Raw genomic sequence first — 72,089 nt, forward strand, 5'->3', positions numbered from 1 at the left:
TACAGGGTTATGATAATAGATTTAAGGAGATTGAAAATGCAGGATTCAAGGTGGATAAACAGGTGGATTCTCTAATGCTTCAAAATTTCAAATGATAAAAGATGTTGGGTCTGTTAAGAGTATACGAGTTTCAAGTAGAACGAAAATTTGTAATCCTTAAATGAAATCTATTTCTTGCTTTTACATTTGAGTAATGGTTCCAGGTTAAATCTCAACACAATCAAAGAAATTAATTATATTTTTATGGACAAGGAGCTCTGCCAGGGAAATTATACACAATTTGTCTTGCATTGATAGTGGAGTGATTCACCCATGGATACCATTCAATACCATTGGAGCGTTGCGTAGTTTTGCCTTGGTACCACTTTTAAAACACTTGCAGCGAATTCGCTAACGTGTAAATGCTATATCATTTACCATTAGTAGTAATATAGATGAATCGCTGAGCAATAATCCCTATTATCTTTGAAGCTTCTAGCACAAAGTGTTGCTGAGCCATAATCCCTATTTCTCATCTTATTTACGTATTTGCTTAGAAATATATACTTCGTCAAAATTACGGTGTTGATTACTGATTAGATGAAATTATTTTTCCTAATAATTCATTTTTCTAAAAACAATTGAAATCTAATTTCTAATTTACCGTATTATTATGATGTTGTTATAAACGTGTGAATTTGTCTCCTTAGTTAGATAACATGGTTAAAGTAGGAAATCAGTTATAAATTTGATAGATCCACATATTTTATTCATTTTTTTTTATCAAAAGTTGGTTACAAATTTGTTATAAAGTGTTTTTGGCGACAAACAAAACAATCACAAGTCGACTTAAGTATGTGGAAGATGACTAAAGAATTTATCCTTTTCTAAATTCTAAATTTAGTTGCTCATTCATCATTCTCAAAATTTGATTATAGTGCCAATAATGACAATTGAAGATATCTCTGATTTTAGCTCCGACCTTCCGATTCCAATAATTGTTGAACTCTTACATCGTTGAATCCTTTTTTATTTTTTAATATTTCGCTAAACGAAACATATCTCTTCAATACATATGGGATTTTGCGAATGCACATAAACAATTTAGATACACACAATATATCCATGGGAATACCCAAGTTTAAAATAATCAGGGTATTATGTTTTATGAAAATTCACATGCCTAAATACACTTGATATATGAGTTTTAATGCACGCGGTACATGTGCTCAATATATATGAATACAATTCAATTTGATTTCATAAATATTTAAGTCAAAATCTACGTGCTACCAATATTAACACTTGATAAACTTGAGACATCATTCACCTATGATTCACGGGTATGCGTATAGTCACTCAATGTTTTATAGTTCTCAACTATATACATTCATTCATGCGGTTGTAGTATGAAAATCACAAGAAAAAACTTAGGAGCTACATATTAATAGTCATTACAGACTTTCTGGTTTTGGTTTTCAATGGAAAATATTGGTTTGTCCATGGAAATATAAGATTGCACTTCACCGGACAAACACGCATCATTTCGGTTATAAAAGACGACGAATATTCCATTGTATATGATTTTATCACTGTGTTATTTAAATAATTATTTATTTTATATTTGATGATTTGCATGTCAAAATACTTCTCGCTTTGTGTATAGAAAAACAAAACCAAGAAAAGGCCATTAAGATACCGATGAAATCGCTGTTCGATACCCATTTTATCTTTAATAAAATGCCGTCATATTCAGGTGATAATATCGAGATGAAAGAAATTATTAAATGCATGTCAAGCGGTTGCATGAGATTTTGTTGAAATTATGATTATCATGATCTCGATGACACTTCAACCGATGAAGTAACGACATATAATGCAATCATAAAATTTTAGTTTAGTTTTGTTTTTATTAGTTTAGTTTTAATCTTAATTTATTAAATTTTAAAATTTTGATTTTATTTTCGTTTTTAATAAAATTAATTTGAACAATACTTCATCTGCGAAAAACAGACCCATGCATAGCACGGGTGAAAACTAGTGTTATTAAGCTCAAGATTTCGGTTGAATTATGCAAAATTGAGCACAATTGGATTGAATTAGATGATACTCGGTCATAGCGAGTACGATCGAGTATTCTGGCAAAATTCTCGATATTTTGATTGAATTAAATGAAAATTATACATGCATAAATTAGTCATAGTGACGATGATCTAGTGATTTTTATTAAATTATGTAAACCTGAGCACAACTGGATTGACTTTTATATTCCATATCAGTCATTACGAGTATGGTCGAGTGATCTTCTGGGAAAATTGTGGACAATTTGATTGAACCAGATGGAAATCCGGGAAGTCTCAATAGGATGAAGTTCCAGTTTCTTCGGTTTTACTCGAACTCGTAACCCTAAATTCGAGGGATTTCATTCTCTCATTTCACCTGTGTAGATGGGGAAAAACAATTTGCTGGTTTTTAAGGAATTGAGGAAACGACCGTACGGAGGAGACTCCTCGAACCGAGCAAAATGTTAAACCTCACACATATGCACCGCTGCAAAGGTGGTGCTTTAGATTCGAGAGATCAATCTGTAGTACTCCGGCCTAAATCAAGACAATGACCGTTCCGGAGTAAATTCGGTCACAAGAGAGGATGGGTTTGATCTGTAGGAGTGAAGCTGGGAAATGTGTGAAATCAATGGTAATCAAAGATTGTGGGTGTGTGAATTCTGAATATGATAAGCTCTGAATGATTGAAATTGCTCAATTGAGAGTAGTTGCTCAATTGATGAGTTGATGATCTCGTGTTGTCGATGAGACGTGAGATTGATGATACTGTTGATGCCGATGATTTAATCATGATTCAGAGACTTATTTATATTGCTGGAATTTTAGACACCATGATCCCATGAAGTGTGACAGTTGATGGAATCAAGGAGTGGGGAAGTGGAGATCGTGTTTGAAACCAGTTTCTCAACGTGTGGAGACTTGGTCGATTTTCTACCCACTACCTCGTGAATTCCTTCAACTGATTACACGACTTGCTCACATTTCATCGTGTGTTTGAAAACACGTGCCGTAGACCGCCAGACCAAAACCCTAAGTGATATCCCCCAAAGTTACACGATTGACGTCTCGTGGTATGTTAGTCAATTGATGACTTCGTGGTTTGATGGGACGATGAGTCCATGTAGTTGCTGAGTTGAACATGATGTTCTGAAACTCATGAGTTCAACATGTCATGAGACAGAGGCATAGTTCTTACGATGAAGTCAGCAAGTATTGCTCATTCGATGGATCGTTGAATATTGATTGTTGAACCAATATCCCTTAGTTTGAGAAAATATTTATCATCTGAGCAAGTGTTGCTCATGTGATGAATTGTTGAATATTTGATCGTCTGAGCATATGTTGCTCATCTGATGGATTATTGGCAGCGTACAAAAAATATTAATTATAATACTGGTCGTTGAACCGAGCATAATTAATAAAATTAATGACCATGAGGTCGTCGTAAAATTATTAAGGTTGGAATCTGGAATGATGATCCTTGGATTCAGAAACCATAATTTGATCAATTGATGATCAATTCATGGTTCGTCATAATTTCAACCATGGGACGAAGGAGTGAGGGACTACATGGGACCGTGGATCAACCATATAGTGTCCATATGATCACGTGAGCAAATACAAAGAACTCCTGAAGAGTTGACGATTTGTTGGTGAAAGAATGATTAAATGTTGGTTTAATCATTTATTCGAAAATGCTCATCTAGCCTTAGGTGAGAAAAACCTAATTAATTGTGACGGAGTGAGGGACCGACCATGGGTCATGAAACCGGCCCTGGGTAGTCACGTGACCGCCTGATGATCACTTCATGAAAATCCAAAGTGTTTGGAAGAGTCTTGGACCTAATACATGCAATTGTGCAAAACTGTAAAACTTGATGGGACCGGCTTCTGTAAGCCAAAGAGCCGATCTTGGTCGGTCAAGATAGCGTGCTCGTGTCCCCAAGGCATCCGCATCTCAGTCCTGAGAATTTTGATATTTTCTGGCGTGCAATTGAGCATCCATTCGAGAAAATATGCCAAAATTAGGGTTTCGACGAAACTGAGGAAAACACCATGAGATGATGGAAAATAATTATAAAATAAGGAATAAGGGGGTGTGGGACCGCCGAGGCCAAGGCATGGTCGGCCGGTCGTGGCCACGGTCCCGTGGTGCCTTTTTCTTAATTTTATAATATTTTGATGATTTCATGAAAAATTCATGAATTTTGAGAAATTTGATGAATTTAGGGAGTTTCCATGAATTGAAGGAGTTTTCATGAGTTCAGGGAAGCAAAAAATATTAAAATAATAAAAACAAGGGCGTGTGGGACCGTGGAGGCGCGGCCGGCCGGCTAGGGCCCGGTCCCACGAGTTTTCCTAATTTTTATGTATTTTTATTGTATTTTTCCATGATTTGAAGGGATTTTCCTAATTTGAGAGAAATACCATGAAATCAAGGAGTTTCATGGGATGAAGGAAATCCTAAAAATAATAATAATAAAATACATGGGCGTGTGGGACCGGCTGAGGCATGGTCGGTCGGCTGGGGCCCGGTCCCACGTGTTTCCCTAATTTTATATTATTATTTTTTAATGTATTTTTCCATGATTTGAAGGGATTTTCCTAATTTGAGAGAAATACCATGAAATCAAGGAGTTTCATGGGATGAAGGAAATCCTAAAAATAATAATAATAAAATACATGGGCGTGTGGGACTGGCTGAGGCATGGCCGGCCGGCTGGGGCCCGGTCCCACGTGTTTCCCTACTTTTTATATTATTATTTTTTTATGTATTTTGAAAATACCATGATTTGAAGGAATTTTCATGAAATCAGGGAGATAATAATAATAATAATAAAATAATGAGGAACCATGAGGTGTGGGGCCGGCTGGGACCAAGGCATGGACGGTTGGCCAATGGTCACGCCCCACACTATTTTTCCTTAATTTTATATTATTTTCATGGGTTTACTAAAACACCATGAAGCCGAGGAGTTTCCTCGAGACGTAGGAGATCTGATAAAACGAGAGAATTTTCATCAAATCATGGAAAATAATAAAAATGCATTAAAAATATAAAACTGGCGTGGGATTGACCACGACACGGTCGGTTGGTCGTGTGTCCGTTCTCCCAGCACCCTGGTCAATATTTTTAATTATTTATTATTTTCTTCCCTATTTTGCATAGGTTCATCGTTTCGTTGTATTTTGAAATACTCGTTCGTGCGGTGACTGTTAGTGCATTGTCGTTGAACACACTTTCAGCATTTGGATCGGGGCTTACTTAGAGGTATCTCAGATGCCCGGGTTGTTGATTATTTATTACTAATTGTGGAATTCAGTGGAGAATAATTTACAAAACTGAGTAATAAGATGTTTATTATTAATTCATAGGATCAGCTGAGGATTCGACTACGAATTCATAATAATAAAGTGAGCATTACCATTCCATGGGATCGTAGATTCGACCATAGAATCGGGGTAATTAAGTTTTATCTATTACCATTTATGAGACCAGTTGTGGATTCGATCATGAAATCGGAGTAATGAGATAATATAGTTATTGCTATTCTATGAGATCAAGTCGTGGATTCGAACATACAATCAGAACATTTGTTTATTGCCATTCCATGGGACCAGTCGTGGATTCGACCATGGAATAGGAGAAATTATTATTGTTATTCCATGGGACCAGTCGTGGATCCGACCATGGAATAGGAGCAATTGTTATTGCCATTCCATGGGACTAGTCGTGGATTCGACCATGGAATAGGAGAAATAATAGATTATTCTGGGAATTCAGTAGTGAATGTCACGGCAGAATTAATCTTAATTAGGATTAATTAACTTTATGGCTCTATACTAGCAGAGCAAGCTGTCTAGGAGCATTAATTATCCCGATATGAGCTTGTCGGTAAGTCATATCCTTTATATAGTCAGGGTAATCTCGTTGTTTGTTCCTGAAGACGTTATCGCTCTATACTAGCAGAGCAAGCTGTCTAGGAGCCGTCCATCTTGTGATACTATATAGAAATAATCACTGAAAGTGTTTAGTGTTCATGAGATATGCCGTTGTCCAGTCGTGAGACTACATATATACATGTATTCTGAGAGAAAGTACTCTCCGTTGAGAATTCGATGAGAGACCCTTGTCTCAATACTCACGTCTGATTGTTGGATCAGAGCTTCGTATGAGTTTACGATTTTAGCCCTTGTCGAAAATCCACCATCTACAACCTGAAATTCTGAAAGAGAAGCAGTGTTGCTGCCGTTGTTACCAAGAGACCATTATAATCATAGAGGGGAAAAATCAACAAAACTTACTACTGCAATCGATTAAGAGATGAAGAGAAATTAGGGTTCCATATGTTTCCCCAATTACGTTCTGGTGAGATTGTGAATCGAGAAGAAGAACAAGCTTCTAATTGATGAATCAAAGATGGGTTTTGTGATTGTTAGTCTGTGGATAAATCAGAGTTGGGGTTAGTTTGAAATCGAGAAATTAAGGCAGAAAAATTATAGATAGCTTCGATCTGTGCGAGATGAAGATGTTGTTCTTGAGATGAAATTCGAGACAGTAAAGATTGGTTAATGGAAGATATTGAAGTTAGGGTTTTTCGTGGTGAAAGAATTGAACCAAGAATGATGCTAGTGGTGTAGTTGTAGTTTTGAAAGTGGTAGTAAAAGTTCGTTGCTCGGACTTGTAAAGATTTAAAAATAAAAAAATATACACAATATTTGTCACAACGGGCGAGAGGTACTGGGACTAGGATTCCGCCAATTTCATTTCTTAAGGTTCAAATAATAATTCTTTTATCAATAATAACTCAAAAAATATATTAAATATATCGACTCTAATTTATTTCCAAGATTGATTCTCAAAATATTAGGTGTAAATGTTAAGCATGGGACATCAAATCATCTAAGCTAAGCATGACCCATCAAATCAAATCACAACTAATTAATTTAAATCATAATTTCAATTAAAATTAATGCAAAAGTCATGAAAAGAATTAAATATAATTACCCAAGTGTGAAATAAGGCTTCCTCCATTGCCCCAGTGTTGGGATTTAGCTTCTCATATTAATCATAATCTCAAAATACATGTATGTTGCTCAAAAGTTGATTAAAATGATAAAAATGAGTAAAACAGTGAATGTACGACCCACAGGAGGCGTCACAAAAAGAACGATAAGAGACAGGTGGTGCTGATATTTAGACTGCGCTGCGACCCACAGTTTGCGTCTTAGACACTGGTGATAAACGACTGCCCTCGAGAGTCCGTTCTTCGTGTTCTTGGTCTTCATCAATGGCAGCAGCAGCAGCAGAGAGAAATCATGGTTCTCGACTCTGCAGCGTTCCTTCTCTCCTCCCAACTCTCGACCCCCTCTCTTGTGACTGTAAGCACCTATTTATATCACAACAGGACCCAAATCTCTCGAGTTTAATGGAAAATATTCTCCATAACTTCGCTGTTAATTACAGGATTTTATTTCCTTCTTTTTTCTCTGCACGCATCTTCTGGTGATTCCCATGCATCAAAAGTTCTTCAAACACGCGCCATACACTTCCTAGAATGAGTAAAACTCTTTTAGGGAATAAATATCCAATTAACTTTCACAAAACAACTCGAGAAAATCCCGAGAATATTGCCTTCTCTGTTTTGCGCTGTAACTTCTTCCCACGGCTTCCTTGGCCCATTTTGCTCGATCAAAATGCTTGTACTAACTCTGTCCTGCGAATTCAAGCCCAGCCCAATTGATTTCAGGTGTTGAATCTCGCAAAAACACGTCCAAAAATTCAACTCCAAATCATGCAGACGATAATTAAGTTTCCCGCCAATTTTATTTTTTTAAATCGTGAAGAAGGTGTCCCCTTAGTAATTTGGGTGGAAACATCATTTTTGGGGTGTAAATAGCCATGGGATGCCCTTATCCAACCAAGGGGTTCCTTTAGCAATTCTTCCAGGATATTTTCCGCACTTTTTCGGGGTTCCTCCGGGACATTTCCAGGGTACTTCCGGTACACCTCCGGGGTACTTCCGGTATACCGTCAACGGAGCTCCAAACGCCGCAGTTTTAGCCAATTTCTCCACAAAACTTTATTTTTCCAAAAACACCTAAACACACATAAAAACACCATAATGAGAACAAATGGGTACTAATAAGATACATAAAAGAGATCAAAATAGACATATAAATGCGTCTATCAAATACCCCCAAACGTATTATTTGCTAGTCCTCAAGCAAATTTTATTCTTGAAAAGTGACCGAGTTAATCTCGGGTGGGTTTATCAGAGGTGTACCCACAAAAACCAATACTCCAGACCCTAGCTATCTACGAAAAATCTTGGAAAGCACTAAAGAACCTCCTTGGTTGGCATACTTATTAATTACAGGAGGAAGTACCCTGACGCGAAATTCCAATTGATGTATACGAGTTTGCACTCAAGCATACTAAAATTCATATAAGTGACAGAGCTCTACTAAGATAGTTTCACGATGGACATCATACTCGGATTCAGACTAATCACATGAAAAGATTAAGAAGATGGAAAAAGAAAAATGTAGATGGTTGAAAAGCGAACGGTGTTTCCCATATCTGTCTGAAGGCCTATGCCAAGATGAACCTAACCTAAATGACTGAGATACCGGTCTGACTAATATTAACAAACTGGCATATACAAGGGAACCAGTGGTCAATAACTTAAATCTAGATCAACAAACTGGCAAATACAAGGGAACCAGCAGTTGACTACACATAACAATAACCAATTTTTTTTTTAACTTAACGGCATGAATAGATCTTTTTGATCCAAGCACATGCTTCTTGTCAGCAGATTACACGATAGTTCCCACGGGTCCTGCATTCCACGCTTGCTTAGGCGACGGAAACAGGGAGAACACACGCATATTGCTATCCAAGTGTTAATACTTATTCCGATTGGCCTAACTGGTCCGGTTTTTTTTTTTTTGGTAACTCAGTCACTCTATTTCACCCTAGCAAAGGTAACAACTTGAATCGTGTGCCCCACCAAATCACTTGAAATAAAAGAAAACTAAAAATAGAAAGTGAAAAGGACTCGACGAGATATGGCGAAACTATCATGTTATTTCTAACACCTGAGCTCTGTGCTTTTATGAATAGACTCTATAGATGTTTCCATCTAGTCAGATTGGTTCCTCAACTCCTAAAACAAAAATGTTTCCATCCACTTAGATTGGTTAGTGCTATCCTTAATAGGCGTAAATTTCTAGGCTCTGGAGTTTATTTATTGCAACTAAAAGATTTTCCCATACCCCCAAACTTAAATCTAACATTGTCCTCAATGTTCTAAAGATGAAATTAAAAGCATGAACAAGGAGAAACGGTTACTATTTGAAGCAAAAGAGTTAAGGAAGGATATTACCGTGTTGCATGAGATTGGGTTACCTCCCAAAAAGTGCTAAGTTTAAAGTCTTCAGCCAGACTTAGAAAAGGTTTAGTCAACTCGAACCGTATAACAGTAGCCGGAATAACTGCGGGTCTTTAAAACCAAAAAGAGATGACAACAGGAAATTGCAGTGAACCAAGAAAATGAACAAGACTAGCGTGCCCTTACCTAGTTTCCTGATTAAGATATTTATATCTAATTGTGGTTCAGGTTCAGGTTCTATGAAAGGGTCTAAATAAAATATTTTTATTGGATGCATTTCCTCATAGATTGGATCTAAATTATTAGGTCCTAGAGTCTGGAAAAACTCAAATACGAACTTAGAATCACGAAGTAATAACCTAAATAATTGCGGATCCTCTAAGTCAATCAGATATGACTTACATAATTGACCACAATGAGAGTAGTGGTCATCCTTAAGCAAATGTGTCGATTCTAATTTCCTGAAGCATTTAGGTTTAGTCTCACAACTTAATATTCGACACATTTGAAATCTATATGTTCCCACATTTGGAAGAAAACTATTTGGTGGGAAAACAAAATCAATCTTGGTATTATTGCCTGGGTTAACCACATCAACCAGAGGATGGGTTTCTAACAGTTGAGACTCTTGTTGGATATAGTTAGGTTCTGGAAAACGAGTACGAAGATAGTCTCGTAAGATGGGTGAGGCATTGATGTCAAGTCCCAAGTGAGGGATATTTTTAAGAGTTAAAGAACATGGAGAATGATAATCACCCCCAAACTTAGAGTTTTCGGCGTCTCTAGGTAGACTGGTCATAATCTCCCTAATTTCTAGGTCATCAGATTCCTGAAAGTGGGCGATTGATTTTTCTAAGTCAGGTTCATCCCCGCTAATCTCTACGAGTTCTTCTATGACTATTGTTTCTAAATCATTTGACTCGAAAACAGTACTCTCAAGATAAACTGGTTCCTCTAAACCATCATCGGTTTCGTAATCATCGTCTAAAACGGGGGTATTTCTAGTCAAATCCTCGTCCTTTTGAATAGGTAAATAATTATTAAAATTATTTGTATTTGAACTAGAAATATCATTATAATCATCATCACCATCCTCCTCCTCATCATCATCACAATATAATTTTTGATATTCACGAATTCTCAAGCTTTGTTCCCAACTACATGGTCTATGTTTATAATATTTCTCATAGATCGTTAGAGGTGATTCCTCAATAAAAGTTGGAGTATCCATATATCGCTGCCCACGCATATATTCACCAAGAGTCATTTCCGAAGACGTCTCTTGATAACGAGAATTTCTAGACATATATTCTCGCAACGTCATCGCAGGTGGCGTCTCCTCAAAAGGATTCATCACCTAAGAAATATAAACTACAGAGGGATTCTATACAATCACAAACAAGGCCGACTCGACTCCACCAAAGCAAACCTAAATATTTCTAGCAAACAAAAAGCATGATGGCTCCACTTAGATTGTTTCTAGACCAGCTTCTATCTTTCGAAAGGGAATTCGTTGCAATTTGAGCAAACCCCTCTGGAATCAATCCGAGTCAAAGTAAGTTGAATTGAGGCGAGGGAAGCTCAGTGGAGCTTTGATACCCAAGGCCTCACCGCTATCACAAGGCGGCGCAGTCACGCATTCAACTCACAGAAACCATTATGAACTTTGGAGTGTGCTTAAAGAGCAACCAATATTTTTCGAACGAGTTTCCTATTAAGCTCGTTACCCTATCGGTCTCGTTCTATCCCAAATTTTAAGCTTGGGTTCGCGTTAGGTTTCGTTTTCCTAAGGCGGGCAAGAAGGGAACGGTGATGAAATCCGAACCCTTATCTTGTTTAGGCCAGGCATTGCCCTTTACTAGGAAAATAAAGACAGTCCGGTTCGTCCTCAAACAATTATCACCTTAAGGAAGACAGTAACCCGCTTGCAGGAGATTCGCGGGTGTTCGATTGGACTTACCTCCCGTACCAGACGGGCGATGAACCGTTGTCGTCGACTCGGGCCACGACTCCTATGCCGTGTGCGAATCCGAGGGGCCGAGACGATATAGTAATCCTCGTCCTTCCCTGCACATAGTTTATATAATAATATTTTTTTTTAATAATAATACCCTTCCGTAGGGTTAAAAAAAAAACAAAGTCCAATTGTTTAAACTCCAAAGTCCAAAGTCCAAAATAAATAAATAAAAAATTACAGTTTTCCTCACACATTCTAAAAAAATTACAAATTAAAAATTAAATCCTAAAATTGTCCTTTTTTTCTTCTCTTTTCGCTTTAAGATTTTTCCTCTCCAAGTCCTTAGTTTTCACTTTGAACCTGCAAAATAAAGACAAAAAGAAACGTAAAAAGGAACAAACAATTCTAAAAAAAAATAATAAACCTAAAAAAAATAAATCAATCTATATACAAGTCCGCGTCGGTGGCGCCATTTAGTTGTAGTTTTGAAAGTGGTAGTAAAAGTTCGTTGCTCGGACTTGTAAAGATTTAAAAATAAAAAAATATACACAATATTTGTCACAATGGGCGAGAGGTACTGGGACTAGGATTCCGCCAATTTCATTTCTTAAGGTTCAAATAATAATTCTTTTATCAATAATAGCTCAAAAAATATATTAAATATATCGACTCTAATTTATTGCCAAGATTGATTCTCAAAATATTAGGTGTAAATGTTAATCATGGGACATCAAATCATCTAAGCTAAGCATGACCCATCAAATCAAATCACAACTAATTAATTTAAATCATAATTTCAATTAAAATTAATGCAAAAGTCATGAAAAGAATTAAATATAATTACCCAAGTGTGAAATAAGGCTTCCTCCATTGCCCCAGTGTTGGGATTTAGCTTCTCATATTAATCATAATCTCAAAATACATGTATGTTGCTCAAAAGTTGATTAAAATGATAAAAATGAGTAAAACAGTGAATGTACGACCCACAGGAGGCGTCACAAAAAGAACGATAAGAGACAGGTGGTGCTGATATTTAGACTGCGCTGCGACCCACAGTTTGCGTCTTAGACACTGGTGATAAACGAATGCCCTCGAGAGTCCGTTCTTCGTGTTCTTGGTCTTCATCAATGGCAGCAGCAGCAGCAGAGAGAAATCATGGTTCTCGACTCTGCAGCGTTCCTTCTCTCCTCCCAACTCTCGACCCCCTCTCTTGTGACTGTAAGCACCTATTTATATCACAACAGGACCCAAATCTCTCGAGTTTAATGGAAAATATTCTCCATAACTTCGCTGTTAATGACAGGATTTTATTTCCTTCTTTTTTCTCTGCACGCATCTTCTGGTGATTCCCATGCATCAAAAGTTCTTCAAACACGCGCCATACACTTCCTAGAATGAGTAAAACTCTTTTAGGGAATAAATATCCAATTAACTTTCACAAAACAACTCGAGAAAATCCCGAGAATATTGCCTTCTCTGTTTTGCGCTGTAACTTGTTCCCACGGCTTCCTTGGCCCATTTTGCTCGATCAAAATGCTTGTACTAACTCTGTCCTGCGAATTCAAGCCCAGCCCAATTGATTTCAGGTGTTGAATCTCGCAAAAACACGTCCAAAAATTCAACTCCAAATCATGCAGACGATAATTAAGTTTCCCGCCAATTTTATTTTTTTAAATCGTGAAGAAGGTGTCCCCTTAGTAATTTGGGTGGAAACATCATTTTTGGGGTGTAAATAGCCATGGGATGCCCTTATCCAACCAAGGGGTTCCTTTAGCAATTCTTCCAGGATATTTTCCGCACTTTTTCGGGGTTCCTCCGGGACATTTCCAGGGTACTTCCGGTACACCTCCGGGGTACTTCCGGTATACCGTCAACGGAGCTCCAAACGCCGCAGTTTTAGCCAATTTCTCCACAAAACTTTATTTTTCCAAAAACACCTAAACACACATAAAAACACCATAATGAGAACAAATGGGTACTAATAAGATACATAAAAGAGATCAAAATAGACATATAAATGCGTCTATCAAATACCCCCAAACTTATTATTTGCTAGTCCTCAAGCAAATTTTATTCTTGAAAAGTGACCGAGTTAATCTCGGGTGGGTTTATCAGAGGTGTACCCACAAAAACCAATACTCCAGACCCTAGCTATCTACGAAAAATCTTGGAAAGCACTAAAGAACCTCCTTGGTTGGCATACTTATTAATTACAGGAGGAAGTACCCTGACGCGAAATTCCAATTGATGTATACGAGTTTGCACTCAAGCATACTAAAATTCATATAAGTGACAGAGCTCTACTAAGATAGTTTCATGATGGACATCATACTCGGATTCAGACTAATCACATGAAAAGATTAAGAAGATGGAAAAAGAAAAATGTAGATGGTTGAAAAGCGAACGGTGTTTCCCATATCTGTCTGAAGGCCTATGCCAAGATGAACCTAACCTAAATGACTGAGATACCGGTCTGACTAATATTAACAAACTGGCATATACAAGGGAACCAGTGGTCAATAACTTAAATCTAGATCAACAAACTGGCAAATACAAGGGAACCAGCAGTTGACTACACATAACAATAACCATTTTTTTTTAACTTAACGGCATGAATAGATCTTTTTGATCCAAGCACATGCTTCTTGTCAGCAGATTACACGATAGTTCCCACGGGTCCTGCATTCCACGCTTGCTTAGGCGACGGAAACAGGGAGAACACACGCATATTGCTATCCAAGTGTTAATACTTATTCCGATTGGCCTAACTGGTCCGGTTTTTTTTTTTTTTGGTAACTCAGTCACTCTATTTCACCCTAGCAAAGGTAAAAACTTGAATCGTGTGCCCCACCAAATCACTTGAAATAAAAGAAAACTAAAAATAGAAAGTGAAAAGGACTCGACGAGATATGGCGAAACTATCATGTTATTTCTAACACCTGAGCTCTGCGCTTTTATGAATAGACTCTATAGATGTTTCCATCTAGTCAGATTGGTTCCTCAACTCCTAAAACAAAAATGTTTCCATCCACTTAGATTGGTTAGTGCTATCCTTAATAGGCGTAAATTTCTAGGCTCTGGAGTTTATTTATTGCAACTAAAAGATTTTCCCATACCCCCAAACTTAAATCTAACATTGTCCTCAATGTTCTAAAGATGAAATTAAAAGCATGAACAAGGAGAAACGGTTACTATTTGAAGCAAAAGAGTTAAGGAAGGATATTACCGTGTTGCATGAGATTGGGTTACCTCCCATAAAGTGCTAAGTTTAAAGTCTTCAGCCAGACTTAGAAAAGGTTTAGTCAACTCGAACCGTATAACAGTAGCCGGAATAACTGCGGGTCTTTAAAACCAAAAAGAGATGACAACAGGAAATTGCAGTGAACCAAGAAAATGAACAAGACTAGCGTGCCCTTACCTAGTTTCCTGATTAAGATATTTATATCTAATTGTGGTTCAGGTTCAGGTTCTATGAAAGGGTCTAAATAAAATATTTTTATTGGATGCATTTCCTCATAGATTGGATCTAAATTACTAGGTCCTAGAGTCTGGAAAAACTCAAATACGAACTTAGAATCACGAAGTAATAACCTAAATAATTGCGGATCCTCTAAGTCAATCAGATATGACTTACATAATTGACCACAATGAGAGTAGTGGTCATCCTTAAGCAAATGTGTCGATTCTAATTTCCTGAAGCATTTAGGTTTAGTCTCACAACTTAATATTCGACACATTTGAAATCTATATGTTCCCACATTTGGAAGAAAACTATTTGGTGGGAAAACAAAATCAATCTTGGTATTATTGCCTGGGTTAACCACATCAACCAGAGGATGGGTTTCTAACAGTTGAGACTCTTGTTGGATATCATTAGGTTCTGGAAAACGAGTACGAAGATAGTCTCGTAAGATGGGTGAGGCATTGATGTCAAGTCCCAAGTGAGGGATATTTTTAAGAGTTAAAGAACATGGAGAATGATAATCACCCCCAAACTTAGAGTTTTCGGCGTCTCTAGGTAGACTGGTCATAATCTCTCTAATTTCTAGGTCATCAGATTCCTGAAAGTGGGCGATTGATTTTTCTAAGTCAGGTTCATCCCCGCTAATCTCTACGAGTTCTTCTAAGACTATTGTTTCTAAATCATTTGACTCGAAAACAGTACTCTCAAGATAAACTGGTTCCTCTAAACCATCATCGGTTTCGTAATCATCGTCTAAAACGGGGGTATTTCTAGTCAAATCCTCGTCCTTTTGAATAGGTAAATAATTATTAAAATTATTTGGATTTGAACTAGAAATATCATTATAATCATCATCACCATCCTCCTCCTCATCATCATCACAATATAATTTTTGATATTCACGAATTCTCAAGCTTTGTTCCCAACTACATGGTCTATGTTTATAATATTTCTCATAGATCGTTAGAGGTAATTCCTCAATAAAAGTTGGAGTATCCATATATCGCTGCCCACGCATATATTCACCAAGAGTCATTTCCGAAGAATTCTCTTGATAACGAGAATTTCTAGACATATATTCTCGCAACGTCATCGCAGGTGGCGTCTCCTCAAAAGGATTCATCACCTAAGAAATATAAACTACAAAGGGATTCTATACAATCACAAACAAGGCCGACTCGACTCCACCAAAGCAAACCTAAATATTTCTAGCAAACAAAAAGCATGATGGCTCCACTTAGATTGTTTCTAGACCAGCTTCTATCTTTCGAAAGGGAATTCGTTGCAATTTGAGCAAACCCCTCTGGAATCAATCCGAGTCAAAGTAAGTTGAATTGAGGCGAAGGAAGCTCAGTGGAGCTTTGATACCCAAGGCCTCACCGCTATCACAAGGCGGCGCAGTCACGCATTCAACTCACAGAAACCATTATGAACTTTGGAGTGTGCTTAAAGAGCAACCAATATTTTTCGAACGAGTTTCCTATTAAGCTCGTTACCCTATCGATCTCGTTCTATCCCAAATTTTAAGCTTGGGTTCGCGTTAGGTTTCGTTTTCCTAAGGCGGGCAAGAAGGGAACGGTGATGAAATCCGAACCCTTATCTTGTTTAGGCCAGTCATTGCCCTTTACTAGGAAAATAAAGACAGTCCGGTTCGTCCTCAAACAATTATCACCTTAAGGAAGACAGTAACCCGCTTGCAGGAGATTCGCGGGTGTTCGATTGGACTTACCTCCCGTACCAGACGGGCGATGAACCGTTGTCGTCGACTCGGGCCACGACTCCTATGCCGTGTGCGAATCCGAGGGGCCGAGACGATATAGTAATCCTCGTCCTTCCCTGCACATAGTTTATATAATAATTTTTTTTTTTAATAATAATACCCTTCCGTAGGGTTAAAAAAAAAACAAAGTCCAATTGTTTAAAGTCCAAAGTCCAAAGTCCAAAATAAAAAAATAAAAAATTACAGTTTTCCTCACACACTCTAAAAAAATTACAAATTAAAAATTAAATCCTAAAATTGTCCTTTTTTTCTTCTCTTTTCGCTTTTCGCTTTAAGATTTTTCCTCTCCAAGTCCTTAGTTTTCACTTTGAACCTGCAAAATAAAGACAAAAAGAAATGTAAAAAGGAACAAACAATTCTAAAAAAAAATAATAAACCTAAAAAAAATAAATCAATCTATATACAAGTCCGCGTCGGTGGCGCCATTTAGTTGTAGTTTTGAAAGTGGTAGTAAAAGTTCGTTGCTCGGACTTGTAAAGATTTAAAAATAAAAAAAATATACACAATATTTGTCACAATGGGCGAGAGGTACTGGGACTAGGATTCCGCCAATTTCATTTCTTAATGTTCAAATAATAATTCTTTTATCAATAATAGCTCAAAAAATATATTAAATATATCGACTCTAATTTATTGCCAAGATTGATTCTCAAAATATTAGGTGTAAATGTTAATCATGGGACATCAAATCATCTAAGCTAAGCATGACCCATCAAATCAAATCACAACTAATTAATTTAAATCATAATTTCAATTAAAATTATTGCAAAAGTCATGAAAAGAATTAAATATAATTACCCAAGTGTGAAATAAGGCTTCCTCCATTGCCCCAGTGTTGGGATTTAGCTTCTCATATTAATCATAATCTCAAAATACATGTATGTTGCTCAAAAGTTGATTAAAATGATAAAAATGAGTAAAACAGTGAATGTACGACCCACAGGAGGCGTCACAAAAAGAACGATAAGAGACAGGTGGTGCTGATATTTAGACTGCGCTGCGACCCACAGTTTGCGTCTTAGACACTGGTGATAAACGACTGCCCTCGAGAGTCCGTTCTTCGTGTTCTTGGTCTTCATCAATGGCAGCAGCAGCAGCAGAGAGAAATCATGGTTCTCGACTCTGCAGCGTTCCTTCTCTCCTCCCAACTCTCGACCCCCTCTCTTGTGACTGTAAGCACCTATTTATATCACAACAGGACCCAAATCTCTCGAGTTTAATGGAAAATATTCTCCATAACTTCGCTGTTAATTACAGGATTTTATTTCCTTCTTTTTTTCTCTGCACGCATCTTCTGGTGATTCCCATGCATCAAAAGTTCTTCAAACACGCGCCATACACTTCCTAGAATGAGTAAAACTCTTTTAGGGAATAAATATCCAATTAACTTTCACAAAACAACTCGAGAAAATCCCGAGAATATTGCCTTCTCTGTTTTGCGCTGTAACTTCTTCCCACGGCTTCCTTGGCCCATTTTGCTCGATCAAAATGCTTGTACTAACTCTGTCCTGCGAATTCAAGCCCAGCCCAATTGATTTCAGGTGTTGAATCTCGCAAAAACACGTCCAAAAATTCAACTCCAAATCATGCAGACGATAATTAAGTTTCCCGCCAATTTTATTTTTTTAAATCGTGAAGAAGGTGTCCCCTTAGTAATTTGGGTGGAAACATCATTTTTGGGGTGTAAATAGCCATGGGATGCCCTTATCCAACCAAGGGGTTCCTTTAGCAATTCTTCCAGGATATTTTCCGCACTTTTTCGGGGTTCCTCCGGGACATTTCCTGGGTACTTCCTGTACACCTCCGGGGTACTTCCGGTATACCGTCAACGGAGCTCCAAACGCCGCAGTTTTAGCCAATTTCTCCACAAAACTTTATTTTTCCAAAAACACCTAAACACGCATAAAAACACCATAATGAGAAAAAATGGGTACTAATAAGATACATAAAAGAGATCAAAATAGACATATAAATGCGTCTATCATGGTGCTGATCAATCTGGTTGGTGGTTCTGAGTCAGGAAGAACATTTGTTATGGTTGTCGATTCAGGAAAAGACGCTGGTGGAGTTTGAACTCTAACGGTGTTGAGAAGAATTGGAAATTGAGGTTTGAAGTTGGGTTCTGGTAAGGAGCTGACGATGAACTAATTGACAGAGAAATTGAGTATGAATGGAGTTGGGTATAGTGTTCGATGCAGAGTTTCAGTCAAGAAGATAATAGATCTGTTACTGATGTTGTTGAATGCTTGAATTGAATAGATGTGTATGGTTGCATTCTGGTGATGAAAAATGAGTGAATGGGTGGTATGAACTGTAGCTGTTGAATGTTTGAATTGAATAGATGTATGCTAGGATTTCTTACAGGGCAAGACTGAAGAAAAATAGGCTTGAATTTGGCCTAAGAAAATGCCCAGAAAATAGAGGAGACTCTGTCGAGTTTTTTACTCCGGCGAGTCAACTCGGTACCAGCAATTTCAGGTGAGCCGATGACTAATCGAGTCCTATAACTCAACTGAGTAAGATCTAGTAAGACCGAGTCAGATAGCTAACTCGGTTGATTCACTCTTTCTGCCTTGACCATTGACTGACGGTTTGACTGATTTGACCGTTAACTTAACAGTAACTCGACGGAATATTCCCGTGTTTGCCTACTCTGATACCAATTGAAAATGCGGGGTACAACAACCTCACCCAATATTTCGATTAGCAATCTGTATGGACTAACTCTAATATACTTTTAAGAGAATCAACTAGGCAGTCAGACTCAATCTTAATAAAAATTATATCAAGGAGTTAATATCTCTATTTCACAATGTAATCAACAAATCGAACAGATAGAAATCCGTGATCCTGATTATTATGTGAAATAACTTGAACGGTACCAAAGACCAATGTTTAAGTGTCAATCAATGTAAATCAACAACCAAAGGTTGGATATTTTAATTGATTGATCTTAACGCACAACCTGTGATATTTCAATAATATAACAAAATATAATGCGGAATAGAAATAACACAGACACCAGAATTTTGTTAACGAGGAAACCGCAAATGCTGAAAAACCCCGGGACCTAGTCCACATTGAACACCACACTATATTAAGCCGCTACAGACACTAGCCTACTACAAACTAACTTCGGTCTGGACTGTAGTTGAACCCTAAACAATCTCACACTGATTCAAGGTATAGTTGCGCTCCCTACGTCTCTGATCCCAGCAGGATACTACGCACTTGATTCCCTTAGATGATCTCACCCTCAACTAAGAGTTGCTACGATCCAAAGTTAAAGACTTTAATAAACAAATCTGTATCACATAGAAAAGTATACGATAATAGATAAATAAAGACCTTACAAGTCCGTGTTTGTAGCGATCTGACTCTATGGACATAAGTGCTATCTCTATTAACGTATCACCAGTCTTCGATGGCTCTAATTACTTATGGTGGAAAATTGCTATGCGAGCTTTTCTTCAAGCGCGTGATTTTCAATCATGGGTATATGTTGTTAATGGCTATGATGCTCCCGTTGTGGCAATAGGTAACGATTTTGTTCCAAAGAATATTGGAGAATACGATGCTACTGAGATACTTGCTGCAAAGCAAAACTCTGACGGTTTGAATGCCATCATACATGCCATTACCCCAAATCTTCAGCACCATGTGTCAAATTGCACTAGGTCTAAAGATGTGTGGGATATATTAGAAACCGTATTCGAAGGTAATACCAGTGAAAAGGAAGCTAGGTTTCAAAACCTTAATTTCGATTGGGAAAACCTTCGTATGGCAGATGAAGATTCATTTGATGAGTTTAATCACAAAGTGTCTGAAATTGTTAATGCATCTTTTGCATTGGGTAAGACTATTCCTGAAAAGGACATTGTGATGAAAATTCTCAGATTGCTTCCATCTAGATGTGACTCTAAGAAGCATGCTATCGTTGAGGGAAATAATCTTTATAATCTCTCTAGAAATACGCTGGTTGGGAATCTTAAGATCTTTGATCACGAACATTCATCCAAATCTAAGGATGTTGTGCTTAAAGCACTAAAAGACACAAAATTACTTGATGAAAGTAAAAATGTGTATATCTCTAAAGACGATCACTCTCCCACAGATAAACCTATGAGTTTTGCTTCGTCTTTTGATAAATCAAGATGAACAGGAACTAATTGATAACCCGGACTTATATTCCCGAAGAACAGCCTAGTATTATCAATCACCTCATAGTAATCTTAATCGTATGGTAGCGAAACAAGATATTGCGGAATCACAAACGATGAGACGAAGATGTTTGTGATTTCTTTTTATCTTTGCCCTATCGGAGATATAATGTCAAGTCAATTATTCAATTGAACTCGTACGATAGAAAATGGCAAGATCAGATCGCTCAACTACAAGAGAAGTAGTTTCGTCTGGCTTCACAATCCCAATGAAGTCTTTCAGTCGTTAACCTACAGGGTCTCAAGAAAAAACCTAAGGTTAAAGGAGAATAGACTCTAGCAAAACCAACTAGTATCACACATGAGGTGTGGGGATTAGTTTTTCCAGTTGCTAGATGTCTCCTTTATATAGTTTTCAAATCAGGGTTTGCAATCCAAGTTACCTTGGTAACAAAGCATTCAATATTCACTGTTAGATGAAAAAACTGATTTAACCAAGCTAATATCTTTCAACCGTTAGATCGAAACTTAGCTTGTCACACACAAATGAAATGTATTCATTTAGGTTTGAGTAACCGTACCTAAACGTGTACACTTAGTTGGTTCACAAATAGTTAACCAATGGTTAGCCATATGACCACTTTCATAGTAACCGTATTCATCTTTCTCATAACTAGTTCAAATGACTCATAAGAACTAGTTGAAGAGTTGTTCAATTGCTTAGGTCTTTATTCATAGACACAATTGAAACAAAATCGGTTTGACCCATTTGAATCAATTCATGAACAATATACCCACGGTTTGCAAAGATTGCATTCCTTATAATTTATTATTTTAAGTTCATGAACTACCGATTTGAGAAATAACCAGCTTGGGTACGCGTACCTTAGCTACCGGATTTGAGTTTACAAACTCCGCAGAAATTTTCGGTTTGAAAACTTCCATGGGTATGCGTACCTAAGGTGACTTGTATACTAGTTTGCAAACTACAAACTCAGCAGAAATTTTCGGTTGGAAAACTTCCGCTGGTACGCGTACCCAACCTGTCTCCTTCACCAATACTGTATGCACACACTTGGTTTCCGGCACATGGATTTATACACTAATGTGCGAACACACTATATATGCTTATATCCATAGTTGGTAATCTCAACTCTACATTTCAATCATTGGGACATTCTTCTATAATGTTATAACAATCGTTATTCACGACTATCGTCATCAAAGCTATTTTCAAGATTGAAACGTCATCATAACTTTCATCACGGGTAAAGATGAAAGTGGTTAAAGCAAAAGCTTACCGACACATATTTCGAGAAAAAGATAAGCGAATAAACTCGGCTCTAAATAACAAATGTGTATGTATGAAAAGAGTAGGAGATAGAGTAGACTTTTGAGTGATAGATAAGTTCAAGTCTCCACATACCTTTTTAGTCGGATGAAGTTCCACTAGTTCCTCGAGTAGTAGTTCTTAGTCTTCGTAAGATGATCGCCATGGAGTCTGGAGCTCAACTACACTTAACTATCCTAGACCGAGACTTAGTCATAAGTAAACTAGAAATCAATACATATAGTGTTGATCACTAATATTGACAAACATGCTTGAGATAGCAACACATGCGAGTTCGACCGAGAAATGCTCTAACATTGAGTGCAATTGTAAAATTGGCTCGGGATTAATTTCTCCGATAGGCAAGATAGAAAAGTAATCACAAACATCTTCATCTCATCGTTTGTGATTCCACAATATCTTGTTTCGCTAGTCGATTAAGATTATTGAGAGGTGATTGATAATTCTAGGTTGTTCTTCGGGAATATAAGTCCGGGTTATCGATTGGTTTCTGTTCACCTTGATTTATCAAAAGACGGAACAAAAACTCGTAGGTATTTCTGCGGGAGACAGATTTATCTATTCCTGTAGACTTTTCTGTGTGATACAAACTTGTTTATTAAAGTCCTCGACTTTGGGTCATAGCAACTCTTAGTTGTGGGTGAGATCATCTAAGGGAATCAAGTGCGTAGTATCCTGCTGGGATCAGAGACGTAAGGAGCGCAACTGTACCTTGGATCAGTATGAGATTTATTGGGGTTCTACTACAGTCCATACCGAAGTTAGTTTGTAGTAGGCTAGTGTATGTAGCGGCTTAATACAGTGTGTGTTCAATCTGGACTAGGTCCCGGGGTTTTTCTGTATTTGCGGTTTCCTCGTTAACGAAACTTCTGGTGTATGTGTTATTTCTTTTCCGCATTATATTTTGTTATATAATTGAAATATCACAGGTTGTGCGTTGAATCGATCAATTCGTAAATCCAACCTTTGGTTGTTGATTGAAATTGATTGATACTTGAACATTGGTCTTTGGTACCGTTCAAGTTAATTTCTCTTGTATTCAATTACACTACACCATTTGGCCTATTTTGCAACGTTTTGATTTCAGCTTTGCAACGCATACATACGTTGCATACATTTATCTGTTGCTCATATCCGTTGCTCATTATTATTTATACGTTGCACAAAATCTGACTAAAGTAATGAATAAAGAAAAAAGGACACGCTTGCCTTATTTAAAATAGTTGAGGGCATAAGTGACTATTGCAACCTATTATTCCCCCTTTCTTTTCTATATCTATTTTTTCCGTTTTCTTATTTTCTTTATCTCTCCTCTCGGAGTTCGTCTAGTTATCCTCTTATTTTTTCTTCTCTTCTTCTAATCTAAACCGAGCTCTGCGAAACCAAATCCAAGTTTCCAGAAATCAAAACCCATTCCTCTTAAACCCTAATCTCATAAATCAAATCTTATCTTTCGGAAATGAAACCCAATCTTTCGATAAGTCAAACCCTGGAAATCTTTTTTCTCTGTAAAATCAAATGGCTCTATAAGGTGTGAAGTTTCTCTCTGGTGATGACCTACTGGATCCTGCTGGGTATAACTCTAATCTTCGTACTTGTTTTTGCTTGTTGCTTTATTTTGACCTAATTCTATGAATAACGAATTTTGGTAGGTGATATTCTTTAAAGATTTTGCAAATTTTTTTCGTTTACTGTATTAGGTGAGTTTAAGTATGGGATTTCTTTTAATTTTAGTTTTGTGGTGATATGGTGTTCTAAAGATACTGTTTGTATGTGGTGTTCTGGTAGATGCGAGCTGAGAATAGAGAAAGAAGAGGGAGATCGAATTTGATTGGTGGTAGTTGCTTCAGATGGTGGAGTTTAGGAGTGATTGCAATGGTTTGCAGGTGAGGAATGGTAGAGATAATGCATAGAACTGGTGGTGTTTGGAGCAACAGAAGATGAAATGGGTTTTGCAGTTTTAGTCTGAAGTTAAGTTGCAGGTTCAGGAGATGGATTTGGTTACTGCTAATGGATAGAGGAGGTATGTACTGAAATGGCAGTTCCTGGTGGTTATGTTGGTGAATGTTGCCTGAGGAATCTGAGTGGGAGATGGAACTGTTAGTGTTGATGAGATGGTTTGTTTTTGAAGCTGTATGTGGATAAAATGCAGAGAAACAGTGGGTTGTATTTTTGCTGATGCAGTGGATGTATGAGATGGAGATGGTTGAGCAGCAGAGAGGCCTTGAAATGTGATGTGCTTGGATCTTGTTGTTGCCAAGAGAATGGACTGTCTTGGTGATGTGTAAACAGGGAAGAAGAACAAATCTGGTGTTGCAGTTGAATGAATGGATTGAGCTGATGTTGAGGAATGAGCTGAATTGCAGATGGTTGGTGGTCTAGTATTGCAGGAATGGAGTTGCGTGGTTCAATGGCCTTTTACTTCGCAGTAGCAATTTCAGGAGCTGGATGCTAGGGTCAGGAAGCTACAACAAGTGTAGATGGTGTTGCAGAACAAGAAATTGTGATGGACTCCATAGCTAGTTCACAGATATTTACAATGTCTTTTGGTGAGAAAAAAACCCATTTCTGGTTGCAATCCTAATTTTTTTTTTGCTCTTTGACATGATTTTTAAATGTGATATCAAATTTTATGATTCAATGGTTTTCTTAGTCTAGACCACTAAGTTTCTGTGGATGTATTGTAGATGGAAACATGTAGCTCTATGACATAGTTCTACATCATTGAGCATGCTTGATTATAAATGATAATCTGGCCAGTATGACATATATGAAGGTGATGAGCTAAACTGGAAGCATCCACCTGCACGTGGATGTCAATGGACACTATATTCTCTGGTTTGTTTCATGAAACATCCTTTTTAGTTTTATTCTACCAAGTAGTAAATTTTTCTACGCTTCCGTGACGCAGACAACTTTGTATGTTCATCCTCCCAACTTTAAGAAACGAGTGTCCTCATGTTGTTCATGTATGTATAGATTGCAGGGAACAAACTCCGGGCACGCAAGATATCTTTCACCGTCCATCGCTACTTGCCTGACAAAAGGTATGTTCGTAGTTGGTGCATAGTTATTGATTATTACCTCTTCCTTATAAACTCTGAAACGTCTAGCTAATAATACATCCCTCCATTTTTATCATCCGTGAGCAGTTATGAAGATTGAGGAGTTGATGAGCTGATTGTTAAAGACTCTTGGAAGAGACAAGTTGTTGGGGCTCTTGTTATCACACTATGATCAATATTCCTTGATAATCTCATTCTCTTTGAAGGTTAGATGGGTAAGTTGAAACATCTCTGATATTTTTACCAAATTATTCTTAGTTTCAGTCCTATCTTGCTTACATAGTGCATTAAGTCTCTCTTTACTTCTTGTATATGGACTGCCCATAAATAACTCAATGGTCCCAACCTGATTCGGTTAGAATTTTAGGAATATCATAAATATTTAAAGGATCATTGACGTTACTAATGATCATCCTCACAAAGTGAGCCGTTTGATCATCTCCATATGAAAGATTCGGTTATTGGTGGTGCTGGTGTTTCTTATTATGGAGCCATTTGTCAACGTAGACTTGTTTGTGTTTCTATAGCTCATTTGTTTATGGAAATGCCTATGAGAAATATAATTCATTGTTGATGTTTCACCTGATAGTTCATGATGTGCAGGTGGTGGCAAAAATGGTGCGACTTTGGAGGACATTCTAATTCATAATTTCCCATACATGACTCCAAAAAACTGAACTGGTAATTTTAGGACTTCATTTTTATTTTATAACACAACAAAAGACTAGAATGCATTCTTCTAAAAGAATTATATGGATGACCATGACAATGCATGGATATGAAAGCTGTTTAGTTTGAGTATTTCGTAAAGCAGAGTTGCTTATATATTTTTAGCCAACATCTGAACAAGGATGTTTGGCTGCAGACTAGATCAGTCGAGTATATGAGTACAGCAAATATGTTCTGAATCTTTGGTAATCAGTTAGATTACTCTTAATGAATATGATATGAGTTATATTTTGTGAATTAGATCTTCAAGTTAATTATTGTCTCTTGATGTTGCAGCAGCATGGTAAGTTGGCTGACAAAGAAAATCGGCCAACGGAGGGTCTTGTCACTATAGGTGTAACTTCAGGTGCTTCTACCCAAGATAAGGTAATTGTCATCACAAAACTTGGTTCTATTTTCTGGAGTACCTTACACCATAAATCTGTACCTGAAGTGGCATTACTCTATGGCAATACGGTGACATTTTGTGTGATATGATAAATGTGCTTGTATGGTTTGATTTGATTTGATGGCCTTGTGACCGTACTGCTAAGTGTTTGTTGGTGGAATGAACATTATCGATTTTATATTCACTTTTTCTTGTAGTAGGTTCATATTTGTTTTCTTTTGATTTGTAATTAACATTTTAATTGTTCTTTCTGCAGAAAAGATGCCATGAAGCCGGCAATTTATGGATGGATTGGTTGATTACATCATGTCATTATGCCAGCTGCAAAAAAAGAATCGAGGTACCTTGTAGAGGCTAGTTGAAACTTGGGCAAGTCTTGTAGTGTGCCAACATACACGCTCCCACTATTTTCTTGTTGCTCTAATCATTAAAGCTAGGACCAAGTATTGTGAGCATATTTGGAGTAACCCGGAAACAATAGCTTCGTAGCAATATTTCTTATGTTCCGGACTGGAATTTCATTGAATTTTTTTCTAAGTTTATAATGTTGTAGGGATTAGTGATTCGCTGATCAGGTCAGGGTTCAATATTATTTGTAATACGGGAATAGATTTAGCAATTTATTTATTTTATACTAATAAAATAATTTGCAATGGATGTATATGTTGCTTAAATTATTTTAAACGTTGCATTAGTCTAATTAACGCAACGGATGAAGCAACATTTTAGACGTTGCTTTAATTAATTTAAGTAACTTTAATAAACGTTGCACATAATTTGTGACGCCGTGTGGCCAACGTACATAAGCGTTGCTTAAATTGTTAGCAACGTGTATAAAAGTGGTAAATTTGGGTTTTTGGTGTAGTGTTAGACTCGCAGATTTCTATTTGCTTGAGTAAGTATTGAATCGAGAAATTGAGATATAACTCCTTGATATACTTTTTGTTAAGATTGAGTCTGACTGTCTAGTTGATTCTCTTAAAAGTATTGTTAGAGCATAGCTCGGTCAACCTCGCATGCGTTGTTAACTCAAGCATGTTTGTCAATGTTAGTGATCAAAACTATAAGTCTTGAATTCTAGCCTACATAGCTAAGTCTCGGACTAGGATAGAAAAGTGTAGTTGAGCTCAAGGACTTCATGGGGATTCATCATACAACGACGAAGATCTATACAAGGAACCGTGGAACTTCATCAACAAAAAGGTATGTGGAGACTTGAACTTATCTATCACTCAAAAGTCTATCTCTTCTATCTCCTACTTCTTATGAGACAAAAGTCGTATGCTATATAGACTAGATCATACACATTTGATATTTCGAGCTGAGCATTCATTACTTATGTTTTATCTCGAAATCGTGTGTTGGTAAAGCGTTTCGCTTTGATCAAGTTTATCTTTACCTAGTGACGAAAGTCATGAAAAGTTTCAATCACTTTGAGAATTGCTCTGACGTGAATCGGTCTGTGAGTAACGGCTACATAACGTCCTCTGAGAATGTCTCAATGATTGAAATGAGAGTTTAGATTACATAACCATGTATTCCTTGAACCGAAGTTTTCGAACTTTGTTGATCAAGAGAAATCGGGAGGATTGTGGAATTGGCTTGCCAAGTCCGCGAACCCAGTCCGCAGACTCAGTCCGCGAAAAGTCGGAAGTTCTCGACCAAGAATTTCTGCTGGATTTTCCAAAACTCGTTTGTGTGCTAAGTCCGGGAACTCAGTCCGCGAACCCAGTCCACGAACTGGCGGAAGTTCTCTTTCCGAGAATTTCTGTTGAGTTTGGAAAACTCAACCGATTAACTTAAGTCCGCGAACTTGTTTGTGAACTTAAGAGGTTATGATCTAAAGATGTGCTCAGAACATGAAACATTAAATTACTAAGGAATGCTTTATGCAAACCGTGGCTATAATGTTCATGAGCCGATTCAATCGCATCGAATCATCTTTGTTTCAATTGTGTCTTGTGTAGTTACATAAGATCTCATAGCAATTGAACAACTCTTTAACTAGTTCATTTGAGTCAATTGAACTAGTTATGGTGAAGAAGAACAAGGTTAATATAAAATGCTCATATGGTTAACCTTTTGGGTTACTATGTTGAACCAGCATACATGTACACGTTTGGGCATGGTTTTCACGAACCCAATAAATGTCTACCCAAGTGTGTGTGACAAGCTAAGTTTTCGATCTAATGGTTGAGAAATATTAGCTTGAATCTAAATCAGGTTTTCATCTAACGGTGAATAAGGATTGCTTTGTACCTAAGGCAAAACCCTGATTTGAAGGCTATATAAAGGAGACATCTAGCATTGTGCAAAACTAATCCCCACACGTCTGTGTGCTACTAGTGCGCCCGCTAGAGTCGATCTCCATTAACCTTTGATTTTCTTCTCTAAAATCAGGTTAACGACTTAAAGACTTCATTGGGATTGTGAAGCCAGACCGATACTACTTTATCGTAGTTGTGTGATCTGATCTCGCATCTTCTATCGTACGAGTACAATCGATTGATTGGCTTGAGATCGTGAGAGTTCTCCGATAGGCAATATAAAGAAGTCACAAATATCTTCGTCTCACTGTTTGTGATTCCTCGACAATCCGCTTGTGTAGTCAGGAAGGATTGTAGAGAGGTGACTGATTAATCTAGGCTATTCTTCGGGAACATAAGACCGGATTATCAATTGGTTCTTGTTCACCTTGATTTTATATCAAAAGACGGAATAAAACCTAGGGTTTATCTATGGGAGACATATTTATCCTTTGATAGACTTTTCTGTGTGAGACAGATCTGTTTATTATCAAGTCTGTGATTTTGGATTGCAGCAACTCTTGGTTGTGGGTGAGACCAGCTAAGGGAATCAAGTGTGCGGTATCCTACTGGGATCATAGGCGTAGGAGTAGAAATGTACCTTGGATCGGTGGGAGACTGATTGGGGTTCAACTATAGTCCAGTCTGAAGTTAGTTTGCAGTAGGCTAGTGTCTGTAGCGGCTTAATACAGTGTGTATTCAATCTGGACTAGGTCCCGGGGTGTTTCTGCATTTGCGGTTTCCTCGTTAACAAAATTTCTGGTGTTTGTGTTAATTTTTTTCCGCATTATATTTTATATAATTGAAATAATACAGGTTGTGCGTTCGTGATCATCAATTGGAAATCCAACCTTTGGTTGTTGATTGATATTGATTGATCCTTGGACATTGGTCTTTGGTACCGTCCAAGTATTCCTTGTATTTGATAAAGACTCGCTATTGTTTTTAGCTTAAGTAAAAATCAAATCAAGAGAGAGATATTAACTCCTTGAGATACTTTTATCTAAATTAAGTCTGACTGTCTAGTTGATTCTCTAGCAAAGTATTTCGGAGTTAGTCCATACAGATTGCTAAGCGAAATATTGGGTGTTGTTGTTAGACCCCCGTTTTTTTCAATTGGTATCAGAGCAGGCAAACACGTTTAAGACCTAACAAGTCCGTGTTTGTAGCGACCTGACTCAATGGATTATAAAGTCTCAATTAACGCTTCACCAGGTTTAAAAAATAACCGTAGGAAAAGGTCTGATAAACTGGTTAATCTCCAAAAGAGATTGGAAGAACAAATCCAGATCTATTCTTGTCTTGTTGCAGAAATTGCAACTCTTAAGGATTTGATATCCAGTAAAAATCTCTCGTTGAATCTGAGAGAATCCAGTTGTTCCTCTCTAAAGAATTGTCATCCTTCAGATAATGCTCAACGATCATTTGTTGAGAAAACTGATGTGATTAGGAACCATTCAGGCAAATGCCAAGGGTCTGGCTTTTATGGATGCTCATCCGATCATCCTCGACGACCCGGTACGTCGTCTTTAAAGATTCTGAAGGATGCAAGTAATCCTTGTAAGAATACTGTGCAACCTTATGTTACTCAAAAGGAACGTACAATACTATCAGGGAATTCTGTACAGAAAAGTATCGATGGTATAGGCAGTCTTACTTCTTTTCCTACTTCCTCTCTTCGATGGTGTAGTGACAGTTGTTGTGGGATTTTTCTACATGTGTTAGGCGATTCCTCCGTGTGTGTATCTTCTATCGTCTCCAAACGTGAAAAAGACTCTACAACAAAAAAAAAGGACTTCTTTCAACTGGTTGCTATTCGTCTCATTTAGAACCAGGAAACATTGATATAACTCTGAGAAACTTCTCTTGGAAAAAATCAATGAATGATGAGTTAGATCAACTTCGTAGACAAGTCGTGTGGAACCTTGTATCATGCAAGTCCAATGTCTATAATGAAGGGTCTAAATGGGTATCCAGGAATGAGGGATATTGTTTAAACACCTTCAGAAATAATCTCAGGCTCATTTCTCAAGGACACTCACGTGTTGAAGAATTTGAGCTTAAGGAAATGATTGTTCCTATGGAATGCCTTTGTAGCTTTTCGACCTACTCATTGTCGCAGGTCCTACGTGACAAGTGCTTCAGGGAACAAAAGAAGAAGAATCTCTGCACATGTGCCTTACCTTAGAAAGTCACTATGGGATAAACAAGGGGAAATTTTTGATCCCATCATGTCTTCCTAACCCTAGACGTTCGCATCCCCATGTTTGTCTTGAAAAAATGGAGATTTGCGTCTTTTGGCTCAAGAAGTGTATTTTTGGTTATTTTTTGTTTTTACCTATATAAATCTCTAAAAATACAAAAGCTTTTGCTTGTCCAGGGTTTTAGTTGTTCACGGACGGTGTATTTCAAAAGCTTCGGTTCCATGGCACCCGTTACTAGATGCAACACAAGCAAGAATGCAACCCTGGAAGCTAACGTACGTAGGTGTACGGGGATCCCCTCCACAGTTTTGAAAAAAGTGAAGGCTACAATTAATGGTAAAAATCCTTCCTTAAACTGGTTCTTGTCGTCGTATCAAAGTGATGAAAATTTCAGGAACCTGGTAAAAGATTTCATCAACAAAAGAAACAACTTAAAATCTCGGATTTCTGCATCCTTAGAAGATATTGTTCACTATGAACGAATGTTGTCTCAATCTACAAACACTGTACGAAAACTAGAAAAAGAACTCAGCAAATTGACTGATAGACACATTTATGTGTCTAATATGTCTCAATTGTACGTATTATTAGTGCTCGATTTTGTATTTATTTTGTTATTTTATGTCTTTGTAGGTATTTATAGAGAAATAAGCTCTTGCGGCGAAATTGGCTCGAAAACTGGTGTTTTACACCCCAGGATAAAGTACTAAAGGCACCCCAGAAAAATTACTAAAGGCACCCCATGGGAATGTGTTATTCGGACTCCAGCAACGGATAAGGGGCGACCACTGGATAAGGGGTGTCCTTCTTCTAAAATTCAAATTTCATTTTTGGCGGGAAAATTTCCTTCTTCATTGGCAGATTTTTTATCGAAGTTTTGAACGTGTTCTAGGGAGATTCAATGACTGGTTTTTGGTAGGAAGTTGTGATATGGCCTAGCAAACACGTTGTGGCCTTTTGGTTCGATCAGAATTAGCTAGAATCGACTAGGCAATCCACGAGTTGCAAACAGGGAAAACACGTACAGGGAGAAGATATCCACGGGTTCTGGAAGAATTTGTACGTGTTCTGATGATGTGTAATGACTTGAACGACTTGTTGGAGCGTGACAAAGATAAACAGGGATAGTTTTCACGTAATTGACAGCTGCAGATACGTGATCGAGATAAAAAAAGGAAAGAAAAATATATCGTTTACTGTCGAGTAATGGGAGAATATTTGGAGTGATTGAGCAAGATTTTATGAGGCTATTGGGTATAAAAAGGATTCTCGAGAGTCAGAGAAGGGTGTCGAGAGTTTGGGGTTGAGAGGAGAGCTCAGGAAGCAGAAATCACGAGTTGCAGAAACTCGGTTCCTGCTGCTGCTGCTGAAGAACGCGAAGAACATGAAGAACGGACGTCCAAAAACCGTCGTTCTTCAATAGTGACAACGACAGGTCGGTGTGGGTCATAGGTGTGGGTCTTAGAACCACAACGACAATAGCACTTCTTTTTTATCGTTCTTTTTTAACGCTTCCTGTGGGTCGCACATTAGCTGTTTACACCATTTTCTCTTCTTCTATTCATTGTAAACACCATTTGAGCAATAAATAAATATTTTGAGCATGTTTTTATCATGATGAGCTAAACACAACACTGGGACGACGGAGGAGGGTGAATTTCATACACGGGTAAATTTATTTTATTCTTTTTTATGACTTTTGTATTAATTTAAAATTGAAATATGATTTGAATTAATTGGTTGTTATTTAATTTGATGATGTATGCTTAGCTTAGGTGTTTTGATACGTCATGCTTAGGACTTACAATCGATGTTTTGAGAATCTATCTTGGAAAAATCAGAGTCCATGTTAATTTTATTGAGTTTTAAATTGTCAAAGAATATATGAATGAACCCTGTGTAGTGAATTCGGCCAAATCCTTAGTCCCAGTACCTCTCGCCCATTGTTAATATTTTTGTATATATAATTTTATTAAATCTAAAATTCTATTTCCTTCACAAGTCTGAAACGAATCTTTTTACCATTATCACTACAACAATTTTGAAAATTCCATCAAATTTTGGCGTCGCCGACGCGGATTTGTGCTTAGGTAGAATTTTTAGGTTTTTATTGTTTGTTATTATTCCATTTGTTCTTTTTACGTCTCTTTGGTTGTGTCTTTGTATTACAGGTTTGAAGTTGGATACTAAAGACCTTGGAACCAAAGCTTAAAGCTAAAAGAGAAGGAAAAAAGACAAAGCAAAAAAAAAATAAAGAAAAAAGAGAGAGAAAAAAAAAAGAGAGAATTATTTTTTTTTAATTTTTTTAAGAGACTTTCCATTTTATTTTTATATTTGTAATTATTATTATTATTTTTTGTATTTCTTTTCATTGGACTGGACTTTGAACAATTTATTTTAATTTTAAACCCTACGGAAGGGTTATATAAAAAAAAATAATTAAATATAAACTGTTTGCAGGGAAGGACGACGATTACAATATCTTCTCGGCCCCTCGGGTTCGCACACTGACACCGGAGTCAGTGGCCCGAGTCGACTACAACGGTTCTTCGCCCGTCTGGTACGGGAGGTAAACTTCTAAACACCGCGAATCTCCTGTCAGCGGGTTTACTGTCTGCCTTAAGGTGATTATATGTTGAGGACTGAACCGGCTTCTTTAATTTCCTAGTAAAGGGCAAGAACTGGCCATATAAGATAAGGGTTCGGATTTCATCACCGTTCCCTTCTTGCCCGCCTTAGGAAAACGAAACCTAACGCGAACCCAAGCTTAAAATTTGATTAGAATGAGACCGATAGGGTAACGAGCTTGGTAGGAAAATCTTTCGAAAAATATTGGTTACTCTTTTAAGCATACTTCAAAGTTCTTGATGGTTTTTGTAAGTTGAATGCGTGACTGCGCCGCCTTGTAATACCGGTGAGGCTTTGGGTATCAAAGCTCCACTGAGCTTCCCTCGCCTCGATTCAACTTACATTAGCTCGGATTGATTTCAGAGGGGTGTGCTCAAATTGTAACGAATTCCCTTTCGAAGGAATAGAAGCTGGTCTAGAAAACAATCTAAGTGGATCCATCATGCTTTTTGTTTGCTAGATTCTATAGGTTTGATTTGGTCGAGTCAGCCTTGTTTGTGATTGTGTAGAATTCCCTTGTAATTAAGAATGTCGAACTGGTATGATAGAAGCCAATACAATGAGTATCGACCTGAATTTGAATATGGACATCATCCTTTTTATGACCATAGTGTTAATAGTGGTTGGGAACGCCAAACTTTTGAAATTTACAGTCCATACCATGGTGAGCCCAATTACTATCCACATGCGCACAGGTCATACGAGCAAAATAATCCTCTTATTTCTTTAGAAGAGTCACTCAAGAGTTTTAATGAGTCAACACAGAAGTTATTTTTGAAAGGGACTTATAATATCCGCTTCCAGAAGAGTTCGTAGAGCAGTCAACTAGGATGTCTCTAGAAGAGTCCCTCAAGCAATTTACTGAGAGTACAAATAGGATTGTGGAAAAACTTGCTCAGGATAGTCTTAAATGCCAATATAGTGTATCCAATAATACCCTTGGGAATGAAGATAGTTATTCACATAATCAAGATAACGAGGTTAGAATTGGTAACACTACTTGTTTTGATGAGGTTCGATCTTTTTCATGTTATTACAATGATGATTATGATGAGGATAGTGTTGATGAAGAAATATATAGGCATAGTAATGAGGAATCTGTTACTCCCAATGAGATTTAAAATGATAATATTATTTCTAGTTCAAATCCAAATAATTTTAATAATTATTCACCTATTCAAAAGGACGAGGATTTAACTAGAGATACCACCGTTTTAGACGAGGATTACGAAGCCGATAATGGTTTAGAGGAACGAGTTTATTGTGAGAATATTGTATTAGAGTCTAGCGATTTAGAAACATTAGTCTTAGACGAAGAACATGAACTCATAGAGATTTTAAATATGAGTGAGGATGCATCACCTGAGTATAATTTACAAGTAGCAATTGACCATTTTCAGGATTTTGATGATCTAGAAATTAGGGAAATTGTAGTTAGTCTATCTAGAGACACCCAAAATTCTAAGTTTGGGGGTGGTTATCATCCATGTGCTTTCACTCTTATAAAGGTCCCTCACTTGGGACTTGACATACGTGCCTCAACCATTTTACAAGATTATCTTCATACACGTTTTCCGGAACCTAATGATGTCCAGAAAGAAGCTCAGTTGTTAAAAACCCATCCTATGGTTGATGTGGTTAACCTAGGCTATGATACCAAGATTGACTTTGTTTTCCCACCAAAAACTTTTCTTCCAATTTTGGGAACATATGATTTTCAAATGTGTCACTTATTAAGTTCTGAGACTAAGCCTAAGTACTTTAGGTTAATAGAATCGACACATTTTCTAAACAATGACCACTACTCTCATTGTGGTCAGTTATGTAAGTCAAATCTTATTGACTTAGAGGATCCTCAGTTATTTAGGTTATTATTGTGCGCTTCTAAGATCATATTTGAGTTTTTCCAGACTCTAGGACCTAATGATTCGGATCCCACCTATGAAGAAACGCATCTAATGAAAATTTTCTATTTAGACCCTTTCATAGAACCTGAACCTGAACCACAATTAGATATAAATTTCTTAATCAGGAAACTAAGTAAGGGCATGCTAGTCTCGTTTACTTTCTTGGTTTATTGCAGTTTCCTTTGGTCAGCTCTTTTTGGTTTTGAAGACCCACAGTTATTTCGACTGTTACTTTATGGTTCGAGTTGACTAATCCTTTCCTAAGTCTGGCTGAAGACTTTAAACTTAGCACTTCTTGGGAGGTAACCCATTCACACGCAACACGGTAATATCTTTCCTTACCTCTTTTGCTTCAAATGGTAACCGTTTCTCCTTGTTCATGCTTTTAATATTATCTTTAGAACATTGAGGACAATGTTAGATTTAAGTTTGGGGGTATGGGAGAAACTTTTTAGTTGCAATTATTAAACTCCAGAGCCTAGAAATTTATGCCTATTAAGGTTTGCACTAACCAATCTAAGTGGACGGGAACATCTTGGTTATAGGAGTTTAGGAACCAATCTGATTAGATGGAAACATCTAAAGAGTCTATTCATAAAAGCACATAGCTCAGGTGTTAGAATTAAAAAAAACATGGTAGTTTCGCCATATCTCGTGATGGAAACATCGAAAGAATCATGATCACTTCTTTTTCTTTTTACCTTTTTACCATTACTAGGGTGAAGTAGAGTGACTGAGATATATCAAAAAAAAAAAAAATTGAGACCAGACCATCAGACCAACCGGAATAAATTCAATAAAGTCAACCACTGGAACCCTTGTATATGCCAGTGTGTTGATATTAGTCCAAGACCAGTATCTCAGTCCATTAGGATAGGTTCACCTTAGTCAACTTCATCTATTTTTCTCTTTATCCATCTTCTTAATCTTTCCATGTGATTGGTTGACTCCGGTTATGATGTCCAGAAACTATCTGAGTAGAGGTCTGTCACTTTATATGAATTTTAGTATGCTTGAGTGCAAACTCGTGTACAACAATTGGAATTTCGCATCAGGGTACTTCCTCTTGTAGTCAATGAGAGTATGACAACCAAGGAGATTCTTTAGTGCCTTCCAAGGTTCTGCGTAGATAGCTAGGGTATGGAGTGAAGGTTTTGTGGGTACACCTCTGGTAAACCCTCCCGAGATTAACTCGGTCACTAGGGACACCTAGTTAGTTAGGATTTTATTTTCCATATTAGTTTTGCTCGAGGACTAGCAAATAATAAGTTTGGGGGTGTTGATAGACACATTTATGTGTCTAATATGTCTCAATTGTACGTATTGTTAGTGCTCGATTTTGTATTTATTTTGTTATTTTATGTCTTTGTAGGTATTTATAGAGAAATAAGCTTTTGCGGCGAAATTGGCTCGAAAAGTGGTGTTTTACACCACAGGATAAAGTACTAAAGGCACCCCAGAAATATTACTAAAGGCACCCCATGGGAATGTGTTATTCAGACTCCAGCAACGGATAAGGGGTGTCCTTCTTCTAAAATTCAAATTTCATTTTTGGCGGGAAAATTTCCTTCTTCATTGGCAGATTTTTGATCGAAGTTTTGAACGTGTTCTAGGGAGATTCAATGGCTGAATTTTGGTAGGAAGTTGTGATATGGCCTAGCAAACACGTTGTGCGCTTTTGGTTCGATCAGAATTAGCTAGAATCGTCTAGGCAATCCACGAGTTGCAAACAGGGAAAACACGTACATGGAGAAGATATCCACGGGTTCTGGAAGAATTTGTACGTGTTCTGATGATGTGTAATGACTTGAACGACTTGTTGGAGCGTGACAAAGATAAACAGGGATAGTTTTCACGTAATTGACAGCTGCAGATACGTGATCGAGATAAAAAAAGGAAAGAAAAATATAACGTTTACTGCCGAGTAATGGGAGAATATTTGGAGTGATTGAGCAAGATTTTATGAGGTTGTTGGGTATAAAAAGGATTATCGAGAGTCAGAGAAGGGTGTCGAGAGTTTGGGGTTGAGAGGAGAGCTCAGGAAGCAGAAATCACGAGTTGCAGAAACTCGGTTCCTGCTGCTGCTGCTGAAGAACGCGAAGAACATGAAGAACGGACGTCCAGGAACCGTCGTTCTTCAATAGTGACAACGACAGGTTGGTGTGGGTCATAGGTGTGGGTCTTAGAACCACAACAACAATAGCACTTCTTTTTTATCGTTCTTTTTTAACGCTTCCTGTGGGTCGCACATTAGCTGTTTACACCATTTTCTCTTCTTCTCTTCATTGTAAACACCATTTGAGCAATAAATAAATATTTTGAGCGTGTTTTTATCATGATGAGCTAAACACAACACTGGGACGACGGAGGAGGGTGAATTTCATACACGGGTAAATTTATTTTATTCTTTTTTATGACTTTTGCATTAATTTAAAATTGAAATATGATTTGAATTAATTGGTTGTTATTTAATTTGATGATGTATGCTTAGCTTAGGTGCTTTGATACATCATGCTTAGGACTTACAATCGATGTTTTGAGAATCTATCTTGGAAAAATCAGAGTCCATGTTAATTTTATCGAGTTTTAAATTGTCAAAGAATATATGAATGAACCCTGTGTAGTGAATTCGGCCAAATCCTTAGTCCCAGTACCTCTCGCCCATTGTTAATGTTTTTGTATATATAATTTTATTAAATCTAAAACTCTATTTCCTTCACAAGTCTGAAACGAATCTTTTTACCACTATCACCACAACAATTTTGAAAATTCCATCATTGACAGTGTTTTCAAAATACTTGGAGGAGTTGAATGATCCCTTCGTTAATGAACTCTTCAATAATGAGAAGGAGTTCTCTGAAGAAACTTTGGAAAAGTTCATGAATGCATAGTAAGTCTTCCTTTTGGATTAGTTGGAAGAATAACTAGTGCTTTGAATAGCGATGATTGTGACTACACATAGCTATTTTTTGTTTTCATCTTCTTATGTTATTTTTTAGGTTTATTGGTATTAAATTCTAAAAATATTTGGAGGATGATGTTTCTTGCAGTATATTAATGGTTTGTGATATTGCAATATTTTTATGGGATATGTATTGTTTACGTCCGTGAACTTGAAGGTCCCATATTGCAGTCAAAAGTAAAGTCGTTCATGAATCAATTATTCGTATTGATGAAAGGACGAATGTACTTTTGACATATACAAAAGTTATGCGTATGCAGTCATGTATTTGACGGAAAATAGGATAAAATCTTTTGTTCAACAAGGATAAAGTCTATTATGTCGTTATGATGGAAAATAAAATAGATCCTTGTATGTTATCCACAGTATTGATCTTCAGTGATCCATTTTATTATGTTTTACCGTGAAAGGCTCCATTGTGTGTCTTATGTTGAGCACCTTACAACTAAGTCGATTTATCTTGGCTTTGTTGGTTGTTCCATAAGATGTTATATGTCGATCATTAAGAACTAAATTAATTAACCTGTTTGGTTATTTATTTTGTACTCCATAAGTTTTCTTTCTTATGTCGAGTACATGTACGGTTAAGGTTGTCATATTCTATGATGAACTTAGTCGGGGTTCCATAAGTTCTCGTATGTTGAGCCCAAAATAATTAAATTGATTACTTCGGTGATTAGTTTGGTTATTTGTATTCCAATTAGATTAATTATAGGTTCTCTTGTAATTAATCTAGTTGAGTTTTCATATATTCCACAAGTTCTTGTGTTGAGTATATGAAAGGCTACACTATCATGTTCTTTGGTTAATGTAGTTATATATTCCGTAAGGTTTTCCTTATGTTGAGTATTTGAACGGTTAAGTTAGTCATCTCCATGTGATTGACTTAGTCGTAGCTCCGTGAGTTTACTTATGTTGAGCACTTTCAATTAAATTGATCACTTTTGTGGTTTGATTTAGTTGCGTATTCCAATTGAGTTAATCATGGGTTTACTTGTGGTTAATTTGGTTGAGCTTTGGATATAGAAAATCATTCCTATGGTTTTTGGTGTCCAATATAAAATCCTTCTTTTCTTTCGAAATTAAGGTTGCTCTTGTTGTTCTCTCGGGAATGACATCAAATGGGGGAGAGTTCTTTTGAACTTTTGCTTAATGGTAATATCTAGCGCGGAGTGCGGCTGTGGAATTTTATAGGGGTTATCTTGTATCTTAAAACTCCTTGATGAATGTTGTTAGCTTCGGCTATTAGATTGCATCTAAATTAAGTTGGTATGTATTTTTCTTTTGGTCATGAAATGTCTCTTGTGGAAATTTCATTATGATCCCATTCTTGTACCTTTGCCAATTTTATTAACAAAAAGGGGGAGAAATATTGTAGTTCACACTACAAATACATATGGTTTTCGGATCATTGTGTAAGGGGGAGTGGTTTCCATGATCGAGATGGAGTATTGACTAAGGGGGAGTGATACATATCACTGTAGTATTATTGTTAAAATCGTGATACAATTGGACTTTGATGTTATATAATAATACTATGACACTGTATAATAATGATCGAGAATCTCGATTTTTCTCATTGTTATAGCTACGGATCTTCAACAACGATGGTGCCAAACTTACAACCTTTGGGATCATTGGAGTACTTGGAAGGACGAAGATTTCAAGGAACGTTGAAGATTAGACTATGGAATAGGAACCACTAAAGTTTATTTTTTTTTGTATTCCATATGTATTAATAGTTTTGTCACTAAAATTGACAAAGAGAGAGATTGTTAGAGCATAGCTCGGTCAACCTCGCATTCGTTGCTATCTCAAACATGTTTGTCAATGTTAGTAATCAAAACTATAAGTCTTGATTTCTAACCTACATAGCTAAGTCTCGGAGTGTAGTTGAGCTCAAGGACTTCATGGCGATTCATCATACAACGACGAAGATCTATACAAGGAACCGTGAAACTTCATCAACAAAAAGGTATGTGGAGACTTGAACTTATCTATGACTCAAAAGTTTATCTCTTATATCTCCTACTTCTTATGAGACAAAAGTCGTATGCTATATAGACTAGATCATACACATTTGATATTTCGAGCTGAGCATTCATTGCATATCTTTTATCTCGAAATCGTGTGTTGGTAAAGCGTTCGCTTTGATCAAGTTTATCTTCACCTAGTGACGAAAGTCATGAAAAGTTTCAATCACTTTGAGAATTACTCTGACGTGAATCGGTCTGTGAATAACGGCTACATAGCGTCCTCTGTGAATGTCTCAATGATTGAAATGAGAGTTTAGATTACATAACCATGTATTCCTTGAACCGAAGTTTTCGAACTTTGTTGATCAAGAGAAATCGGAAGGATTGTGGGATTGACTTGCCAAGTCCGCGAACCCAGTCCGCAGACTCAGTCCGCGGAAGTTCTCGACCGAGAATTTCTGCTGGATTTTCCAAAACTCGTTTGTGTGCTAAGTCCGTGAACTCAGTCCCCGAACCCAGTCCGCGAACTGGCGGAAGTTCTCTTTCCGAGAATTTCTGTTGAGTTTGGAAAACTCAATCGATTAACTTAAGTCCGCGAACTTGTTTGTGAACTTAAGAGGTTATGAACTAAAGATGTGCTCTGAACATGAAACATTAAATTAGTAAGGAATGCTTTATGCAAACCGTGGCTATAATGTTCATGAGCCGATTCAATCGAATCGAATCATCTTTGTTTCAATTGTGTCTTGTGTAGTTACATAAGATCTCATAGAAATTAAACAACTCTTTAACTAGTTCATTTGAGTCAATTGAACTAGTTATGGTGAAGAAGAACAAGGTTAATATGAAATGCTCATATGGTTAACCTTTTGGGTTACTATGTTGAACCAACATACACGTACACGTTTGGGCATGGTTTTCACGAACCCAGTAAAGGTCTACCCAAGTGTGTGTGACAAGCTAAGTTTTCGATCTAACGGTTGAGAAATATTAGCTTGAATCTAAATCAGGTTTTTATCGAACGGTGAATAAGGATTTCTTTGTACCTAAGGCAAAACCCTGATTTGAAGGCTATATAAAGGAGACATCTAGCATTGTGTAAAACTAATCCCCACACGTCTGTGTGATACTAGTGCGCCCGCTAGAGTCGATCTCCATTAACCTTTGATTTTCTTCTCTAAAATCAGGTTAACGACTTAAAGACTTCATTGGGATTGTGAAGCCAGATCGATACTACTTTATCGTAGTTGTGTGATCTGATCTTGGCTTGAGATCGTGAGAGTTCTCCGATAGGCAAGATAAAGAAGTCACAAATATCTTCGTCTCACTGTTTGTGATTCCTCGACAATCCGCTTGTGTAGTCAGGAAGGATTGTAGAGAGGTGATTGATTAATCTAGGTTGTTCTTCGGGAATATAAGACCGGATTATCAATTGGTTCCTGTTCACCTTGATTTTATATCAAAAGACGGAACAAAACCTAGGGTTTATCTGTGGGAGACGTATTTATCCTTTGATAGACTTTTCTGTGTGAGACAGATCTGTTTATTATCAAGTCTGTGATTTTGGATTGCAGCAACTCTTGGTTGTGGGTGAGATCAGCTAAGGTAATCAAGTGCGCAGTATCCTGCTGGGATCAGAGGCGTAGGAGTACAATTGTACCTTGGATCGGTGGGATACTGATTGGGGTTCAACTATAGTCCAGTCTGAAGTTAGTTTGCAGTAGGCTAGTGTCTGTAGCGGCTTAATACAGTGTGTATTCAATCTGTACTAGGTCCCGGGGTTTTTCTGCATTTGCGGTTTCCTCGTTAACAAAATTTCTGGTGTCTGTGTTATTTCTTTTCCGCATTATATTTTATATAATTGAAATAATACAGGTTGTGCGTTCGTGATCATCAATTGGAAATCCAACCTTTGGTTGTTGATTGATATTGATTGATCCTTGGACATTGGTCTTTGGTACCGTTCAAGTATTCCTTGTAAAGACTCGTTATTGTTTTTAGCTTGAGTAAAAATCAAATCAAGAGAGAGATATTAACTCCTTGAGATACTTTTATCTAGATTGAGTGTGACTGTCTAGTTGATTCTCTAGCAAAGTATTTCGGAGTTAGTCCATACAGATTGTTAAGCGAAATATTGGGTGGTGTTGTTAGACCCCCGCTTTTTCAAGTATATTGGAGTTAGTCCATACAAATTGCTAAGCAAAATATTGGGTGAGGTTGTTATACCCCTACTTTTTCAATTGGTATCAGAGCAGGCAAACACGTTTAAAGACTTTATAAGTCTGTGTTTGTAGCGATCTGACTCTATGAACATAAATTCTATCTCCGTAAATGTATCACCAGTCTTCGATGGCTCAAACTACTTACGGTGGAAAATCTCTATGTGTGCTTTTCTTCAAGATCGTGATTTTCAAACATGGGTACGTGTTGTTAATGGCTATGATCCTCCAGTTAATACAGAAGGCGATGTATCTATACCTAAGGATATTGGTAGATATAGTCCAGAAGAAATCCTTGTTGAAAATCAAAATTCTGACGGCTTAAATGCTATCATACATGCCATTATCCCAGATCTTCAGCATCATGTGACTACGTGCACAAAGTCTAAAGAAGCCTGAGATATCTTAGAAACCGTATTTTAAGGGAATACCTGTGAAAAAGAAGCTAGGCTTCAAAACCTAAATTCTGATTGGGAAAACCTTCGTATGGCAGATGAAGATTCATTTGATGAGTTTAATCACAAAGTGTCTGAAATTGTTAATGCATCTTTTGCATTGGGTAAGACTATTCCTGAAAAGGACATTGTGATGAAGATTCTCAGATCCCTGCCATCTAGGTACGATTCTAAGAAGCATGCCATCGTTGAAGGAAATAATCTCGCAACGCTTTCCAGAAATACTCTGGTTGGGAAGCTAAAGATCTTTGATCATGAGCATACATCCAAATCTGGGAAGGATGTTGCATTCAAAGCACAAAAGAACACTAAATTACTTGATAAAAGTAAAAGTGTTTGCATATCTGAAGATGATCTTTCTGAGTCTAATTCATCAGATGAAGATCTTGACAAGTCAGTCTCATTGATCACTAGAAAGTTTAGGGATCTTCTTTTGAAGAGAAGTAAACGGTTCTCCAGAGATAAATCCAGGTTATCAGTTAAGCCCGATAATCGTGTTCCTCCTAAAAACAGGGATAATGATGAGACTGATGACGATGATATGCCTCAGTGCTTCAAGTGTAAAGGTTTTGGTCATTTTGCAAATGAGTGTCCAGATCAAAAGAAATACACTGGGAACAAAGGTCTTGCTGCAACTCTTGATGAAATGTCTAACAACTATGATTCTAATGAAGACGAAAAATCAAGTGTTGCAATTCTGTGTAAAAATATTGATTTTGATAGATGTAGCAATACATACATCGATCTTGATATTCTTTCAGAAGAGAACTCAACCAATCTGGAAGAAAAAAATTGACCTTTCCGTTGGAAACTCTCTGTCTAATTTTTTCAGGTTCTACTGTGTGTCTAGAAGTTTGCACATCTCGGATACCTGAATCATATTCCAGGTTGACATGCACATATTGTTCACTCAAGGGTTATGAACTATCAAAGTGCTACAAGTACAAACACAAATTGAGACATGTCAACAAACTTCAACGAAGAGCAAATCGATTAGCAAACAAGCTTAAATTTGTTCAAAAGACCGCAGAGGTATGTAAGATTTTATCTTCGTCAAAGAAATTAGTTTCCACGGATAAGATAAGACCATTGGAAAGAAAGTTATGGTCTAAAAGCTATGAGAAACAAGGTTCTATGAATTCCGATCAAAGAATATGTGATGGACAAATTATTGTGCATCCCAGCACAACTTAAATTGTGTTGGTTAGTGCATCTTGTCTCATGTGCCTGGTTAAAAGAGACAAGATTTTGCACATCTCAAGCTTTTGAAAAGAAAAATGGTTTTAAATTTGTTTTCTTTTCTTTTTGAGCTTTGCCTGTTTTGCAAGATTGGAATTTTTCCATATCTAATTTATATTGGAAAGGTCTTCCCTGGTTAATCAATAAAAGAGGGTTAAAATTGATAATTCAGCCTTTTATAGGGTATGAGTTGTGCGTACGTGAATCTTTTGAAGTGTATAAAGGTTCCGCAACCCTACATTCCTTTTTCCTTCCCCGAAACTCTTTTTTAACTTAAGACTGCTGGTTGAAGTGTGATTTCCTCTCAGAAATCCATAGCTTATGGATACTCCAAGCATCATGTCTTCTGATGGAAAAGATGTTAATATGATTGTTAAGCCATCAATCATGAAGGAAAAATAAATATCTCCGTTACCTCCAACTTTGAAAAGAAAAAGAAGGAATGTGAGGAAGCCAAGAGTTGTTCCTTCAAATACTCAGAAGTTTTCTGATGTTCTTGAAGAGTTGAAGGAGACAAGAAAGGATATTCAACAAATAAAGGCTTCTGTTTTGGGAACTCTTGAAATTTAGAAGGCCCTGGTTCGACATCTTCATCCTAGAAGGTTTGTTGGAATTGACTCCTTTCTTCACGAACCATATGTTCCCATGGTTGTTGACGACAAGGAGTTCGGGGACGATAAAGAACTTTTCAGAGGTCTCAATGTCTAGGAAATCTTCTTATGAGAATTTTATTCTTGTGTTTTTAGGAAGAATAACTAGAGTTTCGAATAGCCATTATTGTGATTACACATAGCTATGTCCAACGATTTTCATCTTCAATGTTTTTAGATTTACTTGTTTAAATTCTAAAGTTTGTTTGGAAGATGATATTTGCAGTATTAATCTTTATGGTTTTATATATTGCAAAGTGTTATGGGATATTTTTGTTTGCGTCCGTGAACTATGATTGTCCCATACATGGTCAAAAGTTAAGTCTGTCGTATGTCGATATGCAAATATTGATAAAAGATTGAATGAACTTTTGACAAACAAAAGTTAAGCCTTTTATGTCATTATTCAAATATTGATGGATGAAAGGATGAGCTTTTGTTTACAAATATTAAGTCTATTGTATGTCATTATGCAAATAGTGATGAAAGATAAAATGAATCTTTGTTTATTCCGCAGTATTGATCTCCCCTGATCCATATTTTATGTATACACTGTGCATCCGTAAGTTCTCTTATGTTGAACATTTCCGATTAAATTAATCATGGGTTCTCTTGTGGTTAATTTTATTGAGTTTTTTTGGATACAAATTCATATTCTTATGTGATTTATTTTTGTCCAAAGAAATCCTTCTTTTCTTGTGAAAGTAAGGTCGCTCTTGTTGTTCTTTCGGGAATGACATTTTACGGGGGAGAGTTCTTAATTGAACTTGTACTTAATTGCCAAATCTTTGTGGGGAGTGCGGCTGTCGGATATTATAGGAGTTATCTTGTATCTTTATTAACTCCTTGACAAATGCATTTAGTTTCGGCTATATGATTGCATCTAAAAAGTTGATATGTGCTTTCTTTTGGTCATGAAATGTCTCTATGGAAATTTCATTAGGATCCCACTAGTTTTCGTACCTTTGCCAATTTTATTGACAAAAAGGGGGGGGGGAATTAATGTGTAGTCCACACTACAAATACATATGGTTTTCGGATCATTATGTAAGGGGGAGAGGTTTCCATGTGAGATGGAGTATTGACTAAGGGGGAGTGATACATATCACCATAGTATTGTTGTCGAAGTTGTGATACAATTGAACTTTGATGTTGTGTAATGATACTATGACACTATGTAACAATGATTGAGAGCTTTTGTTTTCTCATTTTTATGACTACGGATCTTCAAAAACGATGATGCTGCATTGAATATCTTTCAAATCATTGGATTACTTGGAAGTGACGAAGATTTCGAGTAAAGTTGGAGAACCAAGGAGATCATGCATGTGGAAGAGAAGCTGCAAAGTTTATTTATTTTGTATTCCATATGTATTGATAGTTTTGTCACTAAAATTGACAAAGGGGGAGATTGTTAGAGCACTGCTCGGTCGAACTCGCAACCGTTGCAATCTCAAGCTTGTTTGTCAAGTTTACTTGCCAAAACTATAAGTCTTGATTTCTAGTCTACTTATAGCTAAGTCTCGGAGTAGGATAGAAAGTGTAGTTGAGCTCTAGAATCCACGTCGTTCATCATACAAATACAAAGAACTACTCAAGGAACTGGTGGAACTTCATCGACTAAAAGGTATGTGGAGACTTGAACTTATCCATCACTCAAAAGTCTATCTACTATATCTCCTATCTTAAGACAAAAGTCGTATTGATATATAGACTTCGATTATACACATTTGCTATTTTGAGCCAAGTTTATCTCGCTTATCGATTTCTCGAAATATGTGTTGGTAAGCCTTTGCTTTGGCCAAGTTCATCTTTACAAGTGAAGAAAGTCATGTTGATTGTTTCAATCTCTTGAAAATCGCTTTGATGAAAAATAGAGTGTGAATAACCTCTATATAACATCCTCTAAGAATTTTTTAATGATTGAAATAGAGAGTTTAGAATATGTAACCATCTTTGGATATAAGCATATAGTGTGTTGGCACATTAGTGTATAAGTCCAAAAACCGGGAACCAAATGTATGCATACTTGTGTGTGTACTAATGGTTGATGGAGTTTGGGTACGCATACTGGCGGAAGTTCACGACCGTGAATTTCGGCTGAATTTGGAAATCAAAACCAACTCAATCCGGTTACCTAAGTATGCGTACCAGTACGCATACTGGCGGAAAGTTCACGTCCGTGAATTTCTGCTGAGTTTGAAAACCAAAACAAACTCAAATCCAGTTACTTAAGTACGCATACTTAAGTGTGTTATTTTCTAAAATTAGTTTGTTCATGAACTAAAATATTTATATACTAAGGAATGCAATTTGCAAACCGTGGCTATAATGTTCATGAATCGATTCGAGTGAATCAAAACTGATTTTGCTTCGATTGTGTCTTGTATACTTATATAAGATCTAAGCAATTGAACAACTCTCTAACTAGTTCTTTTGAGTCATTTTAACTAGTTATGGTGAAGATAAATATGGTTGATATGAAAGTGCTCATATGGCTAACCATTTGGTTAACTATTATTGAACCAACTAGGTGTACACGTTTAGGTACGGTTACACAAACCTAAATGAATGTGCATTTCATTTGTGTATAACAAGCTAAGATTCGATCTAACGGTTGAAAGATATTAGCTTGAATCTAATAAGGTTTTCATCTAACGGTGAATATTGAATGCTTTGTTACCAAGGTAGCATTGATTGCGAACCCTGATTTGAATACTATATAAAGGATAACTCTAGCAACTGGGAAACCTAATCCCCACACCTCCTGTGTGATACTAGTTGTATAAGCTAGAGTCGATTCTCCTTTAACCTTAGGTTTCTATCGAGACCCTGTAGGTTAACGAATTGAAGAATTCTTTGGGATTGTGAAGCCAGACCCCAACTATTTTCTCTGTAGTTGCGTGATCTGATCTTGTTGTTTCTATCGTATTGAGTACAATTGTAAAATTGGCTCGAGATTAATTTCTCCGATAAGCAAGATAGAAAAGTAGTCACAAACATCTTCGTCTCATCGTTTGTGATTCCGGAATAGGGTTTTCGGGTTGAGAAGTTGATGTAATAGATGGCTAGAGAAGAAGGGGACGTGATGGTGGTATCTGCTACGGTCGGGGAAGAAGTGATGGTGGTGGAGAAGGCGAGGTAGTGACAGTTTGCAGAGACAGGGCATGGAGGTGGTGGTGGTTCTGCAACTGATTTTGGGAGAAGGGGAAGGAGCTCGACTGTTTTGGGAGAAAGGAAGTGTTTGTTTGGGTATAGGGTATCGGGTTCTACGGTGTGAAGCGGGGATAGCGAGGTTTGATGATCTGCGACAAGGAGCGATGGATGGGAAGATGGTAGGTGGATCCAACGGCGATACGGAGGTAAGCGTGGAGCTACCGTCGGATGAAGGGATGTAGCAAAACGGACGACCCAAGATGGAGATGGGCGTTGCGATGTAAAGCGGGGGCTTCGGAGTTTGATGTGCGATGATGGAGCGACCGTAGGATGCTGAGATGCTTCGATCTGACGGCTGAAATCCGAGACGGGCTTGGATAGTGGAAATGTGTTTGAGTAAGGGTTTTGGGCCTTGGGTATGCCAAGCCCATATCTTCTTTAAGGACAATTCTTCTTCTTCAAGCCCACTTCTAGCCTTTTGGTCTTGTGCACAACATTCTTCGCGGCTTCCTTGTGTAATTTCTCCCGGCTTTTCACTACTTTTCTGCTCTTTTCCGCTCTGCTATTCATCCAAACTTTATTTATTACCTAAAAATGCAAAATTAAGTAAGAAAAATATTTATTCTTGAAAACAATGAAAATACAGAATATGGGATAAAATGTAGAATTACTGCACAAAAGATGAGTTAAATGCCAACAAAAAGGGATAAATATATACATTATTTGGCACTCATCAAATACCCCCAAACCTGAATTTTACTTGTCCTCAAGTAAAACAAAACTAAGGAAATCCTACCTATACCACTGTCGCTGGTCTCTCGAATGCATTTAGCGTATGCACTAAGCCTTTTAAACCACTAAGTGTCCCTAGTGGACGAGTTGAAGTCTCGTGAAGGTTTGATTAGAACGTACCTACAAAGTTCTAGGTCAAAATATAAGCTCAGATTCCATCAAATGTGACATGTGCAAGACAGTTTAAGCTCACAGCAAAATGGAGATGTCAATCTAGCTATCAAAGGCACAATCCTAGCACTGATAACAAATAAAGACATGTGATAAGAGTGTAAAGTGTATCTACACATGTGTAAAGAAAGATCGGATGTTATGACTACTAATCACCAAGAGATAGTTTCTCAGGCTAAGAACCAAGGTCGAAATCTAGCTAGCTGTCCGGACTTTACGAGAATTGTGAATGAGTTGGAGGTATTTCACAATTACTCGCGTTGTACATCAATGGCATACACCCTTCCTTGCTTATTACAATGAAACAACAAAATGACTATTTACATGACTCTTATTTACATTGACTATTCTCTTTTTATTTTTGGAACAAGAGATGATGGAATTGATAAATACTTGATTTTTTTTTTTTTTTTTTTTTTTTTTTTTTTTTTTTTTTTTTTTTTTTTTTTTTTTTTTTTTTTTTTTTTTTTTTTTTTTTTTTTTTTTTTTTTTTTTTTTTTTTTTTTTTTTTTTTTTTTTTTTTTTGAACAAGGAAACACTTTTGATACATATACAAAAGGAAACAAAAGATTACATGACACTTTGCAAGAGGTAGCCCTTTTTGATGCACCCAGTTAAATTCGATGGTTGTCTTTCTTAATGTAACCTCCACCTTCTATCCCAACCAACCAAAGAACAAGCTAGTCAAGTTTCGTTCAGTATTCTAAAGTGATTGGCAATCGTAACTTCCTATCAAACACCTTGAAGATCGAGGCCATACATGTATTGGTAGATCGTGCGCGTGCAAATTTCTTATCACTATGTGAATTGTGCTAGAATCAGGGTGCCTAAATATCTAGACTAAGACTCCTAATAATTACATATTTGCACAAGAGTCAACATTTCAAGGTAAATGAGCTCCATTTTTTTATGATTTTTTAATTTTTTAATTTTTTAATTTTGATTTTTCATTTTTTTCAAAAAGAAGGAGGAGTTCTTGTTTTCAATTATGGCATATTATCAAAGTATCTACTTTTCACCCCCAAACCTAAACTAAACATTGTCCTCAATGTTTCAAAATATGAACAAAATTATAATACAACATATGAAGAGGATCATGTTGAGTAGAGAAAAAGGAAAGAGAATACCCGATTTCGGCGAAAGTAATATTAGAACTCCGTTATTCAAGGCAAAAATCCATCATATGTCAGCCGAGATCATATTGGATTAGCAAAATATATACAAAAGGAACAAAAGGGTTTTTTTAAGAAATTTTATCTACTGGATTATATACAAAAAATTCACCATACACTAACAATCTAAAGAGTTGAGGATCAACCCAAAAGACAAAGTGTAAAGGTTTCAACAGCTTCACACAAATATAACAGGAAAGAAACGCAAGTGAAACTGTGAAACAAAATGAGCTACCCCCAAACCTGGATTTTTCAACGGATAAAATTTTGGAAACAAAATCTCGCAGTTTTGGGGGTTCATCATGCACAAGGTCTAGCTCGAAATGAACTTTGCTAGGGACGGGCAAACATGCTAATTCCAACTGTGGTTCCTCAAATGTATTATACTTAGAAGCGAAATAGTCCAAAAGGACTTGGGAAGCACACAGTTCCAAACCTAGATTAGGGACTCTCAGAAAAGTTGGTTTGACAATATCGGTACAAACCAAATCTAGGTTGGATGGAAGGCCATCAGATTGTGACTCATGTAGGAGAATAGGTACGTCATTATCAATCAAATCAAAATCTCCTAAATCATCTACACATGTCACATCATGCTCACAATCATCAAACAAATTGGCAAGATCACAATCAGAGTCATCAACATCATCAACAAATTTATTCTCGTGTATCGGCACATCAGGGGAAACATCACATGGAATACTAGAAGAAATATCATGCATTAAGGTCGGGGCAGAGAAGCCTAATGTATTTGAACCCAAAGGTTCCATAACATTTTCAGTATAGACATGTTCTTCTAACATAACATCATAATCATCATCATCATCATGATAGGGATTTTGCAATCTAGGATAATTTTCAATCCTAAGGTCGGAGCTATTACAAGAATAAAACTCTAATTCATGGGGGTGACTCATATCATGTGGTGTTGTTCCTGTTTCCCTAACGGATTCCCATTGATGGGTTTTCTCTGCAATCTCGGCTAAAAAATTCCATGCATCATCCACAGATGTATCAATAAACTCACCATTACACATTGAATCAACCATGGTTTGAGATTTAAAGTCTAGTCCCTCATAGAGGATGACGACAAGTCTCCACTTCTCAAATCCATGGTGCGGACATTCGCTCAACAAATCATTAAAACGTTCAAAATAGTGAAAAACAGTTTCCTCATCCAATTGGACAAAACAATTGATACTTTGACGAATAGCGATGGTCCTATGATGTGGAAAGAATTTTTTGAAAAATAGATCTGTGAGTTGGTCCCAAGTGTTGATTGATTGTGGTCTCAAACCGTAAAACCATGTTTTGGCCCTTTCCTTTAAAGAAAATGTAAACAAACACAATTTCAGAGAGTCTTCGGACATATGATCAGGTTGCATAGTCCGACAAATTTGTTCAAACTCTCTTACATGAGTATAGGGGTTCTCAGAATCGAACCCTCGAAATATAGGAAGTATTTGTATCATGCTTGCATTTATTTTAAAAGGGTTATTGGTTTGAGGTAAGACAATACATGATAATGGAATTTTTATTGTGGGATACATGTATTCATGGAGAGCACTAGGTTGGCCCATATTGTAAAGACACAAAGCCCACTATTTGGTTTTAATGGGTTTGGATTTTTGGGAAAAATATTTGGTTTTAATGGGTTTGGATTTTTGGGAAATTTTTGGTTTTTGAAATAAGGAGCAATTTTTTTTTTTTAACAAAAAATAAAATTTGGTTTTTGAATGGGAGCAAGCCCACTGTTGGTTTTGTGTTTGCTTTGGCTCAGCTGGTTTGAAAACGTTTGGTGAAACTGAGTCCAAAATCTCGGCCTAGAATTTGGGTACTCGGCCCACTAACGAGTTAACCTAGCGTGATCGGTTACAAGCTCAGCTGGGTTTAAAAACCCAGAATACAAAATACCAGTCCAAATTAAACAAGCTCACAAAAATTAAATACAAGCCCACAAATTAAACAAACAAGCCCACAAAAATTAATTACAAACCCAACAGAAAATAAAAAGCCCAAAAATTGGCTTTAATATTACAAGCCCACAATTAAAAATTGGAAGCCCACAATTCGGGTTCTCTTAAATGGGTTACCTTTTAAGCACAGCCCAGCTGCTCTGATATTGTTGCAAAAACCCAGTTGGGCTTTGGTTCTTTTCCTTGGTGGCGTCCCAGCAGAGGAAAACATGTTCAGAACAGCAGGCCCAACAGCAAATGAAGTGAAGCAGATGCAGATGCAAATGCTATGCAGTGAAATGCAAAAATAGCTAATAAAACTACAAGAAAAACACAGCACCAATCCCCGGCAACGACGCCAAAAACTTGGTGGGCCCGGAGGAGTGTGAAAATTAAGCGATAAAAACGGGCCTACAGTAATACCGCAAGTGCACGGTCGTCAGTTGTAGCTCGTGCAAGTACGGGTCGATCCACAGAGACTGGGAGTGTTTTGGAGTTTTCTAGCTATTTGGGCTCTAAATTGCTATTGGGCTTCTAATTGTGCTTTGGGCTTAGTGGGTTTGTTTGTAATGATGAAGTGCTTTAGGCCTTGGGCCTTTGAATGATTTTGGAATGAACTGTGAACTTGGGCTCAACAGTTCAATTGTGAACTGGGCTTGGGTTTTTTTTCTTACCTTGATGTGACAAATCTCCTCAATTAGCATCGACCCATGTCTTCTCTGCTTCTCCTGGTGCCTTTCCGATACCTTGATTTCTTCTCTAGGTCACCTACTTCATCAACCTCTCACGCTTAGGGTTTCAGGGAAGAAACGTGAGAGATTGAGGGAATAGGGGGCTAGATAGTTAGGGGGTGATGATGGGTTGGTAGTTTAGGGATGATGTGAGACAGGTAGAGGTGGTGGCGCGGCAGTTGCAGGGAGTGGTGGTTGTGGAAGTGGAGTTGGTGGTGATGATGGCGGACATGGTGGTGGTACGGGTTCTGCAGACGGGGGAAGGAAGAAGATATGGAGAAGAAAGAAGAAGTCGATAGAGTTAGGGTTAGGGGGCGTTTGGCTAGGGGTATAGGGAATTTGGTGTTTGGGTGTTGATCGGGTACAACAAGTTTGATGATTTGCGATGCTCAGCCGTTGGATGTGGAATTGATAGATCAATCTGACGGCGAGATACAAGGGAGCTTGTAGCGACCGTTGGATGCGGAAGTACAACGAAACTGACGGCTCAAGATGGAGTTAGGTGCTATAGTGTTTTTCAGGAGCTTCAGATTTTGATGCACTATGATGAAGCGACCGTAGGATGCTGAGATGATCCAATCTGACGGCTGAATATGAAGGCGGGTATGGATATTGGAAATGGGTTTGGGTGAGGGTTTTGGGCCTTGGGTATGCCAAGCCCATATCTTCTTTAAGAACAATTCTTCCTCTTCAAGCCCACTTCTAGCCTTTTGGTCTTGTGCACAACATTCTTCGCGGCTTCCTTGCGTGATTCCTATCGGCTTCCACCACTTTTCTGCTCTTTTCTGCTCCGCTATTCATCCAAACTTTATTTATTACCTAAAAATGCAAAATTAAGTAAGAAAAATATTTATTCTTGAAAACAATGAAAATACAGAATATGGGATAAAATGTAGAATTACTGCACAAAAGATGAGTTAAATGCCAACAAAAAGGGATAAAATTATACAATATTTGGCACTCATCAAATACCCCCAAACCTGAATTTTACTTGTCCTCAAGTAAAACAAAACTAAGGAAATCCTACCTATACCACTGTCGCTGGTCTCTCGAATGCATTTAGCGTATGCACTAAGCCTTTTAAACCACTAAGTGTCCCTAGTGGACGAGTTGAAGTCTCGTGAAGGTTTGCTTAGAACGTACCTACAAAGTTCTAGGTCAAAATATAAGCTCAGATTCCATCAAATGTGACATGTGCAAAACAGTTTAAGCTCACAGCAAAATGGAGATGTCAATCTAGCTATGTAAGGCACAATCCTAGCACTGATAACAAATAAAGACATGTGATAAGAGTGTAAAGTGTATCTACACATGTGTAAAGAAAGATCAGATGTTATGACTACTAATCACCAAGAGATAGTTTCTCAGGCTAAGAACCGAGGTCGAAATCTAGCTAGCTGTCCGGACTTTACGAGAATTGTGAATGAGTTGGAGGTATTTCACAATTACTCGCGTTGTACATCAATGGCATACACCCTACCTTGCTTATAACACAAAAACACAAAAGATGACTCTTTACATGACTCTTATTTACATTGACTACTCTCTTTTATTTTTGGAACAAGAGAAGATGGAATTGATAAATACTTGAATTTTTATTTTTTATTTTTTTTGATTAAAATTATTTACAACATGGTAACTCTTTTGATAAATAAGCAAAAAGAAACAAAAAATTACATGACACTTTGCAAGAGGTAGCCCTTTTTGATGCACCCAGTTAAATTCGATGGTTGTCTTTCTTAATGTAACCTCCACCTTCTATCCCAACCAACCAAAGAACAAGCTAGTCAAGTTTCGTTTAGTATTCTAAAGTGATTGGCAATCGTGACTTCCTATCAAACACCTTGAAGATCGAGGCTATACATGTATTGGTAGATCGTGCGCGTGCAAATTTCTTATCACTATGTGAATTGTGCTAGAATCAGGGTGCCTAAATATCTAGACTAAGACTCCTAATAATTACATATTTGCACAAGAGTCAACATTTCAAGGTAAATGAGCTCCATTTTTATGTTTTTTTTTTCAATTTTTTATTTTTTATTTTCATTTTTCATTTTTTTTTTCAAAAAGAAGGAGTTCTTGTTTTCAATTATGGCATATTATCAAAGTATCTACTTTTCACCCCCAAACCTAAACTAAACATTGTCCTCAATGTTTCAAAATATGAACAAAATTATAATACAACATATGAAGAGGATCATGTTGAGTAGAGAAAAAGGAAAGAGAATACCCGATTTCGGCGAAAGCAATATTAGAACTCCGTTATTCAAGGCAAGAATCCAACATATGTCAGCCGAGATCATATTGGATTAGCAAAATATATACAAAAGGGTTTTTAAGAAATTTTATCTACTGGATTATATACAAAAATTCACCATACACTAACAATCTAAAGAGTTGAGGATCAACCCAAAAGACAAAGTGTAGAGGTTTCAACAGCTTCACACAATAATAATATGATAGGCATGCAAGTGAAGCTGTGAAACAAAATGAGCTACCCCCAAACCTGGATTTTACAGAAGATATAATTTTGAAAACAAAATCGCGCAGTTTCGGGGGTTCATCATGCACAAGGTCTAACTCAAAGTGAACTGTGCTAGGGACGGGCAAACATGCTACTTCCAACTGTGGCTCCTCAAATGTATTATACTTAGAAGTAAAATAGTCCAAGAGGACTTGGGAAGCACACAGTTCCAAACCTAGATTAGGGACTCTCAGAAAAGTCGGTTTGACAATATGGGTACAAACCAAATCTAGGTTGGGTGGAAGGCCATCAGATTGTGACTTATGTAGGACGATAGGCACATCATTATTAATCACATCAACATCTCCTAAGTCTTCTACACGTGTCACAACATGCTCACAATCATCAATCACATTAGCAAGATCACAATCAGAGTCATCAACATCATTAACAGATTTATCCTCGTGTATCGGCTCATCAGGGGAAACATCACATGGAATACTAGAAGACATATCATGCATTAAGGTCGGGGCAGAGACGCCTAATGTATTTGAACCCAAAGGTTCCATAACATTTTCAGTATAGACATGTTCTTCTAACATAACATCATCATCATCATCATGATAGGGATTTTGTAATCTAGGATAATTTTCAATCCTAAGGTCGGAGCTATTACAAGAATAAAACTCTAATTCATGGGGGTGACTCATATCATGTGGTGTTGTTCCTATTTCCCTAACGGATTCCCATTGATGGGTTTTCTCTGCAATCTCGGCTAAAAAATTCCATGCATCATCCACAGATTTATCAAGAAATTTACCATTACACATAGACTCAACCATGGTTCGAGATTTAAAGTCTAGTCCCTCATAGAGGATGACGACAAGTCTCCACTTCTCAAATCCATGGTGCGGACATTCGCTCAACAAATCATTAAAACGTTCAAAATAGTGAAAAACAGTTTCCTCATCCAATTGGACAAAACAATTGATACTTTGACGAATAGCGATGGTCCTATGATGTGGAAAGAATTTTCTGAAAAATAGATCTGTGAGTTGGTCCCAAGTGTTGATTGATTGTGGTCTCAAACCGTAAAACCATGTTTTGGCCCTTTCTTTTAGAGAAAATGTGAACAAACGCAATTTCAGAGAGTCTTCGGCCTTATGATCAGGCTGCATAGTACAGCAAATTTGTTCAAACTCTTTTACATGAGTATAGGGGTTCTCAGAATCGAGCCCTCGAAATATAGGAAGTATTTGTATCATGCTTGCATTTATTTCAAAAAGGTCATTGGTTTGAGGTAAGACAATACATGATGATGGAATTTTTATTGTGGGATACATGTATTCATGGAGAGCACTAGGTTGGCCTATATTGAAAAGACACAAAGCCCACTATTTGGTTTTAATGGGTTTTCAAAAATTTGGTTTTTTATGGGAAAATTTTGGTTTTGATGGGATATATTTGAAAAAGAAAATTTGGTTTAAAAATGGGAGCAAAGTAGAAATTTGGTTTTAAAATTTGGGAGCAAAAGAAAATTTTGGTTTGTTGATGGGAGAGATTTTTTTTTTTTTTTTTTTTTGAAGAAAATAAAATTTGGTTTTTGAATGGGAGCAGGCCCACTATTGGTTTTGTGTTTGCTGTGGCTCAGCTGGTTTGAAAACGTTTGGTAAAACTGAGTCCAAAATCTCGGCCTAGAATTTGGGTACTCGGCCCACTAACGAGTTAACCTAGCGTGATCGGTTACAAGCTCAGCTGGGTTTAAACCCCGAATACAAGATACCAGTCCAAATTAAACAAGCTCACAAAAATTAAATACAAGCCCACAAATTAAACAAACAAGCCCACAAAAATTAATTACAAACCCAACAGAAAATAAAAAGCCCAAAAATTGGCTTTAATATTACAAGCCCACAATTAAAAATTGGAAGCCCACAATTCGGGTTCTCTTAAATGGGTTACCTTTTAAGCACAGCCCAGCTGCTCTGATATTGTTGCAAAAACCCAGTTGGGCTTTGGTTCTTTTCCTTGGTGGCGTCTCAGCAGAGGAAAAACTGGTTCAGAACAGCAGGTCCAACAGCAAATGAAGTGAAGCAGATGAAGATGCAAATGTTATGTAGTGAAATGCAAAATAGCCAAGAAAACTACAAGAAAAACACAGCACCAATCCCCGGCAGCGGCGCCAAAAACTTGGTGGACCCGAAGGAGTGTGAAAATATGAGCGTAATGAAACGGGCCTACAGTAATACCGCAAGTGCACGGTCGTCAGTTGTAGCTCGTGCAAGTACGGGTCGATCCACAGAGACTGGGTGTGTTTTGGAGTATTTAGCTACTTTGGGCTCTAATTTGTTGTTGGTTAACTATGAAGCCTTTTGGGCTTTGGGCTTAGGGTACCTTTGGATTATAGGCTTGTTTGATAATGAAGTGAACTGAGCTTGGGCTCAGTTGGTCTTGAAGTGCACTAGGCTTGACCTTTGAAGTGCAATGGAATGGACTCAATTGATTTGGTCTTGGGCTTTTGGATTAAGCCCACAGTTGACTGAATTGGGCTTCTAGATTAATCCAAGACTGAACTGGGCTTTGAGCCTTAACCTAAACTGTGGCTGGGCTTGGGCTTTGTTCATGGGCTTTGTTCCTGGGCTTAGCTTTTGACCTGAGAGTAACTAGGCCTTTGGAGTTAACTGTGGACTGAACTGGGCTTGTGCTGTGAGCCAAGCTCAGTTGCAGCAGCAGTGGTGGCTGTAGCACATGGCAAGAGAAGTGGAGTGGCAGCAACAGCTGCAGAAACTCAGATGTAGGAGGCAGCAGCAAGGGAGAAGTTGAAGTAGCAGGAGAAAATAGCAAACAAAATGAAGGACAAGTGAAAGTAAAACAGTGGCAGTGAAGGAATGAGGAAAAGTGACAGTGCAATGAAACTAAACAAGAACAATGGAAGTAAACCAAGGCCTAAGCCAAGGGCAGGGGTGTGAAGAAGACAGTGAAGTAAAAAAAAGGAAGGAAAAAAAAGAGCAAAGCCAAGGCAATGGCTTTAGGCATTCATCTAGAGTGGGAAGAGAACCAGCTTGCTCACAGTCACTAGTGAGCACTAGTTTCTCCACACTGCTCAATCAACTCAATGCTCTAAGGCTCTAACCTAGCATTGACACACAACAGTAAACTAATCCTAACATTTGAGAAGCTAACAGTTGACAAAACAAGAGAGCCTAGGCATACAACTAGAGTGGGAAGAGAACCAGTTTGCTCACAGTCACTAGTGAGCACTAGTTTCTCCCCACTGCTCAATCAATCCAATGCTTCAAAGGCTTTAGCCTAACATTCACACATCTAAGAATGACATGAACAACATGAGAACATTACAAGACAGAACAGAACATACACATTAAACAGGACAGGAACAGTAAGAACAGAACAGAATATGTTTTGAACAATAACAGAACTAAAACAGAACACACATGATAACAATGCTAACAGAATGGATGGAGAAACAGTGAACATACATAAATTCAGAACAAAAATTAACAGAACACAGTTCTGGACGCTGGCTATTCCAGCATATTCTCTCACACACACCCTCCAGTTCTATTTATACCCAAAACATCAAATTAGGGTTATCACCCATTTTCCCAAAATCCCAAAATAAAACAGTACAATTAGGTTTACTGTTTTTCTAATGTCATGGGTCTAATTGAGCCCATTTTCCTACTCTAATCCTCTCCTGGTACGGTCCCAACATGAATTAGGGTTTCTAGAGAAACCCCCAAATTACAGAGAAATTAGGGTTAGTGATACTCACCCAAATCGAGGAAATTTCTTCCATGTAGTCTCGACCCATGCTTCCTCTGACCTTCCTGCTCTTCTCGGCTGCTTCAATTTCTGTCTCTAACCTCACCTATTTCATCAACTTCTAAACTAGGGTTTTCGGGTTGAGAAGTTGATGTAATAGATGGCTAGAGAAGAAGGGGACGTGATGGTGGTATCTGCTACGGTCGGGGAAGAAGTGATGGTGGTGGAGAAGGCGAGGTAGTGACAGTTTGCAGAGACAGGGCATGGAGGTGGTGGTGGTTCTGCAACTGATTTTGGGAGAAGGGGAAGGAGCTCGACTGTTTTGGGAGAAAGGAAGTGTTTGTTTGGGTATAGGGTATCGGGTTCTACGGTGTGAAGCGGGGATAGCGCGGTTTGATGATCTGCGACAAGGAGCGATGGATGGGAAGATGGTAGCTGGATCCAACGGCGATACGGAGGTAAGCGTTGAGCGACCGTCGGATGAATGGATGTAGCAAAACGGACGACCCAAGATGGAGATGGGCGTTGCGATGTAAAGCAGGGGCTTCGGAGTTTGATGTGCGATGATGGAGCGACCGTAGGATGCTGAGATGCTTCGATCTGACGGCTGAAATCCGAGACGGGCTTGGATAGTGGAAATGTGTTTGAGTAAGGGTTTTGGGCCTTGGGTATGCCAAGCCCATATCTTCTTTAAGGACAATTCTTCTTCTTCAAGCCCACTTCTAGCCTTTTGGTCTTGTGCACAACATTCTTCGCGGCTTCCTTGTGTAATTTCTCCCGGCTTTTCACTACTTTTCTGCTCTTTTCCGCTCTGCTATTCATCCAAACTTTATTTATTACCTAAAAATGCAAAATTAAGTAAGAAAAATATTTATTCTTGAAAACAATGAAAATACAGAATATGGGATAAAATGTAGAATTAATGCACAAAAGATGAGTTAAATGCCAACAAAAAGGGATAAATATATATATTATTTGGCACTCATCAAATACCCCCAAACCTGAATTTTACTTGTCCTCAAGTAAAACAAAACTAAGGAAATCCTACCTATACCACTGTCGCTGGTCTCTCGAATGCATTTAGCGTATGCACTAAGCCTTTTAAACCACTAAGTGTCCCTAGTGGACGAGTTGAAGTCTCGTGAAGGTTTACCAGAGGTGTACCTACAAAACCTAAGGACAAAATATGAGCTCAGATTCCATCAAATGTGACATGTGCAAGTTAGTTAAGCTCACAGCAAAATGGAGATGTCAATCTAGCTATCGAAGGCACAATCCTAGCACTGATAACAAAAAAAGACATGTGATAAGAGTGTAAAGTGTATCTACACATGTGTAAAGAAAGATCTGAAGTTATGACTACTAATCACCAAGAGATAGTTTCTCAGGCTAAGAACTGAGGTCGAAATCTAGCTAGCTGTCCGGACTTTACGAGAATTGTGAATGAGTTGGAGGTATTTCACAATTACTCGCGTTGTACATCAATGGCATACACCCTCCTTGCTTATTACAATGAAACAACAAAAGATGACTCTTTACATGACTCTTATTTACATTGACTATTCTCATTTTATTTTTGGAACAAGAGATGATGGAATTGATAAGTACTTGATTTTTTTGTATTTTTCTGATATATATATATATATATATATATTATTTTTTGAAGGAGACACTTTTGATACATATACAAAAGGAAACAAAAGATTACATGACACTTTGCAAGAGGTAGCCCTTTTTGATGCACCCAGTTAAATTCGATGGTTGTCTTTCTTAATGTAACCTCCACCTTCTATCCCAACCAACCAAAGAACAAGCTAGTCAAGTTTCGTTCAGTATTCTAAAGTGATTGGCAATCGTAACTTCCTATCAAACACCTTGAAGATCGAGGCCATACATGTATTGGTAGATCGTGCGCGTGCAAATTTCTTATCACTATGTGAATTGTGCTAGAATCAGGGTGCCTAAATATCTAGACTAAGACTCCTAATAATTACATATTTGCACAAGAGTCAACATTTCAAGGTAAATGAGCTCCATTTTTATGATTTTTCATTTTTTAATTTTTTTGAATTTTTTCGATTTTTTCAAAAGAAGAAGGAGTTCGTTTTCAATTATAGCATATTATCATGGTATCCATTCCATACCCCCAAACCTAAACTAAACATTGTCCTCAATGTTTCAAAATATGGAAAGAATTATAAAACAATATATGAAGAGGAACATGCTGAGTAGAGTAAAAGGAGAGAGAATACCCGATTTCGGCGAAAGCAGAATTAAAACTCCGTTATCCAAGGCAAAACTCCAACATATTCGGAGTCACAATGGATGAGCACAAAATATATACAAAAGGAATTTTAACTAACACATTATCTACAAGAAAATTTGGTTTTTAATGGGATTGGACTTTTTGGGAAAAATTTGGTTTTGTCGGGAGACATTTGGCTTTGATGGGAAAAAGAAAAATTTTGGTTTTTTAGGGAAACATTTGGAAAACTTTGGTTTTTATGGGAGAAATTTTTGGTTTTTGAAATTGGGAGCAAGCCCACTGTTGGTCCTCTAATGGAATGGGAGGAAGGCTGCGGCCCACGAAACACTAAGTTTTAATTTTGAAAGTTTAATTTGGCCCAGTTGGTTAAGGCCCGACGTTTGTTTTAAAATTTTGGTTTCGAGGTCCACTCTTGAGTGGAAACAATCCCACAATCGGTTACAAGCTCAGCTGGGTTTAAACCCAGAGTCCAAAATACAAGTCCAATGAAAGAATTTAAACAAGCCCACAAATTAAACAAACAAGCCCACAAAAATTAATTACAAACCCAACAGAAAATAAAAAGCCCAAAAATTGGCTTTAATATTACAAGCCCACAATTAAAAATTGGAAGCCCACAATTCGGGTTCTCTTAAATGGGTTACCTTTTAAGCACAGCCCAGCTGCTCTGATATTGTTGCAAAAACCCAGTTGGGCTTTGGTTCTTTTCCTTGGTGGCGTCCCAGCAGAGGAAAAATTGGTTCAGAACAGCAGGTCCAACAGCAAATGAAGTGAAGCAGATGCAGATGCAAATGCTATGCAGTGAAATGCAAAAATAGCTAATAAAACTACTAGAAAAACACAGCACCAGTCCCCGGCAGCGGCGCCAAAAACTTGGTGGGCCCGGGAAAGCGTATAAAATTGAAGCGAAATGAAACGGGCCTACAGTAATACCGCAAGTGCACGGTCGTCGGTTGTAGCTCGTGCAAGTACGGGTCGATCCACAGAGACTGGGTGTGTTTGGAGTTCTCTAGCTATTTTGGGCTCTAATTTGTTGTTGGTTAACTATGAAGCCTTTTGGGCTTTGGGCTTAGGGTACCTTTGGATTATAGGCTTGTTTGATAATGAAGTGAACTGAGCTTGGGCTCAGTTGGTCTTGAAGTGCACTAGGCTTGACCTTTGAAGTGCAATGGAATGGACTCAATTGATTTGGTCTTGGGCTTTTGGATTAAGCCCACAGTTGACTGAATTGGGCTTCTAGATTAATCCAAGACTGAACTGGGCTTTGAGCCTTAACCTAAACTGTGGCTGGGCTTGGGCTTTGTTCATGGGCTTTGTTCCTGGGCTTAGCTTTTGACCTGAGAGTAACTAGGCCTTTGGAGTTAACTGTGGACTGAACTGGGCTTGTGCTGTGAGCCAAGCTCAGTTGCAGCAGCAGTGGTGGCTGTAGCACATGGCAAGAGAAGTGGAGTGGCAGCAACAGCTGCAGAAACTCAGATGTAGGAGGCAGCAGCAAGGGAGAAGTTGAAGTAGCAGGAGAAAATAGCAAACAAAATGAAGGACAAGTGAAAGTAAAACAGTGGCAGTGAAGGAATGAGGAAAAGTGACAGTGCAATGAAACTAAACAAGAACAATGGAAGTAAACCAAGGCCTAAGCCAAGGGCAGGGGTGTGAAGAAGACAGTGAAGTAAAAAAAAGGAAGGAAAAAAAAAAGCAAAGCCAAGGCAATGGCTTTAGGCATTCATCTAGAGTGGGAAGAGAACCAGCTTGCTCACAGTCACTAGTGAGCACTAGTTTCTCCCCACTGCTCAATCAACTCAATGCTCTAAGGCTCTAACCTAGCATTGACACACAACAGTAAACTAATCCTAACATTTGAGAAGCTAACAGTTGACAAAACAAGAGATTCAAAACAGTGACAAAACAGGAGAGCCTAGGCATACAACTAGAGTGGGAAGAGAACCAGTTTGCTCACAGTCACTAGTGAGCACTAGTTTCTCCCCACTGCTCAATCAACACAATGCTCTAAGGCTTTAGCCTAACATTCACACATCTAAGAATGACATGAACAACATGAGAACATTACAAGACAGAACAGAACATACACATTAAACAGGACAGGAACAGTAAGAACAGAACAGAATATGTTTTGAACAATAACAGAACTAAAACAGAACACACATGATAACAATGCTAACAGAATGGATGGAGAAACAGTGAACATACATAAATTCAGAACAAAAATTAACAGAACACAGTTCTGGACGCTGGCTATTCCAGCATATCCTCTCACACACACCCTCCAGTTCTATTTATACCCAAAACATCAAATTAGGGTTATCACCCATTTTCCCAAAATCCCAAAATAAAACAGTACAATTAGGTTTACTGTTTTTCTAATGTCATGGGTCTAATTGAGCCCATTTACCTACTCTAATCCTCTCCTGGTACGGTCCCAACATGAATTAGGGTTTCTAGAGAAACCCCCAAATTACAGAGAAATTAGGGTTAGTGATACTCACCCAAATCGAGGAAATTTCTTCCATGTAGTCTCGACCCATGCTTCCTCTGACCTTCCTGCTCTTCTCGGCTGCTTCAATTTCTGTCTCTAACCTCACCTATTTCATCAACTTCTAAACTAGGGTTTTCGGGTTGAGAAGTTGATGTAATAGATGGATAGAGAAGAAGGGGACGTGATGGTGGTATCTGCTACGGTCGGGGAAGAAGTGATGGTGGTGGAGAAGGCGAGGTAGTGACAGTTTGCAGAGACAGGGCATGGAGGTGGTGGTGGTTCTGCAACTGATTTTGGGAGAAGGGGAAGGAGCTCGACTGTTTTGGGAGAAAGGAAGTGTTTGTTTGGGTATAGGGTATCGGGTTCTACGGTGTGAAGCGGGGATAGCGAGGTTTGATGATCTGCGACAAGGAGCGATGGATGGGAAGATGGTAGGTGGATCCAACGGCGATACGGAGGTAAGCGTGGAAAGACCGTCGGATGAAGGGATGTAGCAAAACGGACGACCCAAGATGGAGATGGGCGTTGCGATGTAAAGCGGGGGCTTCGGAGTTTGATGTGCGATGATGGAGCGACCGTAGGATGCTGAGATGCTTCGATCTGACGGCTGAAATCCGAGACGGGCTTGGATAGTGGAAATGTGTTTGAGTAAGGGTTTTGGGCCTTGGGTATGCCAAGCCCATATCTTCTTTAAGGACAATTCTTCTTCTTCAAGCCCACTTCTAGCCTTTTGGTCTTGTGCACAACATTCTTCGCGGCTTCCTTGTGTAATTTCTCCCGGCTTTTCACTACTTTTCTGCTCTTTTCCGCTCTGCTATTCATCCAAACTTTATTTATTACCTAAAAATGCAAAATTAAGTAAGAAAAATATTTATTCTTGAAAACAATGAAAATACAGAATATGGGATAAAATGTAGAATTACTGCACAAAAGATGAGTTAAATGCCAACAAAAAGGGATAAATATATACATTATTTGGCACTCATCACTAGTCGACTAAGATTATTGTGAGGTGATTGATAATTCTAGGATGTTGATAAACACATTTATGTGTCTAATATGTCTCAATTGTATGTATTGTTAGTACTCGATTTTCTATTTATTTTGTTATTTTATGTCTTTATAGGTATTTTTAGAGAAATAAGCTCTTGCGGCAAAAATTGGCTCAAAAAGTGGTGTTTTACATCCTAGGATAAAGTACTAAAGACACTCCAGAAATGCAACGGAAGAACCCCAGAAATGTCCCGGAGGAACCCCAGAAAAATTACTGTTTCAGCCCCAAAAATTACTATTTCCGCCCCAATTGCTAAAGGGACCCCAGGAATGGATTAGGGGGAGGTCACTTTCTTCCCAGAATTTGAAAATATTTTTGGCGGGAAAATTATTTCATACACTGGCAGATTTTACGGGCATGATTTGAAAGGGTTATGAGTAGACTAAAGAGTTGAAATTCAAGGGATATACTCCTTATGGGTATATGAATATATTTTGAGTGTTGGAATGGCCTGAGTTGGGCCCAATCGCCGGATATTTTTCACAACAGTTAAAAAAGGAAAATAGGGTTTCAAGTTGATTTATGGAAATTAAAGGAGACTAAAGGCAAGAAAACTAATTCTGAGGATTCATATACATATTTAGAAGATATTGGAATGATCGAAACATCTCAGAAACGCGTGGAGAAAGAAAATATAGAAATTATTGCCCGTGGAAAATATTTGTGTTCAATGAAGATTATTTGGAGTTATGACGAGATTCAATGCGTGATATGGGTATAAATAGTCTCTTAGGGTGATGTAGAAGCGGTGTCGAGAGTCTGGGGGTCTGAGGAGAGCCAGAGAAGAAGAAATTCGAGTTTTCCCAAACTCGGTTTCTGCTGCTGCTGATGATGAAGAACACGAAGAACGGGCCTGCAACAGCAGTCGTTTTTCTACAGTAGTAACGACTAACACCTGTGGGTCGTAACCATGCAGTCTTATTTTCCACAGCGTTTGCGACAGAGCTTCAGCAGTCTTATTTATCACTGAGGGTCGTAGTTCTCTGGTTTTATTGTATTTCTCATATTCTCATCATTTGTAAACCATTTTTGAGCCATAATAAATTATTTTGAGAGCATTTTTTACTATGATGAGTTAAACACCAACACTGGGACGACGGAGGAGGCCGAGCTTCATACATGGGTAATTTTATTAATTCTTTTTAAGACTTTTGCATTAAAAATTAATTGAAATATGATTTGATTAAATTGGGTGTTATTTTATTAGATGGGTCATGCTTAGCTCAGGTGATTTGATGTTCCATGCTTAACATTTACAATCAATGTTTTGAGAATCCACTTTGGCAAAATAAGAGTCCATATATGTTTTGAGCGATTATTGTTGAGAATAAATCATTGAGCCCTATGTTATGAAGATTGGCCGAATCATTAGTCCCAGTACCTCTCTACCAATTTGTCAATATTTTTGTATATAATTTTTATAAATCTAAAAATCCTTCACCTTCACAAGTCTTAGAGTTCGAACCTTCATTATTACAACCCCAGAAAAAACATTAATCATTTTGGCGCCGCTGCCGGGGATTTGTGCTTAGGTAGAATTTTTAGGTTTTTATTATTTTTTACTATTATTTGTTCCTTTTTACGTTTCTTTTTGTGTCTTTGATTTACAGGTTCGAAGTGGAATACTAAGGACTTGGGAACAAAAATCTTAAAGCTAAAAGCTAAAAGAGAAGAAAAAAAAGACATAATTTTTTTTTTAGGATTTGTAAATAGGCTTTATTTTTCATAATTTTTATAATTTTTGGACTTTTTATTTGGACTTTATTCTGGACAATTGGACTTTATTCTTTTTTTTTTAACCCTACGGAAGGGTATTATTATTAAAAAAATAAAAAAAATTATATAAACTGTGTGCAGGGAAGGACGACGATTACTATATCGTCTCGGCCCCTCGGGTTCGTACATGACATAGGAGTCGTGGCCCGAGTCGACTTCAACGGTTCATCCCCCGTCTGGTACGGGAGGTAAGTCCATCGAAACACTCGCGAATCTCCTGTAAGCGAGTTACTGTATTCCTTAAGGTGATTCATTGATTGAGGACGAATTTGGACTGTTTATAAATTCCTAGTAAAGGGCAAGGCCTGGCCAATACAAGATAAGGGTTCGGATTTCATCACCGCTCCCTTCTTGCCCGCCTTAGGAAAACAAAACCTAACGCGAACCCAAGCTTAAAATTTGGAATCGAACAAGACCGATAGGGTAACGAGCTTAATAGGAAACTCGTTCGAAAAATATTGGTAGCTCTTTAAGCACACTCCAAAGTTCATGATGGTTTCTGTGAGTTGAATGCGTGACTGCGCCGCCTTGTGATAGTGGTGAGGCCTTGGGTATCAAAGCTCCACTGAGCTTCCCTCGCCTCAATTCAACTTACTTTGACTCGGATTGATTCCAGAGGGGTTTGCTTAAATTGTAACGAATTCCCTTTCGAAGGATAGAAGCTGGTATAGAAACAATCTAAGTGGAGCCATCATGCTTTTTGTTTGCTAGATTTTATAGGTTTGATTTGGTCGAGTCATCCTTGTTTGTGATTGTGTAGAATTCCCTTGCAATTAAGAATGTCGAGCTGGTATGATAGAAGCCAATACAATGAATATCGACCTGAATTTGAATATGGACATCATCAGTTTTATTACCATGGTGGGAATAGTGGTTCGGAACGCCAAACTTTTCAAGGTTATGGTTCATACCATGGTGAGCCCAATCACTATCCTCACAACCATCAGTCATACGAGAAAAATTCTGTTAATTCCTCTTTACTTGAGTCGACACGTAAGTTAGCTGAGACAGCACGTAAGTGCGCTGAAATGAATAACTTAGTTATGGACGAAAATAATGCAATGAGTGAACTTTCTTTACCTGATTTCCTAGATTACGTCAGAAATTCATGTGAGTCGGCCCAAAAGCTTTTGTTAGAGACCCAGAATAGATTTTCTCTAAAAGATCTAAATTTCCAAAATACTGTTTTCAATTTTATCCTTGATGTAAATAGTGAATATTTACCTAATCTAGAGGACGAGGTTAGAATAAAAGACACTACTTATTTAGATAAGGTTCAATCATCTTCGTACTATGATGATGAGGATATCGGTAATGAAGAATCTGAAATATGTAGGCATAGTGATCAGGAGTCTAGTAATCCAATTGAGTTGTATAGTGATTATATTATTTCTAGTTCAAATCCAAATAATTTTTATGATTATTCACCTATTCAAAAGGACGAGGATTTGATTAGGGATACCACCGTTTTAGACGATGTAGTTTTTCCTTTTGATTACGAAGCCGATAGTGGTTTAGAGGAACGGGTTCATTTCGAAAATACCGTTTTAGAGTCTAGCGACGTAGAAACAATAGTCTTGGAAGAAGAAGATAGACCCGTAGAGATGAGTAAAGATGCACTACCTGATAATAACTTAGAAGAATCTCTTGAATATTTTAAGGACTCTGAAGATACGGAAATGCAAGAAATAATTAGAGGTCTATCTAGAGACACTGAAAACTCTAAGTTTGGGGGTGATTATCACTTTCCTAGTGCCTTACCTTTAACTCTCAGAAAGTCCCCACACTTAGGACTTGATATCTCTGCCTCGACCATTTTGCAAGATTACCTTCATACTCGTTTTCCCGAACCTAATGATGTCCAAGAAGAAGTTCAGTCGTTAGAAACCCATCCTCTGGTTAATGTGGTTTGCCCAGGCTATGATACCCAGATTGACTTTGTTTTCCCACCAAATAGTTTTCTTCCAAATGTGGGAACGTTTATATTTCAAATGTGTCGAATATTAAGTTGTGAGACTAAACCTAAATGCTTTAGGAAATTAGAATCGACACATTTGCTTAAGAATGACCACTACTCTCATTTTGGTCAATATTGTAAGTCAAATCTTATTGACTTAGAGGATCCTCAGTTATTTAGGTTATTATTGCGCGCTTCTAAGATCATATTTGAGTTTTTCCAGACTCTAGGACCTAATGATTCGGATCCCACCTATGAAGAAACGCAACCTAAAAATATTTTATTTAGACCCTTTCTTAGAACCTGAACCACAATTAGATATAAATATCTTAATCAGGAAACTAGATAAGGGCATGTTATCCTTGTTCACTTTCTTGGGTTATTGTAATTTCCTTTGGTCAGCTCTTTTTGGTTTTGAAGACCCACAGTTATTTCGGCTGTTACTTTTTGATTCTATGAGGTGACTAATTCCTTCCGATGTCTGGCTGAAGACTTTAAACTTAGCACTTCTTGGGAGGTAACCCAATCTCATGCAACACGGTAATATCTTTCTTTATCTCTTTTTCTTCAAATGGTAACAGTTTCTCCTTGTTCATGCTTTTAATTTCATCTTTAGAACATTGAGGACAATGTTAGATTTAAGTTTGGGGGTATGGGAGAAACTTTTTAGTTGCAGTATGAATAAATAAACTCCAGAGCCTAGAAATTTATGCGTATTTAGGATGGCACTAACCAATCTAAGTGGATGGAAGCATTTTGGTTGTAGGAGTTGAGGAACCAATCTGAATAGATGGAAACATCTAAAGAGTCTATTCATAAAAGCACAGAGCTCAGGTGTTAGAAATAACATGATAGTTTCACCATATCTCGTTGAGTCCTTTTCACTTCTATTTTTATTTTATTTTGTTTTTAATGTTTCTCTAAGTGATAGGTGGGGCCCACGATTCAAGTTGTTACCAATGCTAGGATGAATTAGAGTGATTGAGTTACAAAAAAAAAAGTTGAAAAAAAAAGTTGAAAAAAAAAAGTTGAAAAACAAAAGTTGAAAAAAAATAAATTGAGACCAGACCATTCGACCAAAAGGAAAATTCAATAAATTCGACCACTGGTACCCTTGTATATGCCAGTTGTGTTGACCTAGAGTTAGGTTATCGACCACTGGTACCCTTGTATATGTCAGTGTGTTGATATTAGTCAGACTAGTATCTCAATCCATTAGGATAGGTTCATTTTGGCGGAGGCCTTCAGACAGATATGGGAAACGCTGTTCACTTAGTAAACATCAAAACCATCTATGTTTTTCTATATCCATCTCTTAATCTTTCCATGTGATTAGTTTGACTCCGAATATGATGTCCATAGTGCAACTATCTGAGTAGAGCTCTGTCACTTATGTATGAATTTTAGTATGCTTGAGTGCAAACTCGTGTACATCAATTGGAATTTCGCATCAGGGTACTTCCTCTTGTAGTCAATAAGTATGCCAACCAAGGAGATTCTTTAGTGCCTTCCAAGGTTCGTTGTAGATAGTTAGGGTCTGGAGTATTGGTTTTGTGGGTACACCTCTGGTAAACCCTCCCGAGATTAACTCGGTCACTAGGGACACCTAGTGAGTTAGGATTTTATTTTCAATATTAGTTTTGCTCGAGGACTAGCAAATAATAAGTTTGGGGGTGTTGATAGACACATTTATGTGTCTAATATGTCTCAATTGTATGTATTGTTAGTACTCGATTTTCTATTTATTTTGTTATTTTATGTCTTTATAGGTATTTTTAGAGAAATAAGCTCTTGCGGAAAAAATTGGCTCAAAAAGTGGTGTTTTACATCCTAAGATAAAATACTAAAGACACTCCAGAAATGCACCGGAAGAACCCCAGAAATGTCCCGGAGGAACCCCAGAAAAATTATTGTTTCAGCCCCAAAAATTACTATTTCCGCCCCAATTGCTAAAGGGACCCCAGGAATGGATTAGGGGGAGGTCACTTTCTTCCCAGAATTTGAAAATATTTTTGGCGGGAAAATTATTTCATACACTGGCAGATTTTACGGGCATGATTTGAAAGGGTTATGAGTAGACTAAAGAGCTGAAATTCAAGGGATAGACTCCTTATGGGTATATGAATATATTTTGAGTGTTGGAATGGCCTGAGTTGGGCCCAATTACCGGATATTTTTCACAACAGTTAAAAAAGAAAAATAGGGTTTCAAGTTGATTTATGGAAATTAAAGGAGACTAAAGGCAAGAAAAATAATTCTGAGGATTCATATACATATTTAGAAGATATTGGAATGATCGAAACATCTCAGAAACGCGTGGAGAAAGAAAATATAGAAATTATTGCCCGTGGAAAATATTTGTGTTCAATGAAGATTATTTGGAGTTATGACGAGATTCAATGCGTGATATGGGTATAAATAGTCTCTTAGGGTGATGTAGAAGCGGTGTCGAGAGTCTGGGGGTCTGAGGAGAGCCAGAGAAGAAGAAATTCGAGGTTTCCCAAACTCGGTTTCTGCTGCTGCTGATGATGAAGAACACGAAGAACGGACCTGCAACAGCAGTCGTTTTTCTACAGTAGTAACGACTAACACCTGTGGGTCGTAACCAGGCAGTCTTATTGTCCACAGCGTTTGCGACAGAGCTTCAGCAGTCTTATTTTATCACTGAGGGTCGTAGTTCTCTGGTTTTATTGTATTTCTCATATTCTCATCATTTGTAAACCATTTTTGAGCCATAATAAATTATTTTGAGAGCATTTTTACTATGATGAGTTAAACCCCAACACTGGGACGACGGAGGAGGCCGAGCTTCATACATGGGTAATTTTATTAATTCTTTCTAAGACTTTTGCATTAAAAATTAATTGAAATATGATTTGATTAAGTTGGGTGTTATTTGATTAGATGGGTCATGCTTAGCTTAGGTGATTTGATGTTCCATGCTTAACATTTACAATCAATATTTTGAGAATCTACTTTGGCAAAATAAGAGTCTGTATATGTTTTGAGCGATTATTGTTGAGAATAAATCATTGAGCCCTATGTTATGAAGATTGGCTGAATCATTAGTCCCAGTACCTCTCACCATTGTTAATATTTTTGTATATATAATTTTATCAAATCTTTAAATTTAATCTTCACAAGTCCGAGAGTTTGAACCTCATTACTACAACCAATCAAAAAACTTTAATCAGATGTTCTTCGGGAATATAAGTCCGGGTTATCGATTGGTTCTTGTTCACCTTGATTTATCCAAAGACGGAATAAAAACTCGTAGGTATTTCTGTGGGAGACAGATTTATCTATTCCTGTAGACTTTTCTGTGTGATACAGATTTGTTTATTAAAGTCTTCGACTTTGGGTTGTAGCAACTCTTAGTTGTTGATAAGATCAGCTAAGGGAATCAAGTGCGTAATATCGTACTGGGATCAGAGACGTAA

At 37.5% G+C, this 72,089-nt stretch overlaps 2 long non-coding RNA genes across 6 annotated transcripts in view; both read left to right on the forward strand.

Annotated features, from left to right (window-relative positions):
- The window catches only part of LOC113327574, a 1,708-nt gene extending 1,518 nt beyond the window's left edge, over positions 1-190 (forward strand). For all 4 annotated transcript variants that reach the window (XR_003349039.1, XR_003349040.1, XR_003349041.1 and 1 more), the window contains one exon: positions 43-190. This is a non-coding gene — a long non-coding RNA (uncharacterized LOC113327574). The remainder of the gene's footprint in view (positions 1-42) is intronic.
- A 23,292-nt stretch (positions 191-23,482) lies between these two features.
- Positions 23,483-27,026, forward strand: LOC113327612. 2 transcript variants are annotated; one of them, XR_003349065.1, is made up of 8 exons: positions 23,483-23,727; positions 23,942-24,702; positions 24,841-24,991; positions 25,133-25,200; positions 25,306-25,433; positions 25,822-25,899; positions 26,224-26,313; positions 26,592-27,026. It is a non-coding gene; the product is annotated as an uncharacterized LOC113327612 (long non-coding RNA). The 2 variants fall into 2 exon arrangements; XR_003349064.1 differs by having other exon boundaries at positions 26,227-26,313.
- Positions 27,027-72,089: the final 45,063 nt, after the last annotated feature.

Source organism: Papaver somniferum, unplaced genomic scaffold, assembly GCF_003573695.1.
Source record: "Papaver somniferum cultivar HN1 unplaced genomic scaffold, ASM357369v1 unplaced-scaffold_104, whole genome shotgun sequence".
Taxonomy (NCBI): domain Eukaryota; kingdom Viridiplantae; phylum Streptophyta; class Magnoliopsida; order Ranunculales; family Papaveraceae; genus Papaver; species Papaver somniferum.